We start from the raw sequence: 72089 nt of genomic DNA on the forward strand, positions 1-72089 counted from the left end.
TCAGCCAAGTTGCAAACAGTGTCTGTCATCTTTTGTTGCTTGCTTAATGAAAGCATTTCCTGCTGCTCCGATTTGGACCAGATGTCAATCATCTTGCCATGGTTTGTTTGGTCCCCAGGAATTCTATTGGGTGGGCCATAATTAAAAGAAAAATCCAGCCTGAAACATGTTAAATACTGTATGTTAACACCAAGATTTAGCGAGTCTCGTGTATAGTTGTTTGTCGTTCCTGGAGATTGGTTGATCTTGTAAAAAAGTTGTAGCACAGACATTGAATTTACGCTTAGTTTACAAGTTATGAGGAGCAAAATGGTGCCAATGGTGGCATTGACATTTTGGGAGCTTCCAAGAGAGTGCGCTGTGGGATGTCAAACAAAACTGTTATGATTAATGTTAATAATATTACCCTTGTCATGAGTTTAAGTTATCGGAGTTTGACGGTTTAAAGCCACCGAATAAAATAGCACGGTTCTAGAACGAAATAAATCGAAAGCGGGCAAAAAGGAAGTAACAAAAGAGACGGATAGAGGAGAGGAAGACGGGACAGGCCATTCAGGCCGATAACTCAACCTTGACAAGCCATGATGGAATTCATGATTGATAGCGGCTCAATAGGTGCCAGTTCAATCTTCAGGCGTAATGAAAACAAGATTCAACTGCATCTCTGCGTTCTGGAAAAGCGGCGACAAAAGCGCACCGCATGCCGCCACGTTCTGTTTGTCTTTCATCCGCCTCGCTCTCTCGTTCTTCCTTTCGCTTTCTGTTGAACAGACGACGACGCACAGATATATGTTTGAGGAAGGAAAGGAAGGTGGCTAGGAGGTGTTTGTGTCTTTGTGTCGCCTGTCAGAGGAAGGAATGCTCAGCAAACAGAGGAGCGTGATTTCAATTTAACTGACTCACCTCCTAGCCGAAACACCACACACACACACACACACACACACACACACACACACACACACACACACACACAGTCACTATACGGAGGGGTGTATTTTGCTAGCTCAGCTTCTTCTAAGCGAATCTGAGCCTGCTATCATGCGCTGCAGACCTACTTAAGTCATCATTTATCAAAGAAATGAATGCAAATGGCATTCACGTTGACCCGATTAGCTTAGATCGCGTACATCTCACAGGCGATTCCACAACAGTCAATTTAGCTCAATTTAGGGCTTATAACCGTATAAACTTTTTAAGTTTTAATTTCAAATTTGAATCCTGCAGAAACAAACTTTTTTTGCCGATGAATGCTAAATAGGGTTGTGTGTACTTTAGAGTGTAAGATTAGCAAAAACACAAAACGCGAATTAACTAGCATCCATGCAAATGACATGACATAGTAATAATAAATTTTTTTTTTTTTTTTTTTTAATTATTGTGATCTTTAGGAATCTGGAATAATGCAACATGGTGGAATGTTTCCAAATAGCTCATAGTAGTGAATGTGTTCTTGTTCTTGAACATTTTATTCCACATTCAGTCCCCTATTTGCTGTTATAATAACCTCTACTCTTCAGAGTAAATGTTCCAGTAGATTTGTGCTCATTCAGCCACTAGGGCTTTAGTAAAGTCAGGTACTGATGTAGGTGAGGTGAGGGGGTCTGGGGGTGCAGTGTTCCAATTCATCCCAAAGGTTTAATAGGGTTGAGGTAGAAGCTCTATAGCAGACGACTCAAGATCTTTCACTCCAACCTATGTAAAGCAAATATACATAAAGCTGGCTTTGGGTTTGCCTTTGGGAGAAGTGGTAGCTCAGTGGTTAAGGCTCTGGGTATTGATTGGAAAATGAGGGGTTCAAACCCCAGTATTGCCAAGCTGCCACTCTTGTGCCCTCAAGCAAGGCCCTTAACACTCTGTGCTCCAGGGGTGCTGTATTATGGCAAAAATAATGTAGTAAAGTAACCTCAGCACTCTGAGATAAAACGTGGACCCTCCTTTCCACATCAAAATTTAAGTCTGGAAAGAACGTCATAGCATGAACGGCTTTAAAGGCCTTTACCAGCAATCAAAATCCAAGCAGAGCTACATAGATACAACTATACCAGAGAATAGCATCGTAAGCAAAACATAGGCCCATATATAAAAATAAATATATCTATATTTAATTTGCATGCCTGGGCATCTGGTAAACCAATGACCTGGAAAAGTTTCATTGCAGGCATGTTCATTACTAGCAGCAACGCGTTGGAGTGCATAAGTTTGTCTATGGATTTCTCTGGCGCTTTCCGAAGCTCTCTGAGGTACTTACCCCAAAGGAGGCCTGCAAAAATGCGGTCAGCAAATTCCTCCTGAATTCAATAAAATTGTATGATGGATGACTTTGAGCAAAAGACATATCTTATGCATCGTATTCAAGAAAATACATTGGGGCAAGCACAGGAGGATAAATTTGCGGTCTTGTTCCCCCTAAGGATTTTCAAGCATGAACTAGAGGGCATTCTTTTTTGGAAGGACTGTAAAGTAATCCTAAATTCTGTTTGCTGAGGAACAGGACAGTCGATCTACTGCAAACTGCAAACGAGTGTCGACTAAGGTTTGTGGACATCTGATTAAGATTTGTATGTGCTTTTTCAACATCCTATTCCACATTTACTCCCCATTTTCTGTTATAATACCCTCCACTCTTCTGGGAAGATGTTCCACCAGATTCCACCAGTGTGCTTGTGGAGATTTGTGCTCATTCAACCTTATGTAAGGTGAGGAGAAATGGGGTGCACCCTTTCAATTTATCCCAAAGGTGTTCAGTAGGGTTGAAGTCAGTGCTCTATAGCAGGCGACTCAAGAGTTTCCACCCCAACTTTCCTATGTAAAATATATCTTTATAAATCAATCTTTCTATCAATCAACCAGCATCATGGTTCTTGGACAAGGTTTCTGGTTTGGCTGTAACATAATACAAAATGTAAACATAATACAAAATTATATACAACAAATACACAACAGTGACCATGCCCAAAGGTTCCAAAATTACCTGACAAAGCAAGGAAGGCATTCGCCAAAAAAACAACCACCAGCCCACGGGGTAACTTTTGATACAATGCCACCACCACCACCGTGGTTCACTTTGGGTCTCTGCCAAAGCTAGCACTTTGTTTTAAAGCCCAAAAAATTTTCATTTTGTACTCAAACATGTCTCCATATGATTCATGAGTGTCCAGCAGGCCATTTAGCAAACTCCAAACAGCATTTCATGTGGTTCGGTGTTCTTCGATTAAGCCCGGCTTTGTGGAATAAACTCACGATTGTGCTGCAAGTCTGCTAGCTATTAGACACACGAGCGTTCAGTACCACTTGCTATTTCTTTTCCATTTCCATTGAGTTGCTAATTACTTAATCAGACATATCAGAAAGCTAAAACGAGGCTATGACAAGCCTGGGGAGAAGAGGAAAAAAATGCAATCCTGCTAGTTTAATAAGCAACGCCTGTAGAAAAGCTGTCACCTATACAATCCCTATACAATTACTCATGTCTCATGTAGCTGTATAATAATAATAATAATAATAATAATAAGCCTGCAGACCTATGAATCTCATTTGTGTATGTTGACCGACGGCGGTATCTTGCTGGGCTGTCAGATCAAACTTCCAAAGGCTTAGCTTAAAAAAAAAACGTCCCTAGCCCAGGGCTTCCGTGATTACGGCTTGTGCTGCATTCAGCAACTGTTTGGACATTTTGCTGAAAAAGTGTTGTGAGGCCCGAGCACTTTCCAGACATAACAAGGCAAGCTGAAAGAGAAACATTTGTGATATAAATAGCGTAAAAAAAACCCCAAACAAAACGTAGCAGTAATTGCTGGCAATTTATACAATTAAGGTTAAATCTATGTTATACATCAGTTGAGAAATGTCTATCTATCTATCTATCTATCTATCTATCTATCTATCTATCTATCTATCTATCTATCTATCTATCTATCTATCTATCTATCTATCTATCTATCTTTTTTTCATTCGATAATGTTCAACACATCTATCTATCTGTCTGTCTGTCTGTCTATCTATCTATCTATCTATCTATCTATCTATCTATCTATCTATCTATCTATCTTTTTCTCATTCTAAAATGTTCAACACATGTATCTATCTATCTATCTATCTATCTATCTATCTATCTATCTATCTATCTATCTATCTATCTATCTATCTATCTATCTATCTATTTTTTTTCTATCTGTCTTATGTATGTACACTACAGGGAGTGCAGAATTATTAGGCAAGTTGTATTTTTGAGGATTAATTTTATTTGAGGATTTAATTTGAACAACAACCATGTTCTCAATGAACACAAAAACTCATTAATATCAAAGCTGAATATTTTTGGAAGTAGTTTTAGTTTTAGCTATTTTAGGGGGATATCTGTGTGTGCAGGTGACTATTACTGTGCATAATTATTAGGCAACTTAACAAAAAACAAATTTATACCCATTTCAATTATTTATTTTTACCAGTGAAACCAATATAACATCTCAACATTCACAAATATACATTTCTGACATTCAAAACCAAACAAAACAAATCAGTGACCAATATAGCCACCTTTCTTTGCAAGGACACTCAAAAGCCTGCCATCCATGGATTCTGTCAGTGTTTTGATCTGTTCACCATCAACATTGCGTGCAGCAGCAACCACAGCCTCCCAGACACTGTTCAGAGAGGTGTACTGTTTTCCTCCTTGTAAATCGCACATTTGATGATGGACCACAGGTTCTCAATGGGGTTCAGATCAGGTGAACAAGGAGGCCATATCATTAGATTTTCTTCTTTTATACCCTTTCTTGCCAGCCACGCTGTGGAGTACTTGGACGTGTGTGATGGAGCATTGTCCTGCATGAAAATCATGTTTTTCTTGAAGGATGCAGACTTCTTCCTGTACCACTGCTTGAAGAAGGTGTCTTCCAGAAACTGGCAGTAGGACTGGGAGTTCAGCTTGACTCCATCCTCAACCCGAAAAGGCCCCACAAGCTCATCTTTGATGATACCAGCCCAAACCAGTACTCCACCTCCACCTTGCTGGCGCCTGAGTCGGACTGGAGCTCTCTGCCCTTTACCAATCCAGCCACGGGCCCATCCATCTGGCCCATCAAGACTCACTCATTTCATCAGTCCATAAAACCTTAGAAAAATCAGTCTTGAGATATTTCTTGGCCCAGTCTTGACGCTTTCAGCTTGTGTGTCTTGTTCAGTGGTGGTCGACTTTCTGCCTTTCTTACCTTGGCCATGTCTCTGAGTATTGCACACCTTGTGCTTTTGGGCACCCAGTGATGTTGCAGCTCTGAAATATGGCCAAACTGGTGGCAAGTGGCATCTTGGCAGCTGCACGCTTGACTTTTCTCAGTTCACGGGCAGTTATTTTGCGCCTTGGTTTTTCCACACGCTTCTTGCGACCCTGTTGACTATTTTGAATGAAACGCTTGATTGTTCGATGATCACGCTTCAGAAGCTTGGCTATTTTAAGACTGCTGCATCCCTCTGCAATATATCTCACTATTTTTGACTTTTCTGAGCCTGTCAAGTCCTTCTTTTGACCCATTTTGCCAAAGGAAAGGAAGTTGCCTAATAATTATGCACACCTGATATAGGGTGTTGATGTCATTAGACCACACCCCTTCTCATTACAGAGATGCACATCACCTAATATGCTTAATTGGTAGTAGGCTTTCCAGCCTATACAGCTTGGAGTAAGACAACATGCATAACGAGGATGATGTGGTCAAAATACTCATTTGCCTAATAATTCTGCACTCCCTGTATGTATGTATTTACGTACTTAAGAGAATCAATTATATTTTGGTTTATTTGGCCCCCTTAATGGATGCTAACACATTTGAGTCACATCCATCCATCCATCCATCCATCCATCCATCCATCCATCCATCCATCCATCCATCCATCCATCCATCCATCCATCCAAGCAAAGCAACGGCAGTTTATTTTTTAAATTCAAATGTAATTGTTCATGTAAATGTAATTTTGTTTTAGATTTTCTCTTGTTTAATAATGTTCAACACCCATCTATCTATCTATCTATCTATCTATCTATCTATCTATCTATCTATCTATCTGTCTGTCTGTCTGTCTGTCTGTCTGTCTGTCTGTCTGTCTGTCTGTCTGTCTGTTTTACTTTTCTGACCCGTCTGTCAGACTGTCAAGTTTTATTCATCTACCTCTCTACCTGTTTTTCTACTCTGTTGATCTCTCTCTCTCTCTCTCTCTCTCTCTCTCTCTCTCTCTCTCTCTCTCGTTAACTCCATATTAAACCATAATTGGTAATCCATGCCATACTATCTATCATTGGTTGGAGAAAAGCAAAAAGACAACCCACGAATGGATCAGCTGCTAATTAATTATAGCGATTAAAGCGCTATTGGCCGAACGATCTCTTTTACCACGACATCTTCACCCTCCCCTTTCTCTTACATTTCTCTTCGTCTCCATCTCTCTTTCTGTTTTTCCCAGACAAAGCAGCCACTTGTTCATTAGCTCTATCAGCAGGATCAAATGGGCCAGCAGTGCATTTCAACACTGGGAGCTGCAGGCATCCTGAGGTTCGGATTACGCCACCATTGTTCTTCACTACCGTCCCAAAGCTGGATCACGAAGCGTTCGGTACGGCCAATTAATCCGCTGTGAAGCACAGATCTCTAGATCGTTCCATCATTAGAAAACAAAGCGCTCATCATCTGGACTAATAGCGTATTAAAGTGAATATTGTTTTCTTTTTTTGTGTTTTTTTAAAATAGAACATCAGGCAAAACAGTTTTATTTTACTGTATATCAAAATATACTTTTGTTGAACATGAAAAGTCGACCATTATTCTTCAAAAAGCTTTATTCCAAAATGTATCCCCCCCTACACTGGATACAAATGATCTTGGTTTGGGTCATTATTTTAATCATATTTTTTTAAATTATTAAATTATTTTTATTATTATATTTGGTCATATTTTAGCTAAAGTTCTACCAATTCCTAACCTTCTGGCAGAGTCAATCAGAACCACATGAACCACCAGCTCAGCTCAATCCATCCATCCATCCATCATCCATCCATCCATCCATCCATCCATCCATAAAGTACATGTAACCATTTAATGGTTTTACAGTTTTTCCTGCAGTGCAACAGCTACATTAGAGTCCATTAAAGTATATATACTTCTCAGGAACACTTGAGCCATTTGTTTTTTAGTTTCTTTTTAGTTCTATCTATCTATCTATCTATCTATCTATCTATCTATCTATCTATCTATCTATCTATCTATCTATCTATCTATCTATCTATCTATCTATCTATCTATCTATCTATCTATCTATCTATCTATCTATCTATCTATCGTCCTTCAAGCCAAGCCAGTTTTTTTTTCTCCCCATTCAACTGTAATCTTGTTTTAGAATTTCTCTCTTTCCCTTTTTTTCCAGTCTTTGCTCTCTCATTCTATCCCTCGGTCCAATTCCCAGAGGAGCAGGGCTCAGTCCCTCCACTGGTATTTATTTCCCTTTTTGCTGAATAGAGAAGGGTAAGGCCCGATTCACGTGTGCTGGATTTATTTAAGACTACTCAGGGCTGTGTGTGTGTGTGTGTGTGTGTGTGTGTGTGTGTGTGTGTGAATGAATGAGCTACTTGTGTGTGCGGAAGACACCGAAAATGCTTGGGAGCAGTGGGATGTGTGTGCAGCTAACGTCTGCAAACTACCACTTTATATATACTGTCTAACCAAAAGAAAAAAGTCTCACACTCTAATATTTAGTTGGACCTCCTTAAGCTTTGGTTATGGCATTGTTTCGATAAGCTTCTGCAATATAAAAATCTTTGGAGTAATTTTTCACCCAGATCTTCTATTGAGTGTCAGGCCGATGCAAATCTTCTCCAGCACATCCCAAAGATTCTCATTGGGGTAAAGGTCTGGACTCTGTGGTGTTCAATCCATGTGTAAAAATGACTCATGCTCCCTGAACCACTCTTTCACAATTTGAGCCTGATGAATCCTGGCATTGTCATTTTGGAATATGCCTGTGCCATCAGGGAAGAAAAACTCCATTGATGTAATAACCTGGTCATTCACTATATTCAGGTGACCTCATTATTTGGGCACATAATGTTGCTGAACTGAGACCTGATCAACTGTAGCAACCCCAGATCATAGCACCGCCCCCACCGGCTTGTACGGTAGGCACTAGGCATGATGCGTGTATCAGTGAATCTGTCCGTCCATCCATCCATCCAAGCTATGAAAAGCCATTTTTTCAAATTCCAATGAAATCTTGATTTTCATTTTCCCCCTAATGGTTTTAAGGGTCATCAGCTGGTTTGTAATGGGAATTGTAGTGGAAGCCATTACTAATTTTTGAAAGGTTTTCTACTGTTTTTTTTTTTCTCAGCAAGATGTTTTGCTTTGATGGCATATTCATCACTTGGCCCAAAAAAACCCAACATTTTTATTCCTTGCTGTTTCCAATGCTTGATTATTTATTTCACCACCTACATGAGGGTTTACAAGGTCTTTTCATCATAGATGTAAAAAAAATAAAAAATTAGACTGCCTTTTCACTCTTAGATCAATGTGCCACTCTGATCTCCGTATCTGTTGATGCAGAAAAGATTTAAGCCCAGTGGTTCTCTGGGCAAGTCGAGGTCACTGACCTTATAACATATATCTCATTTTGGAGAATTAGGGCTTTGGGAAGAAATGTGAGAAATGTGTCTTCTTGAAAACTTTCTTAGAATTCTGCAAATGGGATGACTGTAGGGATTCAGGGGAGGTGCGAGCTTCAAAGCGTCTGGAGAAGACAAGCGCTAGAGAGAGAAAGATGAGATAGGGAAGGACCTGGTGATAAATAAAACACTAATAAAGATTTTTCTTTCTTGTCTCTAAGTTGTCTCTAAGCATATGCCCCAGATACAGTTGTGACACATTCACACTTTCAGGATTTTTCCTTTTTGGGGGGGGATCCATAAAGTTTCTATGTGGAACTCTGCAGGTGCTCGTTGTAGTAGTAATACATAATGTCAAGTAGGTGCCATTTTTCCACCATATTAGGAAAATTGTTTTAAGTACTTGGAAATAGGTCTAACAGTATTATTAGCGGTGAAGTAATTAAAAAAGAAACGGTCCCAGTAGTGGTATTTATGTGGAAATGTGTCCCAGTAGGACTGGTGCAGTTCGGAAAACTGTCCTAGAAACAGTAATACACAAGGAAAACTGCCGCCTTAGCATTTATACAATAAAAAAATGCCCCAATAGGAGTGAGTCACTAGGAACGCTGTCTCATTGTATCATTGTTAGCGGTGATACACTCGAAGAACAGTCCAAGTTGTGGTTGTGCACGTTGGAAAACTGTCCCAGAATAATAATATGGTGATGATTTGGAAAACTTTCCCAGTAAAACCATTCTAATAGCAGCGATGCACTTATAATAGTAAAAAAAAAAAAAAAAAAAAGTCTGATTAGCAGAGATGGCAAATGTACACACATCCTTCACTCAAGAAGAAGTACAGGAACTTATGTTTTGAAGGACTCTGGTAAAAGTTCTGACTACACTTTTTTGGCTCAAGTTAAAGTGAAGACGTTTGGGCTCTGACATGTACTTAAGGAAAAATTACTTTACTACTTCCTGTTTTAGTGTCATGCTGGTAACTGAGCCTCACATCATATTAATATATTAATACAAAATGATTTCAAATGTTGTTATCTAATGAATGTATCCAGGCTGAACATCCACCATATAGAACACAACCAGAGAAAAGATGATGATGATCAGGAATGTCTCTGTTCTCAGTCATGTTTACATCACTGACTCCCTCTGTCTCATCCATGTTAACCCCATATTCCTTACTGCCTTCTGCCTGCACACTGTTAGCTTAGTAAACTAGCAGTCTGTGGTGTGTGAGAGCGAGAAGCTCTCAGACCAGTGGTAGATTGAAAAAGCTGCACAATGACAATAGGTTAATGGGCTGAAAAAACCTAGAGTATACTACTAAAAACTGAAGTAACGAGTCTGTTTTGAAAATGTAAGAAGTAGAAAGTACAGATATTTGTGGTAAAATGTGGAGTGAAAAAAAATAGTAAAGTACTGATACTTTAAAAATCTACTTCAGTACAGTAACAAAGTATTTTGTACTGATTAGCAGTGAAATACTTGGAAGTCTGTCCTATTAACAGTGATTTAAGTCTCATTTGGTGAAAATGTCCCAGCAGAAACAATATGCTTGGAAAGCTGTCCAGAAAATGTCCAATTAACAGTGATAGTCCTGGAAAACCTGTTAAACCGTCCCATTAGCAGTTCCACAGAAGGAAATTAGTTCCAGGAGAACTGTTGCACTTGAAAAAATTTCCCATTAGCAAAAATAAAGAACTATATAATGTAATGTCTTTTACATTATATTGACAAACGTTTGTGGACACCTGACCATAAGATATGTGCTTTTCGAACATCCCATTTCTTAAGAGTGCAATCAGCATTCAAATTCATCCCAAAGGTGTTCAATACGGTTTGCGGTCAGAGCTCTATGGAAGGCCACTCAAGATTTTTCACTCCAACCCATGTAAACCTCATGGATTGTCATTCTGGACCAGGTTTGGGCCTCCACTTTGTGGGAGCCAGAATCACATATGGCTGGAAATGTTAGGTGTCCCAATACCTTTGTCCATATATCGTATGAGAGACAATAATTCTTCATTTCAAAGAGAGTCCCACAGGTGGCGCTCATTTCCCTGCTTAATAAAAAAAACATGAAAAGAATAGGATTGCACCCCTTCAGTGGAACTCTCCATTACGTCCAAGACAATCGAGCAATTGTGTCCCAGGATTGTACTGCTGTTTCGAACATTACACCGAACTACAGATGGCAAACGATAAAAAAAAAATAGATAAATAAAAATTCGAAATTTTTTAATTCGAAATAATATAATAGCAGTAGAAAAAATAACATTAATGATGACAATAACAATAGTAAAATGAAGATACTGTAGAAAGATGTTTTGCCATTCGAACTTGGCTGTAACAGTTTCTCTCTGACCAACCAATCAGAGGATGGGCCAAGTAGCTGCCCTGTGAGATGAATATGAAATCTGATTGGTTGAGGTGAATATGAAATCTGATTGGTTAAAGAAACAGACCCATTGCTAATATTCTCTATGGTAAAAAGGCCAGCAGTACTGACTGTGAAGGCCCTGGGCAGAATAGATTGACATGGCAGCACATAGAGACTTAAATCTGATTGGACAAAAAATCTGACGTCCACATACACGTACTGGAAGCAGTGCAGCCAAGAGAAATGCTACAAAATGAAGAGAATAAACTGTTGGGAATAAATTAATACAATTTCATGGAGCAAATATTAGAATTTAGGTTGTAAATGTAGGTCACTGATTCTGATAGTGTTTAGGCCAGCAGAGAAGGCTTTGCTGGCCCTGATGGCCCACCACTGATATGTATAAATGATAATACTACTACTACTACTACTACTACTACTAATAATAATAATGCAGTCAAGATGAACACAACAGGAACAGTATGATGGAATAGTCACACAAAAAAAAAGATTACAAATGCTTCTCATTATTTACCACCACCTTCATCAACAGGGAAAACATATTAATAAGCATTTGGTGTTGATGGTGGTGTTGTTGATCAATAATAGTAATAAAAATATTAATACTAATAAAATTATAATAATAATAATTAAACGTCTCACCATTCAAAACAGCAATACCAATGATGACCACAAGAGCACTTAAATGATGTTCCTAAATATAGAAGTAATTCACTCTTATAAAACTCAAAGTTTTTGAACACCTGCAGGATAAAAAAAATTCCTAATAATAAACAGTGTGTGAACCAGAGGCAAAATGCGGTCAGGCCGAGCGACCGTGGCTTCCGAGTTAAGACGGCGTTGTCATTCCTGACTGTCATCAACTGAGTAAAAAGTGTTTATTTTTCCTTACAGATTTTTTCGTCAATGCTTTAACTGTAAGTGGTTTAATGATGCACTCAATAGTATTCTGTCAGAGGGGAAAATGTTAATGGAGCAAACAACTGAACACGTTCTTCCTTTTTATTTTTTCTAGCAGTAATAAAACCTGCACTATATGGACAAAACTATTGGGATAAGAGTGGAAGTTATTCTGAGAGTCTTTAATTGGGACTAAATGTAAAAAAAAAAAATGTACAGACTAATCGTATGGTCGGGTGTCCACAAACTTTTGCCTACAATGATTTCTGCTCTATAATAAAAACAGTATCAATGCAGTATATTAATTATATTTTCAAAATGCTGCATCAATATTTATTTTTTATTTATGTATTTTTTTTATTGTGATATATTTATTAGAGGTAACCTTTTCCACTATATAGTTATCTTGTAAGTAAAAAGCTACTGTATAAACATCCCACACCAGCCTCTTTTTTTTTCTTCCCTTGAAGGATAATAATGTCACCACAAAAAAATGTTACAAAGGAATCAGAAAGCCGCCTGAATGCCCTGAACATTTTTCCATGTTGGACAAAATGTCTTTCTTTCACTACAATTTGCACGCTGTCGAAAATTGTCACTCTAGAACCAACATAGTGGTCTGTATATGGCGCTGAGTGGAAAGAGTACCAAAGGAAATAAACATTTTTGCTACTGCTGCTACTGTTACTTTCAAAGTTAACACTAATTTTACTACTGCTAATGCTACTACAATTACTACCATTAATACTACTATTACTACAATTAATACTTCTATTACTACTACCATTACTACCATTACCACCATTAATACCACTATTACTACCATTACTACTACCATTACTACCATTAATACTACTATTACTACTACCATTAATACTACTATTACTACTACCATTACTACCATTAATACTACTATTACTACTACCATTACTACTACCATTAATACTACTATTACCATTACTACCATTAATACCACCATCATCACCACCATCATCACCACCATTAATACCACCATTACCACCACCACCATCACCACCACCATTAACACCACCATCAATACCACCATTAATACCACCATTACCACCACCATCACCACCACCATCACTACCACCATCACCACCATCACCACCACCACCATCACCATCACCACCATCACCACCACCATCACCACCACCACCACCACCACCACCATCACTACCACCATCACCACCACCACCACCACCACCACCATCACCACCATTACCACCACCACCACCACCACCATCACCACCATCAATACCACCATTACCACCATCACCACCATTACCACCATTACTACCACCATTACCACCATTAACACCACCATCACCATCACCACCATCACCATTACCACCATCATCACCACCATTACTACCATTAATACTACTATTACCACCACCATTACCACCACCACCACCATCACCACCACCATTAATACCACCATTACCACCACCATTACCACCATTACTACCACCATCACCACCACCACCACCACCATCACCATCACCACCATCACCACCATTAACACCACCATCACCATTACCACCATCATCACCACCATCAATTACCACCATCATCACCACCATCACCACCATTACCACCATCATTACCACCATCACCACCATTACCACCATCACCACCATTAACACCACCATTACCACCATCACCACCACCATCACCACCACCATCACCACCACCACCACCACCATCATCACCACCATCAATCACCACCATCACCACCATTACCACCATCATTACCACCATTACCACCATTACCACCATTAATCACCACCATTACCACCACCATTACCACCACCATTACCACCATCACCACCACCATTAATAACATTAATACTACTATTACTACTACCATTATTACTATTAATACTACTATTACTACTACCATAACAACCATTAATACTGCTATTACTACTACCATCACTACTACTTTAACTACTGCCATTACTAACATTAATACTACTATTACTGCTACCATTAATACTACTTTTACTACTACCATTAATACTGCTATTACTAAAATCATCACTACTTCTATTAATACTACTATTACTAAAATCATTACTACCATTGATACTACTATTACTACCATTAATACTACTATTACTACTGCTATCATTACTACCATTAATACAACTATTACTAAAATCATTACTACCATTAATACTACTATTACTACTATCATTACTACTTCTATGAATACTACTATTACTATCATGAATGCTATTACTACTACCATTAATACTACTATTACTACTACTACCATTGATAAAATCACTACTACTATTACTACTATCATTACTACCATTAATAGTATCACTACTATCATTACTACCATTAATACTACTATTTCAACCATTGATAGTACTATTTCTACCATTAATACTACTATTACTACTACTATCATTACTATTATTAATACTACTATTACTACTTCTATCATTTCTACCATTAATAGTACTATTACTTCTACCATTACTATTACTATCACTACTACAATTACTACTATTACTAACTCTTTTTTTTTTATAGCCACCTCACATAATCCTTGCAGAAACCAGTAAATGGATTTTCTCTGCCCTTTTTCTCCATAGCATTTGAGGTGATTGTAGTGGATTGAAGGCAATATGTGCAGATTTGGAGCTACAGTAGAGTCCATTAGCCTCGGCATCTGTGTCCACACAGCCTGTTCCCGATCAGCTGTGCAGCCAGCGCATTAAACGGGCCCAAGGGCGACCCTTAATGCGTTCGCAAACACTCCCACATGTCGCTTTATCCCTTTAACACTCAGGGAACCGGGCATCGGCCAATGGGACATAGCGTCCTCACGTCTACAAGCAAAAACGCTCCGTTTTTTTGTTTGTCAGTGTCTGTCTGTCCCTACATGAAAGCTTCTAATGTATTTCACACATCGTTGGCTCCAATAGTGTGTGTGTGTGTGTGTGTGTGTGTGTGTGTGTGTGTGTGTGTGTATACAGAGTAAAACCCATGCAGGCGTTACTCGTTGTGTGAAATGGAAAACCCGGCAGGCTTTTAGGACCAGAGGACAAAGATGGGGGACATCTCTGTAGACAAAGATGTTCAAAGTGTACACAAGGATCCTTTCAAGCAGTGTGACTTTTTCAGGCAATCTAAGTGCCATTTCTTTTTCACAGAGTATATGTTAGTATGCGTTAGATCTGTTGCTGTTGTTCACATATTCAACCTTATGGATTCAGATTAAATCAGTTTAAGCAATTCAGTTTAGTTCTATTCAAATCAAAATAAATCAGGTCAGTTCTATTCTACTCTATTTGGTTAAATCCAATTCACATTAAAGCAGTTCAGTTCTATTCTATTCAATTCTATTTTATTTAATTCAGATGAAATCAGTTTAAGCAATTCAGTTTAGTTCTATTCAAATCAAAATAAACCAGGTCAGTTCTATTCTACTCTATTCGGTTCAATTCAATTCACATTAAAGTAGTTCAGTTCTATTCTATTATATTATATTCAGTTTAATTTAATTCAGATTAAATCAGTTTAAGCAATTCAGTTTAGTTCTATTCAAATCAAAATAAACCAAGTCAGTTCTATTCTACTCTATTCGGTTCAATTCAATTCACATTAAAGCAGTTCAGTTCTATTATATTCAGTTCAGTTTAATTTAATTCAGATTAAATCAGTTTAAGCAATTCAGTTGAAATCAGTTCAGTTCAATTTAGTTCAAATTATTATTTTTTTTTATTTCTATTCTATTCTTGATTCTATTTGGTTTGGTTCAGTTCAGTTCAATCACAAAGTCAGTTCAGTTTAATTCACTTACATCAAAATCAGTTTAGTTAAATTCAATCAATCAAATTAAATCAGTTCAAATCAATTCAATTCTAATTAGTTCAGTTCAGTTTGATTAAATTCAGTTACATTTAAATCACATCACTTCAGTTCTATACGATTCTATTCCCACAACTGCACTAAAAATATACACAGAATTTAGGGCTATGGATAAATGACAGAATAATAACAAAAATAAACCATTAAACTGATGCACCAGACATAACAAACACCTTGGGATTTTTATTTGATTAGCTTTAACTTATAAACAACTTTCAATCAATCAAAGGTAAAACTGCATTGGGTCAATTAAATTCAAACCACTTCAATTCAGTTTACATTTGTTCAGTTCAATTTGAATAAATTCAGTTCAAACGCAATCAATTCAGACACATTTTATTCAAATGAGTTGATTGAATTGGTCAATTCAGTTCGATTCAAATGACAGTTCAAATAAGTTTAATTCATTCGGTTCAATTTAAATCATATCAGTTCAGTTGAATTATATTCTAATCAGTTAGTTCAGTTTGATCGAATTTAATTCAATTCAACTGAGTTCAAATTGATTTAGTTGAATTCAGCTTGATCCAGTTTTTCTATCGAAACAATGGAAATCTGCTAAATTCATTTCAATCGAATTGTAGTTCGAATTCAATCGAATTGTAGTTCGAATGAATTTCATCTTTTAAATAAGAAAACTTCAGAACCTTGTTCACACTAACCAGAGAGGATTGTTCGCTTTGGCTATATCGGTGATTTTCTTTGTTGTCACTTGTACCACAAGTAGCGATGCCTTTTTGGGAAACTTCTCACCCCATTTTTTACATTGGAATAAATAACAATAACAACAAAACACTTTTCTGTTCTTGCTGTTAGACCTGTTTTATTTATGTTTATTGGATTTATTGTCCTTTTCGTTCGGCAGAAGAAGACATCTTGGAGTGAATCAGATTGTCAGATTTCAAATGAGAGTAGAAACTGTTATATTTGGTCGACTAGACAGCCACTGAGGCTTTGATAATGATCAAAGGCGGAGGAAAGAAGTGTCTGTGTGTGTGTGTGTGTGTGTGTGTGTGTGTGTGTGTGTGAGTGAGTTCACCTGTTTTTCCATCCTCCTCTAAATCCTTTTATGTTGTCCTATCTATGTGTTTCCTTTCCTTTTCCCTTTTTCACCCTTTGCTAAGGCAACGGCATGCACAAACACACACACACACACACACACACACACACACACACACACACACACACACACACACACACACACTCAGACACACAGACACACACCCACACACATCTACACTCAATCTCTCGCTCTCACCCTGTCTGCCTTTTTGTCTTTCTGTCTCACGTTTCTACCCATACGTGCTCTGTCATCGTTCAACGATACCTTTGACTGGACCCACTGCCTATTTCTTTACATTTTCTCAAACCTTTGACACTTTTCTTGGCATTGATGCACCCAGGAATCTCTTTATATTCATCTTTGTCATATCAGGCGTTTGAGTTTGAGGACCCTGCCATTCCACATTTAGTCAACATTTGCTCTTTATAGTAACCTCCACTCTTCTGGGAAGATGTTTCACTAGACTTAGGAGTGCCATTCAGCCACAAGGGTGTTAGTGAAGTAAGGGACTGATGTGGGTGAGGTGAGGATGCCTGGGCCACTCAAGATCTTCCATTCCAACCCATGGAGCTGATTTTGTGCACAATGTAATGCTGGAACAGGTTTTGGTTTTCAAGCTGAAGTGAGGGAAAAATGTCATGCTACCTCATCCAAAGACGTCCTATACAATTGTGAACCTCCAACAGTTTAGGGAAAAAAATTTAGTACAGCTGGAACAGTCCGGGGTCCCAGAACTTTTGTACTTACAGTGTACTTTACAGTAGTAATCCTGTATATCTCATGGAATATCCTGAATGTTGCATTGTGTAAACTGAAGTTCAGTTCAATTCTGTTCAATTCATTTCACTTCTATTCTTTTCTGTCCTGTTCAATTAATTCATTTCAAATCAATCAATCTAAGTCAGTTCAGATTAATTTAGTTACATACAAATTAGTACATTTTAACTTATTCAGTTTAATTTAAATGCAATCAGAACAAGCAATTTAGTTCAGTTTAAATCAGTTCAGATCAGTTTAATCAATTCTAAATCTGAATTAGTTTAATTCAGTTTAAATCTATTCTATTCTATTCTATTCTATTCTATTCTATTCTATTCTATTCTATTCTATTCTATTCTATTCAGTTCAACCACCTAAAGTCAGTTCAGTAAAATTCAAATTAAATCAGTTCAAGCAATTCAGTTCCGTTCAAATCAATTAAATTCAGTTCAATTCAATTCCAATTAGTTGAGTTTGATTCAGTTCAGTTCAATTTAAATCAGTTCTATTCTATTTAGTAAAGTTCAATTAATTTCAATCACTTCAACCAGTTCAATTCAAATTAAATCAGCTTAAACAATTCAGCTCAGTTCAAATCTGTTCAGTTCCATCCAATTCTGAGTAGTTCAGTTCAGTTTGGTTTAATTCAGTTAAATTCAAATCAGTTCAGTTCAATAAAAGATGTGATAAGTTGAGTTTGAAAAATGTAGTTAAAATCAAATCAGTTCAAATAAATTCCATTTAAATCATTTCATATTTATTTCAGTTCAATTCCATTTGATTCAACTGAGTTTAATTGAAACAATTTCAATTATTTCAATTGAATTAATTCAGTTGAATACAAATCAAATTTAATACCACACTGCCAGGTTTTTCAGATGGTCACAGTATAAAATGTTTTTTTCCACTTATGTCCATATGGTGTACATTCAGTTGTGGGTCTCCAATTTTATGGTAACAGTTTGGGAAAAAAACACATATGTCTGGAAAATTAGTGTCCCAATACTTTTTCTGTATAGTGTATTTCAAATGGCAATCGAATGTATCTTTGGGATGGATTGATGGTATCTTTTATAGTTTTGTTTATTGTATTTTGTTGCCGAAAATCCCATTTTTTTGTTTCTGTAGTATCTGAGACAGATTGTTCAAGATTTATAAACGTAATGCATTAAAATGATTGAAAACACAAATCCTATATACAAAGATGTTATATTTAAGCGTCCAATGACTAAAGCAGTCTCAATTTTGCTTATGTGGTTGTTTTGTTGCAAATTCAATATTATGACATAATGTTTGTTTGTTTGTTAGAATGGTGGAAACACAACACATATTTAAATTTGTTACATTTAGGGGTCCAAGCACCAAAGCAGTCTCAGATCTCGTTATGAGGTTGTTCTGTAGAAAATTCTATATAATAAAATAATGTATGTTTATTTATTTGTTTGATTGGTGGAATGGAAAAACATCACAACCACAAATCACAAGGTTTTATATTAAGGGGTCCAAGCAAAAAAATCTAACTCAAATACATAATATGTTGATTGCTAACATTTCAGACAAAAGCAAACAAACAAAAAAAAGGACTGATTAGAGTGTAGGGCCATGACATTTAGGGGTCCAAGCACCAAAGCAGTCTCAGTTTTGGTTGTTTTGGCGACATTCCCATATTATTCCATAATGTTTGTTTATTTGTTTGTTTGTTTAATTGTTAGGATGTTAGAATGGAAATCACAACTCATATATTTAAGGTTGTTATAGTAAGGGTGGTCAAGCACAAAAAAAAAACCTGACGTGTGTAGGACTGTGACATTTTTTTATTTGTTTGTTTGTTAGTTTGTCGGAATGGTGAAAATTACAACCCGTATTTTCATGGTTGTGATTTTTTTTAGGGGTCCAAGCACCAAAGCAAATCCTAATATATCACACAAGTGTATTAGATATGACATTTGTTTGTTTGTTTGTTTGCTTGTTTTTTAGAGTGGTGCAAATCACAAGTCTAATCACCCAACCAAACATATAATATAAAATAATATAATATAATATAAAAATATCTAAAAATATCTGTTTATTTGTCCCAATTCCTGTATCTCGAATTGGAAGTCATTGAAAAAGCCACAAATGGAACAACAACATTTTGCCAGATGAAATAGCTATTCAGCAAATAAAAAATGACAGTGCCATGATTTGATAGCTCCTCCCCTTCCTTTACAAAAAGCAGGCTATGACTTATTCCATATGAAATAGGTGTGCCTAGGGGTTACACTGGCAAGGAAGAAACTATTGAAACTTTGAACCAGACTGCAATGGAATCTTCCTGAATTGTGTTTAGCGCAGTTAAATAGGAATCCTGGGAAGTGCAGAGGATTGCGATTTTGATTGCAGCAGCAGCTCTAAGGTAGAAATCTACAGTATCCAGGTAACATTACTCACTGGCGCAAGGGTGAATCCTGGACATAGCCACTTTCGAATATACTTTCAACATTGTTGTACTATGCCTTGCCGTAAATTTCAGTCGTGGACATGCCATGTCGAATAAATCTGACGCTAGAGTAAGTCGTGCTTGTCGACGTTTTCCAGTCACGAAGGTGATGGCATTTTTATGTGGACTCTTTCTCCACTGCTGTTGACTCCTGACCTTCGGATACAGCTGATGACAGCTGTTGAGGGGGGTGAAGCAGATGCCATTTGCTCTTTGAAACACATCACATTAAAGCTGAAGGCACAGAAAATTCTCCAAAGCAGCAGACTTTGACAGTGATTACTTCTATTGTTCTGACATGATAAGACATGGGGAGTTTGCCAAGTCTGGAGCCTTTTTCCCCCCCAGACAAAAAGGGTTTCTGTCAAAATGTTCCAATCTAATTTTTGACAGTAAGTTGGCTCTGCTTTTAGTGAAATACCCTTCATTGATTTTTCCAGCATATGACCCCAAAATGCCCAACTATAACATGACTGGTAGTGTCTTCTCAGTGCAGTACATACACTGATATTGTAGTGTCTGTTGTGCTCTGTGTATCAAGCATTGCAGTTTTTAAATTTTTTACACTCCTTGTTTGAAAACAAAAATAGTGGTAACCTTAGACCAACCCTAACCCTAGCTCAGACTTAACCCTATGCCAATTCTAATTTAAATCTAAAGCTACCTTATTCTTAACAAACAACTATAGACCAACCCTAACCCTAGACTACGTTAAGTCTAGACCAAGGCAAAAACCTGAACAACCCTAACCCTAGACCACATGCAATCCTGAACATAGTCCAAAGATAATCCTAACCGTAGACCATTCCTTAGTCTTAAACCAAGACAAGATCTAGAGCAAATTTAATCATTGACCAAACATAACCCATGGCCACAATTAAACCTACTAAATTTACTATAACCCAGGGAAAACTGTCTACCTAAAACAAAACCCGACCCTTGGCCAATCCTGTTGGGTTTGTTATTCCAGGACAAAGACTGGATCAAGCCTGATTGTAGACCAACTCTGTCACTAGACACAGGCTAGCACTACCTCTAACCATACTTGTACTTTGAAGAACCCTAACCATAACCCCAGAGCAATGTTTGCACTTTTGGTTGACCATTTTTGTAGACACTTTTTGTAGATCTTGTCTAATCGTAGACCATCCCTGTACTAGAGTAACACCCATTACCCAGTGCTTTATTCCAGCACTTATCCTTAATACATAACCCTAGCCTAACTATTACCCTAGACAAATGCTCGAAGCAAACCTGTTTCTTATCCAGACCTACTGTTATCCCAGAACAAACCCTAGACCAAGCCTAACTGTAGACTATCCCTGTACTACAGTAACACCCATTACTTTATTCCAGCCCTCATACTTAATACATAACCCTAGTCCACCCCTGTCTCTTGAAGATCCCCAACCCTAACCCTAGACAAGGCTTGCACTACCTCAAACCACGCTTGTCCCATAAATCGCCCGATCCCTAACCCTAGACGAAGGCTCAAAGCAAAACAGTCCCTTGACCAAACCTACTGTAAAAAACCCTAGACCAAACCTAACTGTAGACCATCCATGGACCACAGTAACACCCATAACTTGATCCCAGCCCTTATTCTTAATACATAACCCTAGTCCAACCATGTGTCTTAAAGAGCCCCAGCCCTAACTCTAGGCAATGGCTCACACTACCTCAAGATGAACATGTCCTCTGAAGAGCCCATCCCTAACCCTAGACAAAGGCTTGCACTACCTCAAACCAAACTTACTGTTATCCCAGAACAAACCCTACACTAAGCTAGACCCTAGACTATTTGTAAACTATACTTGGACCACAGTAGCAACTATTACTTTATCCCAGCACTTATACTTCATAAATACCCCTAGTCCATCCCTCATCCCTTAAAGAACCCCAACCCTAACCCTAGACAAAGACTCATACCAAACCTGTTCCTTGACTAAATCTACTATTTTCCCAGAACAAACCCTAGACCAAACCTAATTGTAGACCTGTTAATATATCCCAGCCCTTATAATTCATACCTAACCCTAGTCAAACACTGTCCCTCAAAGAACCCAACCCTAAACTTAGAAAAGGTTCTCACTACCTCAAACCAAACCTGTTATCCCAGAACAAATCCTAGACCAAGCCTAATTGTAGACCATCCCTGGACTACAGTATTACCCTAATTATTTATACATAACCCTAGTACGGTCCCAAACCTGGACTAATTCTAGCCCAAAGAAAACCAAATGCCAGCCCAACCCTAACTAGCATTCCTTTTTGGATTGAACCAAACTAATTTAACCACTAGTGGTCAAAAAAAGGGATAAATATCATGTAATAGAAGCTATTAGAATACTCATCTTTCCCTAGATTTCTACGATTTAATATTTTCTGCGTAACTATCCTTGTGAAATAGATGGTTGAAAAACATTATTGTAAGTAAAAAAAAACTATACTATATGTGTATTATAAACATGGTTGAGCCCAATTGCAAGAGGTCATGCATTAGCCATAAAGCTATACCACATATACACACACATTTCGAAAGACACATTGGCAGATAAATGCCTAAAGGTTTACGCTTATCAACTTAGAAATATGCCCGGCTCTAAAAATCCTACTTAAAGTGCTTGTGCTGACAAGCTACGATTCATAAATTCCGTTTTATAGCACGACGTGCGCTCATACGTTCGCAGCTTCTCAGCCGAGCATCCCTATCAAAATTCATGTCACACTTTCCCCAGATTAAACACCTCTTCAACTGTATCTCTAATCATATCCTCCATCAGTTTCTTACAAGGCCCTGACATGCACAGCCGGCGCTGATGGGAATTGCAGCCCTGCGAAAGCTACGAGCATCAAATTCTTCAGCCGAGTGAAGGTCAAGAGTGAGCCGTAGCCAGTGATGTCGACTAATTAGGCACCGGGAGGGCGATGAAGAGCTGAGAGAAAAAGAGAGAGATAGAGAGAGAAAAAGAACGAGAGACTTATCAGTGATACAGATCCAGGGCTTGTTCTGTCAGAGGCAGATGGACAACAGTGGCTGCAGTTTGTGTTAGTAAGTGTGTGTGTGTGTGTGCGTGTGAGAGTGAGACTTGGACTGCATTCCCATAATTCACCACTGCCTCATCGACTTCCTCCCACCATTTGCCCTTGGTTTCCTTTCTGTAGGGGGCGGTTTTAAATCTAAAAAGTGTAAATCCGAACAAAAATAATATGTTGTCAGTCCAGAAATACAGTGTGACCCCTTAATGGTTTAGACATACAGTATAGCCTGTGTGTGTATGTGTGTGTGTGTGTGTGTCCCCTCACCCAAATGACTTCCTCTTCCAATTACTCCCACAAGGGCTTGCTATTAAGGAGCATTAGTCTGTCTGGGGGAGATGACTATATGTGTGAGTGTGTGTTTGTGTGTATGTGTGTGTGTGTATATGTGTGTGTAATAAAACACCCAGCAGTCCACTGGGTGGCCATGTGAAAGGGGCAGAAATGGGGAAAAAAATGGACATGACCTCCAGGGCACTCTATCTTCATTCACAAAAATTTTTCCTCCACAATTTGAAAAGATTCACCCCCAGGATCAGTAACTGCCCTTAATGCCCCGTCCCCCAAAAAGTTGAAAGTGGTAGCACCTTAATGCTAGTGTGTGTGAGTGTCTCTTTCACACACACAGACATTTGGAGAGCTAATGAGTTGTCATAAAAAAAGAGCTGAAGCTGCTGTAGCTCTCTTTCTCTCTCTTTCTCGCTCTCTATTCGAGCACTTCCTTATGTCTTCTTCCCCCCCCCCCCGTCTCTCTCTCTCTCTCTCTCTCTCTCTCTCTCTCTCTCGCTCTCTTTCTTTCTTTCACAGCATGATCCTGGCAGACCTTAAAGAGCACTAACCCTTAATGCACTGGGCAAATGTGGCAGCGATTAATAAAGCAGCCATGCCAGAAGCTTTAATCATCTCTCTATGCCTTTCTTTCTCTCTCTCTCTCTCTCTCTCTCTCTCTCTCTCTCTCTCTCTATTCTTTTCTGTCACTCATTTGGTAATTCTTTGTGGGAAAGACAGGCGCTAACTGAAGATGCCACTAAAAGCAGCAGCAGGGAAAACTCTCTCTCTCTGTGTGTGTGTGTGTGTGTGTGTGTGTGTGTGTGTGTGTGTGTGTGTGTGTGTGTGTAGGAGGCCAGGGCTGATACTTGTTTTCTGTGTACTACCTCTGCCTAATGGCAGGAATTATCATAATATTATTAATCACATCCAATCAACAAGGTATTACTACCACTTCAAAGCTTTCCAGACTCTTGAGTACATCACTGCATCAGTTGACCAACAATTACAAGTTATTTCCTGTTTTCTCTTGCATATAATGTTATAAACATCTGTCCCTTTATCAGCTTGTCATGTTACAGAGAAACACACAATCTTCTCTGACTTTCCTGCAGGGGAAAACAGCTTTTTCAAGCATTGTTTCTAAGCACTGACAATAGAGACTCCATTTATCAATGTAAGTAGTATAGTATAGTATAGTATAGTATAGTATAGTATAGTATAGTATAGTATAGTATAGTATTGTTTAGTATAGTATAGTGTAGTGTAGTATAGTATAGTATAGAATTGTATAGTATAGTATAGTATAGTATAGTATAGTATAGTATAGTATAGTATAGTATAGTATTGTTTAGTATAGAATTGTTTAGTATAGAATTGTATAGTATTGTTTGGTATAGTATTGTATAGTGTTGTATAGTATAATATTGAATAATATTGTATAGTATAGTGTAGTATAGTATAGTACGTTATACTATAAAGTGGTATTGTATAGTATATTAAAATAGTATATTATAATGTAGTATTGTACAGTATAGTGTAGTAATGAATAGATTAGTATAGAAGAGTATAATATGGTATTGACTAGTATAGTACAATAGAGTATAGAATACAGTAGTATAGTGTAGTATAGTATTAGGTGGTATATTTTAGTATAGTATAGAATAATATAGTATACAGTAGTAAAGTATACAGTAATATAGTATAGTGTAGTATACATTAGTAAAGTGTTGTATAGTACAGTATAGAAGAGTATAGTATAGTGCAGTATAGTATGGTACAGTGCCGTATAGTGTAGAATAGTATAGTATACAGTAGTATAGTACAGTACAGTATACAATAGTATAATACAGTACAGAATAGTATACAGTATAGTATACCGTAGTATAGTGTAGTACAATGTAGAATAGTATACAATAGTGTAGAATAGTATACAATAGTATAGTACAGTATAGAATAGTATACAGTACAGTATACAGTAGTATAGTATAGTATAGTATAGTACAGTGTAGAATAGTATAGTACAGTGTAGAATAGTATACAAAAGTATAGTACAGTATAGAATAGTATACAGTACAGTATACAGTAGTATAGTTTAGTACAGTGTAGAATAGTATACAATAGTATAGTACAGTATACAATAGTATAGTACAGTATAGTATATTACAGTATATTATAGAATAGCACCGATCAGGCATAACATTGACATTATTATATTATGACCGGTAAAGTAAATAACACTGATTATCTCTTCATCACTGCACCTGTTAGTGGGTGGGACATATTAGGGTTTGGCATCTTCAAAACTGCAGCTCTTGTGAGATGTTCCTGGTCTGCAGTGTTCAGTATCTATCAAAAGTGGTCCAAGGAAATGGGCGGCCGAAGCTCGTGCAGGTAGAGAATAAAGGCTGACCTGCGTAGTCTGATCCAACGGATGAGCTCCTGTAGCTCAAATTGCTGAAGAACTTAATGCTGTTAATGCTTGATGGAACGCTGCACCCCAGGCCTCCTCACCCTACATCAGTACTTGACTTTCCTAACCCCCTAGCTGAATGAAATCTCACAAATCTCCCTAAAATATAGTGGAACACCTCCTCAGAAGATTAAAGGTTATTATAAAAGCACTCAATGTGAAATGAAATGTTAAAAAAAAACATGCAAATCCTATAGCTAGGGGTCCACAAACTTTTGGGCTTTTGTATAACATTTCACATGCAAAAAAAAAAGAAAAAAAAAAAATTTCCCGCTGGCGCATTTGTTTCGCTTAATCTGCTCGTTTTGCCAGACAGACCTACTTTATTGTCGAGTGTTTAAGTGTTCGTCTGGCCGGACGGTGGGAAATTAGCTCATATGGAGCGCCTTTGTCATCCTGAAGGACACGGTCATTATACACCTCAAGATGCGGCACCTCTCAGACAGAGAGAGAGAGCGAGAGAGTGCGTGAGAGAGTGAAAAGGGCATGCTGGGGTGCTCATCTCTTGTTTTTTCTACAGAGAAAAAGAGGGAGAATGGATTAAAGCACTTTTTTCCAAATCTCTTATAGTATATCTAGGGAGTGAAGTGGGAGTACGGCTTCCTAACATCAATCAGTTTCGGGGTTTCTTCTGTTTGCAATCACTTTTTTTTTCTTCTAACAACACACTGTATACTATACTACATAGTATAATAGTATAGTAGTATTAATATCAGTACAGTAATCCTCCGTTTATCGCTGTGGTTACGCTCCAAAACCGCCTGCATACGGTATGTATGTATACGGTACTGTACCGTATTAACATTTTAATTCAATTTATAATGATTAATTATATTTATATTAATAAATTTCATCATTTCAACATAAAACTTATTCCTGTAGTATTAGGGTTTAGTATTTTCTGTTAAACTTTTTATTAATTAATAAATTAAATTTAATTTGTATTCTTCTAACAATACAGTGTGTATCTAACCGCAACTGACGATCATTATGCACGAGTTGCTGAATGGTTCGATATTTTCGGGGGTTGAGCTCGTTGAAGGTCTTCCTGATCTCTCGTCGTCGTCCGGTGATGTTCTTCTGCTCTTGAACCTCGGACGACTCGTTGCAGCGTTGCTGTATTTCAAACGTATCTCGTGTCAAACGTCTCTGTGGCAGATTTGCTCAGTTTCATGTAGAATTTCATGGTTGCTCTTTGTTCTAACTTGCTGTCCAGAATAAAATCTACTAATAGTATTAGTAGAAATGGGTAGTAGTGTTAGTATTAGTGGTAGTGGTTATTTCTTATTATTCTGTCAATAATATGTAGTATTAGTAGTATTTGTGGACAGTATCTAAGATTTTTACGTTGTTAAACCAAACACCCGGGTTATGTCTAAAATACACTTTCAAAAAGTTGAACTGTGAAATAACTGGCAACGAATAAAATATCTCAATATAAAGCAAAGAATCCAACATGACCCTCTCAACCTCCAGAGCTGGCTTACATTCATAAGGACCTATTTATGGTTTCGGGAGCTCTAGAGAGCAAATGTTGCGAACGCTGCTCCTGAAAAAGATGCTTAGACAATACAGTGGGGGAAAAAATAGTAATAATAATAATGGAAGAAGTTAGAAAGGTAGAGATTACATTAGTAAAAAATGTACCTTAAATTAAACCTTTTCGAGTTTTTTTAAACTCGAACCAATGAACAAATACGGATGCTTTACGCAAATGTTTACGCAATTATTAGTGAAACCAAACGGCAGCATGAAGAGAAAATGTTCTTGTAAATGTTTGAAAGAAATGATGGTGCTTTCAAATAATTAAATCATCAGGACACCAAACGGAACTTTTGCTTCGTTTCCACACGGACGGTTATATTTGCCGGATGTGTCCATTGTGGCGGATTTTGGTGCTTGATTTGAGACTTGGCGCATCAGTGAAACAAATGTTTAGAGATTTAATTATTTTTTTTATATTTGACTAAAGAAAGGACGTGGTTATTGTATGCGTATTATATTATATGCACAAATGTATTGTAGGGACAAATACATGGGATTTATATTATATATATATATATATATATATATATATATATATATATATATATATATATATATATATACACACACACACACACACACACACACACACATGGGCGCTTGTCTGACAAAAACAATACGTGTGAGTGATTGTACCATTGAGACCCGCAGACATTAAAGCTTCATCTGTCACGGCGCAAGCGTTTGCGAAAATGGCAAAAATCTGGAAGTCATTTTATCCTTAAAAAAAAACAAAAGTGGGTCAGGAGCAGGGCGACCGAATAAATCAGCTGTTCGAAGGACACTTAAATAATCCTGCTAAAATAATTAATCACAAAAAAAAAAAAACCACACCTGGGTGAAGCCGGGTGGGTCGAACGTCAATCGGCGCATTTCGAAGGGCATTTCGGCTTAACCGAATTCAATGTAAATAAAAGTCCACCCGTATCCAGGTGCTTGTGTCCTGTATCGCTTTCAAACGTCCTCCTGGGGAAAACAAATTAACGATTCAGCTCTTTAAAGGATTGATTCTTTTGCAAATAAAGTGTACCAGGTGTAACTCGATCTGGGTGAGCGGAGTCATGGGTTATAAAGTGCAAAACCGTTTTAGATTGTGACCCCTCGGTTTCCTAAAAAATAGAAAAAAATAAATTAAAAGTTAAGAGTTGGTGGAATTTCACCCTGAAGTGATGGTGGTCAGTGTATCATTTTCCTCATGAAAAACGAACCCCGCTTGTGAATGTTCTAACCGTATTCTGTATTTTGACCAAAGAAAGTTTGTTTTAAATGCGGTCTGCTTTCTTTTCTTTTTTTTGTGAGTCTGGAAGGGAACGGATACGATCAGAACTCAAGACAACGCTTTGTGACGGAGCTTCAGTGTGAGATGTTGTTGATGTTGAATACAAATCCCCTCATTCACTCACTTTTAAATGTCCACTATATGGAAAAAAACATTTGACCATCTGAGTAGTAGTAGTGCGGAATCCATTGTGAAGTGTTGGGACGCTTGAATTTTCCAGCCGTATGATGATTTTTTCTCAGACTGTTACCACAAAGTCAGACGTACACAATCGTATGGGGCGCCGTAGGACGTGGTAGCATTTGACCAGCACCATAAAGATTTGGTTTATATGGATTGGAGCGAAATATCACCTGAGCTCAATGCTATTGAACGCCTTCGGAATGAATCGGGACCCTCGTTGCACCCCATGCCTTCTCAACCTACCTCAGTGCCTGATTTACAAATGTCCTTGTACCTGAATGAGCAGAAATCGTCACAAAATCTAGTGGAATATCTTCCCAGAAGAGTTGAGGTTCCGTGAACAGCAAACGGAGACTCGGTGTGGATTTGGAGGTTCGAAAAGCACATACTGATCTTATAGTCAGGTGTTCACCAACATTTGGCCATATAATGTAGCTTGTAAAGGGTGGGGGAAGGCGAGTCGATACTCTGGGACGAATCGAAAGCGGTAGAGGCCTGGCAGCGATGCTATCTCCGGCTTCAATAAAGCCCAATGAGCTCATGTAATTTAGATTAATAAGGGGGGCTTTTCCCTGCTTGGAGCTCTGCCCGACATCTCCCTCAAGCATTCGTCCGCTGAATCGACTTCATCCTCCTCTCAGGCTTCTTTGCATCTCAATAGCCACATTCCAGGCTCCTTCTATTTCTCTCGTACCTTTTTTTTTTTTCTCCAGACTTAAAGCAATCTCTCTCTCTCGTCTCCTCTGCTTTCTTGGAAAAAAAAAAATGTGGTCACTTTACCTTGAAAGAATGTCCACCTTCTGCCCATCCAAACGCAACAGAAGAGCACAAAACACCCAGAGGATAATAACCCCTGGATTTTTTTTTCCCAAAAGAAAAAGTCCTGAAGAGCTTACAGGCTCAAATGTGGGGCATTTTCAGATTATTTTCTAGTAGAGTCTTACAGAGTCAGGGTCTTCCAAGATAAATTCAAGGAGTGGTAGAAGTGTGCGGGTGGGGAGTGGGGGTGAAAATACTTATGCACAGCACTGATCAGTAATCAATTTCAAGAGGTCAGGATATATTTTTCTGGAATGATTTTGAGGTCTGATGGTTGGTTCCATCCCGTACGCTCTCGTCCTGCGCTTTATCGTAATCAACTTAAATGCGCTAAGACGGCCAGATTCGGTTTCACCGCATCACAGCATGGGGAACTCCAGAGCGAGTCGAGTTTGAGTGAGAAGCACTGTAGAACATCCGTTCCGTGCTGATTGGAGGATTTGTAAAGGAAATCCTGATACCTCTATAGTCCTAAGAAAATGTGTGCTTGTAGTAGGCTTGTGGAGATCCCAGCTTCCTAACATTGCTAGGATATGCAAAGAAAGAATTTATACCTATTCACCATTCCACATTTACCCCCCATTCGCTGACATCTTCTGGAAAGATGTTCCACAAGATTTTGGAGTGTCCTTGAGTAGATTTGTGCTCGTTCAACCACAAGGATGTTAGTCAAGTCAGGTGTTGGAGTAGTGAGGAGGTCTAGGGCGCAGTCATCCTAAAGGTTTCAATAGGGTAGGAGAACTATAGCAGGAGATCTTGCACATTTTTCAACCTATGTAAAGTATATCTTCATGGTGCTGGCTTTGTGCAAAACGGGCATTGTCATGCTGGAACAGGTTTGCTAGTTCAAGTGAAGGTCTACCTTCATGCTACTTTGACTATTCAAGGCACCCCAGGCCTCATCACTTCATCCCAAATCAGTAGGTGACTTTATTAACGCCCTTGTGGTTGAATGAAATCTCACAAATCCTAAACACTCCAAAATTTGGTGGAACATCTTTCCAGAAAAATGGGGAGATAATTTGAAGAGCAAATGGGGAGTACATGTGGAATAGGATGTTCAAAATTGCAAAATGTTTACGGTCAGGCGTCCACAAACTTTTAATAATATAGTGTAAAAAAAAAAAAATACAATAAAATAAAAAATATATAAAAAATTTATTAAATAATAATCGCTCATGCTTTAATTGCTTTTAAAATCTTGCCATGCTTTTGGTGTGGAATTTAGGAATTTTTCTAAATAATTAAAGTTGGCATATAGATCACAAATTTCAACAAATAAATAATATATATATTTTTTTTAAATTATTATTTTTTTTTTTTACACCAATTCTTTGTAGTTCTGAAGCTAAAAACGAAGGCAAGCAATGACTTTAGCATGTTTTCCTCCACCATGTCACAATAATATAAGGGTGGTGTCACAAATAGATAGGTACCACACACACACACACACACACACACACACACACACACACATGCACACTTGTACTTGCTAATTGCTCAATTTGATCTCATTTCTCTTTCCTTTTTTTCCCCACATGGATTTTTTCCAGCTCAGACAATGGAATGTTCCGGAACTTTTCGTTTTTTTTTTCACACCATGACACAAGTCAGCGATCCCCACAGCAGGCTCTAAAAATAAAACGAAGCACTTTGTCGACGAGTGTCTTATAGTACCTGTGTGTATACACCATTATCGTTATCATTAACGCTTATTACGTGTGACGTATTTTGAGGCTTTCTATTTCAGATCCGCTTCCTCCAGCCACACACACACACACACACAGACACACACCTCATCAAGTGGATTGGGGTCGTTAATGATGCGTAGGGCTCGCAATTACTTACTTCCTCTCTCACAAAGTACTCACGAATTTATTTCTTTTTTCTTTGTTTTTAAGTCTCTGGGGTTCTTCCTCTGTTGCTGGATGCTGAGCTGCAGTGGAGACTGTTGATTAGAGCTTCTGCTATAAACTACTACATGTTTCCTTCACTAATGATGGTAGAGCTGTAGTCAAGGTGGCCATTGTCATATCTAAGACGGTTTTTCCTTACCACTATCGCCACTGGCTTGATTATTAGGGAACTTATAGGGACTAATTTATGGATTTAAAGTTTATATGTAGGACGTTGGTGAGACCTGCGATGTTGTATGGTTTAGAGACATTGGCATTGAGTAATAGACAGAAGGTGGAGCTGGAGGTAGCAGAGCTGAAGATGTTGAGGTTTTTGTTGGGAGTGACGACAATGAACAGAATTAGAAATGAGTTTATTAGAGGGACAGCGCATGTAGGACGTTTTGGAGACAATGTAAGGGAGGCGAGATTGAGATGGTTTGGACATGTGCAGAGGAGGGACATGGGGTATATCAGTAGGAGAATGCTGAGGATGGAGCCACCAGAAGGAGGAAAAGAGGAAGACCAAGGAGGAGGTTTATGGATGTGGTGAGGGAAGACATGCAGGTAGTTGGTGTGAAAGAGGCAGATGTAGAGGACAGGGGGTATGGAGACGGATGATCCGCTGTGGCGACCCGTAACGGGAGCTTTATATTCTCTCAGCATCTGGACAGTTAGTTTCTTTCTTAGGATCCAGTTCATCCCAGAGCAGGTTAATAGGATTTAGGTGCAGTGACTGGGCAGGTCATTGTCTGATTGTACGGTGAAGTCGGTTCCAATGAGCCGCAGTCAAGACGGAATTGAATGGTGTTGAAGTATGGAATGGTTGCCATGTTGGTAACTTCCACCCATAATAAGACTCCAACCACAAACTATTAAGCTTCCACCTTTATATTTGGCTGTATTATCACTCTTGGTCTCGCAGAAGTTCTTCTGTTACAGTCGAACTTCTCATCTGTCCAAACCAAACATTTTTCCACTCATTCACTGCCCAATTCTTGTGTGTTTTTTCCTTTTACCTAGTTTGTTGCATAGAAACAATAAATGCATGTGTCTCAAAAACCATAAAAAATGTTTTCAAACATTCCAAATTGTATTTGTAATTTGTATTTGTACGTATTTCTTTCTGTGCTTCTTTGGGACAATGTTGATTGTTTAAAGTGAAATACAATTGAAATAGAAATGAATTTTAGTGAGTTTTTAAATCGTTTCTTGAAATGTCCTGAAACGGAGACACATTGTCTCACACAAAATAGGACCCGGTTAGTCTTATTGTTTTCCTTGCATCTGAATCAAGACCAAAAGCCACACAAATTCAGGTCCTTTTGGAACATTGTTGATAATCCGGATCGTATGTCTCGTTTGCATGGGAAGTTGACCTGGAAATTCATAGTGAATCTCCTTATAGAAAGATCCTTGATGCAAAAAAGCTCTTGGCTGAAACTACAGTCGTAGAACCCGAAGAGGTCTTCCCCGTGTTTTCACTTCAATGCAAGTTTGCCGTATTGTAATGCTTTTCTGCTCACCATGGTTATACAGAGCAGCTTTCTGAGTTCCATTAGCCTTTCAAATCATCTCAAACTGGCACTCTGGCTATTCTTCTCTTATCAACAAAGCATATTTCTGAAGTAATGCATTTCTCTGCTGCCACATTACCTGATTGTACTTCAGATTATATCAGATCAGCTCGCTCACCATCATCTTGGCATCAGGTCGCAAACCAAGAGTCAAGCCAGATACATCACTTTGATTCCCCTTTCTTTCATTTGCCTCAGCCATGGTTTCACATACAGTTTCGATTTTTTCTGGCAAACAAGTGGCACGTAGTACATCTTCCCAATTTGCGATGTGTGAGAAAACTTTGATCAGACAGTGTTACAGAGGGTCATGGTCAATATATAGATATAAAAATTCCATCGAGGACCATACAGGATTTCCGCTTCCGTTCCGCCGAGAGCTTAACAGGAAAAAAAAATAACATCACATGGTTTGCTTTATTAGCTTATGGCCAGTGTACCATGGAGGTTCATTTGCTCTTTTCGGATAAACTTCGGATACCAATTTATAGATGTGTGACATGATTTTTAACACTTGGTGATGTAGCCAGCACTACCTTTAGAGCTTCTCTTACACTTTCTGACCAATCAGAATCGAGAATTCAGTTGATGAATCTGATGTCATCTGTTTTATGATAATAGTGTCTAATATCTTATTGGGTCTAATGACTCTATATCTATCTATCTATCTATCTATCTATCTATCTATCTATCTATCTATCTATCTATCTATCTATCTATCTATCTATCTATCTATCTTTCTAAAAGATATGGAAATCGAATGCAAATTGATGCCTAGACACCGATACAATACATTGAAGATACATATGAAGCAGCTACAGTACCAATGCAATGCGATACGATTTACCCCCTGCTCTGCAATTCAGTATGGTACCGATAGTTCACTTTTATTTTTGTGGTTTAGTCAGACAGCAAATCATCAATTTACCTCCAGCGCCTTCCGAATTCTAACACACAGCTGCAAAAAAAAAACAGGTGAAATAAAACCAGACGTTTTTTTCCTCGGTCTCCGGGAAGTTACAGCTCTACCTCTGCCATGTTAATCTGCATTCTATGCGACTCTCAGGACACGCCTCGGTCTCTGTAGTGTTGCGATACGTCATATTCGCGTAGTTTAATTACATATAAATAAATATTTTTGCTACAAATATGTTAAAAATGATGCTAACTTGCATCCAATGCACACCTTTTTTTTTATTGATGATTACTGTTAACTTTTACGCTGATTTTTTTAACTGAAGTTACAGTGCACACAAAATTGTAACAAATTCTAAGCAAATTAAAAGAAGGTGGACCGATAATCAACCCAAAAAAAATAGCCAATTCAAAGCCAATGATGCCCTATAAAATTGGCCGATGTTGGCAAGTTGGTTGAAAGTCTGTTGGCCCTGATGGCCCAACATGGGCCAATGGACACAACAAAATGGCTGACATTGGGCCAATGTTGCGCTTATGCTTGGCAAGGTGGATCTAAAAGTGGCTGAAAGTCAACTGACAAAATTACATTGGCACCCAACTGGTTAGCTTGGGTACTTTCCCAACATTATGAAGGCATAAGTCCGCCCTAAGGGTTCTGACTGTGGTGAGGTTGTGGACATTGACACACACAGTAAAATGTTTAATACATTTGAAGCAAAAATTCATAAAATCAGTAAAGTAAAAGTGGAAAAAAGGATACATGGTAGAAAAAAATATTTGATTTTCGCACTGGTTTTGGTTACTGATGTTAAATTAGTTGGTTCTGTAACTGATTGAACTGAATAGAAAAAGAAGAACTTACATATTTTTATAGGTTAAATTTTTGACCAATGTGAATTTAAAGGTGGAAAACATTGACCAAAGAAAATGGACGCTTTCAAGCCAACGCTGATCCAGAAAAATTGACATTGTTGGCAAGGTGGCTGAAAGTCTGTTGGCCCCACAGGCTAAATATGACTCTAAAATGGCTGGTGTTGGACAACGGTTTTATTCCTAATCTCTTAAAACTCTTCACTGATGTCAACATGAAAGAAACGAAGAGCTAGCTGTCACCATACAAACGGCTTTGATAAATCCAAATGCATTCTGTCTTGAGATGTTGAGAATTCAAAAACATTATCCTTTGAATCCTACTGAACACTGTTGGGATGAATTGATACCCTCATTGTATCAATCCCTGATTATAGACATTAATGCACTTGTGGTTGAATGAGCACAAATCTCCACAAGGACACTCCAAAATCTAGTGAAACCTCTTCCTGGGAAAGCAGAGGATATTATAATAGTAAATGAAGACTAAATGTTGAACGGATTGCATGTTCAAAAAGCACAATCTGATCTCGGTCAGGTGTCCACAAACCTTTGCTCAGTGGTCCCCAACCCCTGGTCAATTGGTACCCGGGCCGCACATAAAGAATACATAACTTATGGTATTTCCGTTTTATTTATTATCTGAACAATGTTTTATTTTGGAAAATTACTGAATTCTCTCCACCACATCTGTCTATGACTCACTCGTGATGCATGTCAAGACGCCTCGGTTACATGTCTTACCTCCATCCGCTACCTTCTTAAAGGGGCTCCTCTGGCCGCCAACACATAATACATTACCGCTAACCACCAAGCAAGCAAAATGCACAAACAACAACACAGTGGATTCACATTTATTATTATATTTAGAAAATACCAGTTTTTATGGTCGTATCATTTTAGTTTGTTGTATTTTTCCGCCACACCTTAAAGGCCGGTCTGTGAAAATTATTCTCTGACATTAAACCGGTTTGTGGCGCAAAAAAGGTTAGGGACCACTGCTTTTGCTCATGTAGCCCATTCTATGCCACATGTACCTGCTGTGGGCAAGAAACACCTGTCTTACGAAATTGTGAGCGCAAAATAACACCACACACACACATATGCTGCATGGAGGTCAGCACTAACGCCAGCGTAAGGTGACGTGAAGTCATGCTGCTTTTCTTCTGTATAAATCAACATACAGTGTCCTCGATCAGAAAAAGTGTCGAATAAAGATGGAGATAAGCGAGAGAAAGAAAACGTGAGAGGGAAAGAAATGAAGGGACAGTGTGTAGCTTGATGCTTCTTAATTTGTCCTGTCAGGCTTCTCTGTGGGCCAAAGGATAAACAGAATGAAAAAGAAAGAGATCTAGACTGAAAGCTCGCTCAATCGCTCACGATGACTGTTCACTCTAATCACATTATGTCTTACTCGGCTCCTGGTTAGCTTTCACTAGGACATAGCGTTTGAAGAAAAAAAAGAATCGATTCTCTACGTGACTCTCTATATATAGCCGTATCTCTTACGGGTTTAAATAGAAATGAATGTCCTGGCTTTTAGAGTCCACGAATGGAAACTATTTCTATTTCTATATTGTGATTTTGTCTAACGAATATTCAAGGACACGTTCTGCTGAAATACGTTTTTCAATGATAGGTCTTTGGATGAACTCCTGGACTGTTTTTTTTTTTTTTTTTTTGGTAGTATTGTAGTACCGTCTCTATAGTAACAGCTCAAACGTCCAAAGTCCAAAGAATGTCCAGCGTAAATCTATAGACAAGAAAGTGGGATCCACATTGTCTGGTGTCCACAAACGTTTGCTCATTTTGAGTACGTGTTTTTGGAACGTCTCAAGATCCCATAACCGATGGACTCGCACATGCGAACAAATGGCAAAAATAACATAGAAAGTGTTTGTTAAAATCATATAATTTTTCTTTCAAAGACGAATTTGAAAACGAAATTGTATATCTCCATTCATGTTCTTTTAAAGGAAGAAAAGAAGAAGAAGAAGAAAAAAAAGACAACTCCTGCTTGTTTGACCCCGGCTCTCACCTGGTTGCCTGGCAACAGTGTGTGCCCGAATGTTTCTACGTCCCCGTGGCGCGCCAGCCCGAGCCGCAATCACAGTCTCGCCAGGGTCACACCGTCATCATCATCATCAGAGACAGAGGGATCCAGAGACACTGATGAGGGGAATAGAGATGGGCAACGAAAGAGAAATTGAGATCGAGAGTGCGGGAAAGAGAGAGAAAAGAGACAAAGAGGGAGAGTTGTGCAAGATCAGGTGTGAGATATCAGAAGTGACTGGCAGGGAGCAAAACCTCTTTTCCTGCTTGATAGAGAAGAAGATAAAGAGTGAAAAGGAGGGTGGCGGGGGACTAAAATTCAATCCGGCTCAGAATAAAAAATCCGAGCGACGGGTGCTCTTCGCTCGGTGCCGTCTGGAAATGTCACTTTCTAACGGAAAATCTTGCATATCATCACAATTTATGCATAAACCTGGTTTGGGGTAAAATACGCTCCGGAAGCACGTGGAAGGCGAATGCATTTTGCAATTAACAGGCATTTTAGTGAGGAAAATAAAAGACGCGTCATATGACATGAATATTCAGCGCGACCTTTGCTTTACCTTTACACGCAATTAGCATTTAGATTTATTCCGAAAATCCAAAATGAGGCAGTTAGAAGGAATTCGCTAACGGATTTGTGTCACGTCCGAGTCCTTGTCTGCTATGTGCCTCAGCCGGTTCCCGGGTCTCCCATCGTCCTTCAGACACAACATGAGAAACGTTAGGAACATGTAACTACAAATAGTCTCTGTCTTAGTGTACCTGATGAACAAAATTAAACAAAAAACATGCAACAATCTACCCCGTTTCCAGCGTCAACAATATACAGCAATAAATCACCCGTTTAAAGCATCCAAACAGGAAGTGGAAGCTCAGTGTTTATGGCACAGCTTGAACAAGGCCCTTAACCCTCTGTCCTCCAGGGGTGCTGCATCACGGCTGAACCTGCGCGCCGATCCCAGCTTCCTAACATTGCTAGGATATGCAAAGAAAGAATTTATACTTGCTCACCATTCCACATTTAGCCCCCATTTGCTGGGATGTCTTCTGGGAAGACGTTCCACAAGATTATGGAGAGTCCTTAAGGAGATTTGTGCTTATTCAACCACAAGGAGGTTAGCAAACTCAGGTTCTGATGTAGGGTAAGTTAGCCTGGGATACTTCCAGCATTTCAATTCTTCTTAAAAGTGTTCCCCTATAGCAAGCCACTCAAGATCTTCCACTCCAACCCATGTAAACTATATCTTCATGGAGCTCACTTTTTGTACAGGGACATTGTTGACAGGATTTGGTCTGTACTTGAACTTTTTTGGTTGTCTTAAGGCAACTCAGTGGTTTCTTAAGTATCTAAGGTTTTGGTCTTGCTTTGGTCTTGTATTTTTTTAGCACTTAACAAAGTCCGAGTTTGCAATCAGGGTCATCAAGATGCTGACTCGAGTTGTCAAGCCCTGACAAGTGTAGACTTATGCTCCCCATCGACACAATTGCAAAACAAACTTGAAATGAACCACCGACCACCACCACGCTCGACATCACAGGATCAAATCACAAGATCAAAGCAAAATCAAGTGTCCAGACCTCCAGATCTAATGAAAAGGCGCTTCGGATATTTGACCCCCATCTCTTTAAATATCTCAGACATCTCACAGACATTTTCAAGATTATTTCAAGCCCCTTTCCAGCATGCTACCTGTAATGTTTATGAAGCAAAAGGAAAGTCTATTCTATACTTTTACAACTGACACTTGAGACTCCTTTCAGCAACAATTTGAGTTCCACAAATCATCCACCGTACATGTCCGCTGTGTAAGTCGTCATTGTTGATAGCTGATTTGAGCAAATTACTTTGACAATCAGAATTCAGGAATCAAGATTAATATAAAATGTACTTGTAAAAAGTAAAAATAGGTACTGGTTTATTTTAAGGAGCAGGTAGACCTGACAAGAACCAAATCGAAATGAATTAACCCGTTTTGGGATATTGTGTGTGCAGATAAGGGGGAGATGAATATTGATAAGCCTGTTACCCGGTATTTGGTTAGTGTGTGAGGGACTTGTTTGTGCTGGTGGGACTGACAGATCAAAGCGGTCACTGATGTGATCGAGGTAGTCGAGCCCCCTAGCCGAGGTAGACTATACACAATTAAAGCAAATGGGGAATCAAGTGGTGACTGAGTAGAAATTGTAGCAGATGATATGATAAGAAGTAAAATGGGGACTAAAGGTTAAAGATCAGAGGTTTATGTGGAGACGGGTGGGTAGATCTACGTTGTGGTGTATGGAACATTAGCATTTACGGAAGAAAATGTTTTTAGGAAAGCAATCTGGAGATTGATGTCAGTAGGGGGCCACTAAATGGAAGAAAGTGAAACACCCTGAAGGCAGACACCCCACTGGAATTCTATGTCTTCTTCTTCTTCTACATATTACTAGTAGGGGGCTAAGCATTGTAAGTAAGTAAATGGCTTGGAAGATGGTAGCATAGTGGTTAAGGCATTGCACTTTGCTAAGAAGGTTACAAGTTCAAATCCCAGCCACTAACAGCTACCATTCCTGGGCCCCTGATTAAGGCTCTTATCTCCATAGCTGCTCAGTTGTATGAATGAGATAAATGAGACCAACCAGAACGAAACATCTTCATTCATTCAAACCATCAAATCACTTTGATGAATTTGCCAAACAGGTAGTTTGGGACCACAAACTAATGGACTTTTCTTTGTGACACTATTATTTGTGAACTAATACAACTACTCATGAGTAATACCCAAAACATTTAATACCAAGACTTGAGTCTTCTTTCTTTTGTTACCCAAGAAGTTGTTGCATTTTGAATATAACCCACAAACAATTTGTCAGAAATGAACTGAAGGCATATCTCAGAAACATTTATATATTTTGTCACCAAACTTGTCAAGCTACGAGATCATTTGCAACTTAGGAGGACTAAGGAAAACAGGAAGTGAGGCAATATCTCAGCAATCACTTGACATTTTACTTTCAAGTATAGTATATCTCCATGGGAACTGATGGTACCAATGGCTTTTAATCTTCGTTGTTAAGGGGTGGAGCCAAAAAGTGCTTGGCTCCCTTAATTACTGCTTGCAGTTATTATTATTATTATTATTTATTTAGCATTATATAAAAGATTTTGTGCATTAGTGTGTTGAAATAAGAGCTCACGCTGTTGGTTTTTGGCTAAAGGTGCGCGTCAGAACCCTGAATCCTGTCTGTTTGCCCTCGACAGGAACAAACATTACGTTTGAGCACTAATAAACAGGTGTTTTGAACATGTGCACGTTTTTTGAGATGGAGAACAAAAATAAAGTGAGGTGTGTGTGTGTGTGTGTGTGTGTGTGTGTGTGTGTGTGTGTGTTGGGGGGGGGGGTGGGCAGAACAGCAAACAAAAGACGAAGATGAAAGGCAGGAGGACACTTTTCAACTGTAGTAGGAGGTAGGTGTGGGCCAAAAAGCCTTCCCAGAATGCAATATACCACAGTTCTTATGTTAAGGTGATGGCCCAAACACAAGATCACATAAAATTCATTCAAACAAGTTTTTTTTGTGATCTTTATTTTTTGAATATTGATTTGGTGTAGCCTCATTGGACCAGTATTTCAGTATTTTCATTAGTGCTGGACAATACGAGTGTAAATAAAATAATAAGTATCATCAGAAGTGGGATCCTTATGCAAAAAATTTGAATGTTTGTGTATTTAAAAATAAAAGAAGAAGAATTTGTGATTTTCTTCAATGAAAATTTGCAAACTTAACCAATAAGCATACTCTGATTGGATGACTCATTGACTGACTGATTGACAAATTAATTGACTGTTCAATTGTTTGTTTGATTGATTGATTGATTCATTGGCTTACTGATGAACTTACCTACTCCAAATCAGTGACTGCTTGACACACTCACCACCTCATTGATTGATTGATTGATTGATTGATTGGAATAAACTGTGACTCATTCATTTAAGGCTTGTTTAGAATGAAAGGAGTTGACTGAATGAAGGTCAAATTGATTGACTAACTCAGTGATTAATTGATTGATTGATTGATTGATTGATTGATTGATTGATTGCATAATTGATTGAAATGAACATGGATGGACTGACTTACTAAATAATTGATTAATTGTATAAAAGTAAACTCCGACTGACCCACTAGCTAATTCACCAATTGATTTATTGATTGATTAGTTGATTAGAAAAAAATGTGACTCATTCATTTAAGGCTTGTTTAGAATGAAAGTAGTTGACTAAATCAAAGTCAAACTAATTGACTAACTCAGTGAGTAATTGATAAATGGATGGATGGATGGATTGATTGGTTGATGATTAATTTGATAATTGATTGGAATGAACAGAGCCTGACTCAATAACTAATTCAGTAATTGATTTATTGACTGAAAGATAGATTGATTGATTAACCAAAATAAACTGGGACTCATGTATTTAATTATTAAATATTAATTGAATAGAATTACAGTAGTTTACTGAATAGAGTTAAAACTGATTGACGGACCCAGTGCTTGACTATGCTTCATATCCATTGATGGATGGATTGATTGAGTAATTTATTGGAATGAACAGGGCCTGACTGACTCACTAACTACTTCAGTGATTGATTGATTGGTTTGGTTGGTTGATTAGAATAAACAGTGGCTAAATGACTCACCAAATGATTCATTTATTGATAGCAATGATATCTGATTGACTCAATCAACATCTGATTGACTAACCAATAATTATAAACCACGACTGAATTACTGACTGCCTCAGTTAATTATTTTATTGATTGATCGATAACAATGAGCTTATTTTGAACACATTTATACCCCAGCAGTTGCACTGTATTGCAACCGTCACGGATGACAAACATCTACATTTTTCATGTCAAATTTATTTTTCTCTTCCCACAGCCTGGAAAACAGTTAGAATCCCGACTGCAACAATTCTGACATGGAGTGACAGTCATGCTGCCAAATACATATGTATATTTCAAGCTTCCTGAAGCGACACTGAACTGCAACTCCAATATCCACTAGATTATTATAAGGGGCTTTGTTTATTATCAAAAAGAGTCATAAGCATTTCAAAAAACTTTATTGAAGCTGGAGCGTTTTGATTGGTTTTAGGTCAATATGATTTGCTCAGTTCAATTTACCTAATGCTTAAAAGTCACCCATTGTTGGGGCCAACCAGAAATACCAAAGTGTCATTCCGAACAAATTTTCAACCAAATTTAAACCGCAACTTTACCACTGTATTCGATCTTAAAACTGGTGCTTTCTCACAGTGCAATTCTTGGTTAGACCAAAATGTGAGCAAGTACATACAGTATATATAATTTATTTGTGCCATTTGGCAGACACCCTTATCCAGTGCGACTTACAACTGAACGGTTGAAGGTTAAAGACCTTGTTCAAGGGCCCAGCAGTGTCAGCTTGTTGAAGCTGGAATTTGAACTTATGACCTTTCTGATAAGCATTGAGCTACCACCTCCCATCTCGGTACTTCGGAAATAGTTCCCATTTGGTTTAGAAATTTGTGTGGAGAGGTCTGAAAGAAGCTCTCAACACGGCGTTCATCCTGTGTGGCCGGGTCCATGCTGCTACACAAGTCATCTTTTGTAATCCCGGAGACGCAAATTAGCAGGGCCGGGACGTCAAAGTTGTAGTGCTTTGGAAAGGAAATGGTGCTGCAAATAGCGCAAAGAGAAAATGTTGTGACAGGCTGGCTGCATTTATCTGCCATTAAACGCCTCGGCTCGGTGGTGTTTTCCATCCAGTTGACCTCTGACCGTCTAATTGGAGCTCTGTAAGAGGAGGTTGTGTATGGAAGCCACTGTAGACAGTTGCTGACAGGGTGGAAGAAGGGGAGGGGGGTTTGATGGGGGTGCATGTATCATGCAACTGTATCTTGCTACAGTACAAGGCTGTGTACTTGCTGGACACAAAGTGCTGAACCTCCTGTCGTTCCCACACACTGACCTGCTTATACACATGGCCCTGGATCATCATAATTGACACATTCTGTCTGTCTCTCCTCAGGCACGAATTCCTAATGCCGTTCGCACCGTGTGCCGAATCCCAACAAGCGACTGCGCCTCATAAATTAAACACAACCTGCTGAGATACCGACTTTTCCTTCTCTTGATATTTCATTTACACACTCATTCTACAGCTCATTCTACCCAGTGTCACACATTCTGAAGGCCATGTCTTTTTTTTCTTTTCATCTTTGTCAATAAACAGACAAATGTTTATCCGACAGAGATTTCTCATTCTGAAGACTCTGAGCATAAGGCTTGCAAGAGCATAGGGTTTGCAAGAAGATAGGGCTTGCAAGAAGGGTCTCCACGAGTACCCGTTAGTCACCTTTCATTCCTTCTTTCCAGTCACCGTTAAACAGCTTGATATCTCAATATGCACTCTGGCTCACATGACTCTATTGAACGGTCTACGTTTTCCTGCAGGCTGTCGATTACTGCGCTAGCGTATTGGGTTGCAATGAAAACAGCCGTAATCGCGCTGTCTGGGCCTCTCGCCGTAGATTTTCCAGCCGTCGAGAAGGGTATTCATTGACAATTACTGCTCTTTTCCTCTCTTGCACCGTAACTCCACCACTCAGTCTTCTGCAAATATTTTCTAAGCTTTTGACCAGTCGCGATGATGGCGTAATTGATTCCAAACGCCATTATTTCTGAGCTTTTGCCATGCTAACTACTTTTTGTGTCGCAATTACACCAAAAAAAAAAAAAAACCCAGCAGGTATTTTTAGTCGGCGCAGGCTTTTAATGCCTCCCTACTCTGTCTGTCTGTCACACACACACACACACACAAATTCAGACACACACTCAGACACTCACACACAATCCCTTTTCTCCTTCACCTGTCAGTTCTACGTGTAATTTATACAGGCTGGTATAAGCAGGTATTGTGTGGGCGTCAGGCCGGCTGCCTATAATGACATACATCAAGGCCTGTGTTTAAGGGTTCCTTAGACTCTTTTATTTCTCTTTGTATCTCCTTTTTTTTTCTTCCTCTCAGCTATACAAGAGATCTGATTCTCGAGTTTAACCCAAAGCCATGGTTAGGTTAATACAATGGGGAAAAAAACAATACATTTCAAGTTTGTAAGTTTGCGCGTGTTTGAAGGGCGGCAAAAGTACGTACAGGCAGCCGTTAAAGAGCGCTTTATCCATGGACGGGGTTCCGCACGCTGCTCGACACAATCGCACTCATTTTGCATAATCATTATAGGTTCGTGAGCTCAGCGGGCTCACTCCCAAACACACACTTACCCACGCCAAGCTGCGGCTCGAGCCTGCTTAGACGAGGATTGCGGACGGGTATTATTAGCACCTAGGAATAAATGGAAGCTTTTTACAGCAGACCTTTGATATTGGCTGGACTAAACGATCCAGATATGTCACTTTTTTGTTGTTATTGTAATTGTACACCACAGAGTGATCAGAAAAAAAGGCATAGAGGGGGCAAGAGGGTATCAGATGTCCCATAATTCCAGGCGCCTGGTGTGGACGTCTACATGAAAAATGGCAGACATTAGAAAACAACAAAGCTCCAATAACGACCTGCTGCTTCCCAAAACAATTTAGCTTATGGTTTTTGTAGAGCGTTTGGAGCGCTGTGGGTTGCCACAAATAAAAGCAGTCGGGTGTTTTGTGCATGTAATTCATGTTCACAGCCACCAGAGGTGCTATAGCAATACATGAAATAACTAATGAGTAAAATACTGAAGTAAACACTTTGAATCATATAATAATGTATAATTGTATATAATAATATATGTACTAATGTATAATCATATAATCATGTATAATTACTTTCATACTAATACCTTTATTATTATCCTTTTATTGTTTTATTGAACAGACTTCAGTATAACTTGGGTATAAACAGGTTTTCTGCATTATAAATGTTTAATATTTGGCATTTTTACTTGTGCAGTGTGCACTAAAACTTTCAAAACGCCTAGTTTGTATCATTTTTGAGACACATGCATATCCCTTTTGTTTCTATGCAAGGTAAAAGGCAAAAAAGAACACTACTTGAACAGTAAATGAGTGGGAGAAAAGTTCTGTGCAGTCCAAAAATGTGACATTTTTGTCTCTAACAGAAGAAAATGTGTAAGACAGAGAACAGGAGAGAAGATGTTAGCAGACTCCCTCACCCCCGCAGTCAAACATGGAGGTGGAAGCTTAAATGTTTGGAGGTTGTTTTGGAGCAGGGAAGGTTGAAGATTTATTCAGGGTGAAAGGAACCAACATGGCTACCTTTCCATACTTCCATACACAACATGCAATTCCGTCTGGACTGCGGCTCATTGGAACCGACCTCACCATACAACAAGGAAATGACCCGAAGCGTATGTCTGAGCTCTGGCAGCATTATTTAGAGAATAAACAGTCGTCTGGAGTGATATCTATCATGGAATGACCTGCCCAGTCATCACACCTAAATCCTATTGAACTGCTCTGGGACAAACTAGATGACAAGAAATCCCCAACTAGTAAAGAACACCTTTGGCAAGTTTTACAAGAGGCACGGCAAAGTATTTCAGATAAATGTTTGGAGAAAAAACTGTACGGATTCCAAGAGTGTGTAATGCTGTTCTTAATATCCATTTTTCAATGAAAATAAAGTAAAACATCTGTACATTTGTTTAGACAAAGTAAATCTTCATACTCTTATAGTTTGTTGCATAGAAACAAAAGGAACATGCAGGGGTCCCACAAAAACATAAAATACCCTGTGTTTCCAGACTTTTGACAGGCACTGTAGGTGGATGTTAAGCAGTAAATAAAGAGGTTTATTTCACATTTTTTGCATTTATAAGTTAGCACATTAAATGTATGTATGTATTTCAGATGAATTTGAGAAGTGCTTGTCTGGGAAGAGCACCACAGATGCATTATTTATTTTTAAAAAGTTGATAGGAAGTATAGAGAAGGTTAGAATGAGTTGCATTGTGTGTTTGTGGATTTAGAGAAAGCGAATAACAGGGTGCCGAGAGAGGAGTTGTGGTATTGTATGAGGAAGTCAGGTGTGTCAAAGAAGTATGTGAGGGTGGTGCAGGACATGAATGAGGACAGTGTGACAGAGAAGTGTACAGTAGGAAAGACAGACTGGTTTAAGGTGGAGGTCGGATCGCGTCAAGGATCGGCTCTGAGCCCTTTCCTGTTTGCAGTGGTGATGGACAGGTTGACAGACAAGGTCAGACAGGAGTCTCCGTGGACTATGATGTTTGTGGATAATATTCTGATTTGTGGTGAGAGTAGGGAGCAGGTGAAGAAGAGCATGGAAAGGTGGAGGTATGCGCTAAAGAGAAGGGGGATAAAAGTCAGTAGGAGTAAGACAGAGTACATGTGTGTTGATGAGAGGGAGGACAGTGGAGGGGTGCAGTTGCAGGGAGAAGAGGTGGTGAAGGTGGAGGAGTTTAGGTACCTGGGGTCAACAGTGCAAAATAATGGAGAGTGTGTTAGAGAAGTTTAGAAAAGAGTGCAGGCAGGGTGGAGTGGGTGGAGAAGAGTGACAGCATGAGTGATTTGTGATAGAAGAGTATTTGCAAGAGTGAAAGGAAAAGTTTATAGGATTGTGGTGAGACCTGTGATGTTTAATGGATTAGAGACAGTGGCATTGAGTAAAAGACAGGAGGCGGAGCTGGAGAAAGCAGAGTTGAAGATGTTGAAATTTTCATTGGGAGTGACGACGACGGACAGTATTAGAAATTAGTTTATTAGAGATGGTGTGGGCATGGGGTATATCGGTAGGAGAATGCTGAAGATGGAGCTGCCAGGCAGGAGGAAAAGAGGAAGGCCAAGTAGGAGGTTTATGGATGTGGTGAGGGAAGACATGCAGGTAGTTGGTTTGAAAGAGGCAGATGTAGAGGACAGAGGTGGTATGGAGATGGATGATCCGCTGTGGAGAACCCTAATGGGAGCAGCCAAAAGAAGAAGAATAAGAATAGCCTTTGTCATATATACATTACAGCACAGTGAATTAATTTTCCTCGCATATCCCAGTTTGTTTGGAAGCTGGGGTCAGCCATGAGAGTGGGGGACAGCACAGATAGTTGTGATAACTGCCGATACCGGGGCTTGACCCCCCACCTTCCGATCAGTAACCCAGCTACCACCTTCCCCGCTACATATCCAATACAGGAGAGGTTTTTTTATAAATAGAACTGCACGTTCGAGGATGAAGAGTCTTGATGTGAGGAAACTCACAATGAAACTACTCCTGCCCCAGTTATACTGTTTTGACAAGCAAGTCTGGGTTGACTGAAAGGGGCTATAAGGAAACGTATTATGTGTATGTCATATGTCTCAGAGGAGAGAGTGTATGTCTCTGGCATATGCTGGCTGTCATCGTCTATTTTTAAATGAAAACAATCCAAAGGGAGGATCTTCATCCCTAGCAAAACCATCTCTGACATAACTTGCTTTTTTTTTCTTTTCCTCCTCCTCCTCCTCTATATCTTTCTTTCTTGTTCTTAAAAATGTATTACTAGTCCACTCACTCTGATTTACTGCTGTAAGAGAATTGAATCATCTGGATGTCTATACAGATATCAGATAAAGCCATGAGGGTTCGATCGCAGCCTAACCTCAGATGATGCAATAACACGAGAACGATGAAGCTCCTTGAACGACCGTCTTTTATATTTTCGATCTTGTTTTGCTTTTTATGGAGGCACTATAGAAATTAACCTCGTAGCTGTGCAGATATTAAGCACGAGAATCATGCCGTTAGGAATTTGGATGTACCAATTCTTTATGTACCAATCTCAACTCTTGACCGATGAGTATCTTTTACAATACATAGCTTCTATATCAAGTCAAATCAGGGAGGTGGTAGCTTAGTGGTTAAGGCATTAAACTTTGGATCCACGATTGCAAATTCAAATCCCTGTCACAACAATCTGCCCCATCTGGGCCCCTGAGCAAGGCCCTTAACACCAAAATCTGCTCAGTTGTGTGAATGAGATAAATGTAAGTCGCTTTGGATAAGGGCATCTGCCAAATTCCATAAATGGAAATGGAAATTTTGTTAATGAAACTAAGTTTTTGGAGGTGATAGCTTAGTGGTTATGGCATTGGACTCTGGATCAGCAGTTCAAATACCAGCACCAACAAGAGCCCACTGCTGGTAACCATCAACTGCTCAGCTGTAAGTCGCTCTTGATAAGGGTGTCTGCCTAATGCTATAAATATCAATATAAGTCACATCATTTTTGACACACATTCACAATACCATCACATGCAGGTGAAAGCAATGGAATACAAACTTTTGCATCTTGAAAGTCGGCCCAGAAAATTATACCACAGTGGTGTTCATTTCTAAAATCTGATTGGTCAGAAGGTATCAGTTTAAAAATGGGTTTAGATTTAAATTTATCAAACGAACATAAAAACTATCCTTGTTTATGTGGTAATGTTTTTATTACCCTTCACAGTGCTTTGCAAAATTTCCCACAGGAAGGTTTCAGGACAGAGGAGTTCACACTTTCAGGGTTTCTCAGGAACGTGACAAGTTACATCTGTCGCATGCACAAGCACGGAAAATTAGATCGGAAACGGAAAAGATAAGAGTTATAGAGTAGTACACCAAATGACATTTTATTGAATAAGAGGAATAGAATGTGATTAACAAGACATTTAATTATAATTGTAATAAAACACAGACAAAAATAAACATTTTTGCAATACATTTTTTTTAATAGAATATACTAAATAAATGCATTTTTGAGTGAACTGTTTCTAGCATTGTAATATAAACTATTGTAACAAATTGTAAGACTTTACGAATGACTGTTGTATAAGAGGAATACAACTTAATAGAACATGCTGTTAAGGTTACGGGACCTGCCTATAAACTCGATTATATATAAACTAGAAAAAAAGTATTGGGTCACCTGGTCGTAATTACGCCATGTGATTTTTGAGCATCGCAATCCACAATTAGTCCCAATTCGCTCTTCTAATTCCCTCCACTATTCTGGGAAGATGTTCCACTAGATATTGGAGTGTGCTTATGGATATTTGTGTTCATCAGCCACAAGGGTGTTATGAAATGCAGGTACTAAAGTAGGTGAGGAGACCTGGGGTGCAGTCAGCGTTCATCAAAGGTGTTCAGTAGGGATGGAGCTCTATAGCAGACCACTCAAGATCTTCCTCTCCAAAGCATGTAAACCAGATCTTCAAGGAACTCACTTTGTGTACAGGGGTATCACCATGCTGGAACAGGTTTGGGTTTCCAAGTTCAATTAAATGCAAAATTTTATTAGAGCGCCATCTAAAGACGTCCTGTACAATTGAGTGCCTCCAGTTTTGTGGTAACAGTTTGGAAAAGAACCAATGAAAAGTGTGTGTAGAATTCAATTTCGATATCTATTAATGAATTAACTCCAATAATGAGGTCAACCAGACAAACGTGTGTATGTGTGTTAGTATGCATCAGTATGCCTAGTGTATGCGTGTCTAGAAGTTGCAATACTGCAATGAAGTGTTTCCTCACGTCAGCTTTTTGTGTAGCATTACCTGTTTGCTCAGTGTGGACACAGAGAAGCAGCTTGTCTTCTTGCTGAGTCCATCTGATGTAACACACACACACACACACACACACACTCACACGCCGCGACTTCGCCCGAAGCGTCTTTCGCATTATGTGTGGTCCCAGCACACACAGTGCTGTTTGTGCAGCGACTGCAATTTACTTCTAACTGCTGTTAAACTTTTTTTTTCTTCTGCGTCTGACCTTCTGTCGTTTTTATTAACTGTAATCATGTCACCAAGCAAAAAAGAGTGTCTGGTCACATAAACCTACAGGTACTGTTATACACCTGCCTCGATTTTCCTCGCGCTCGATCATTGGTTTGAAAGTACCAAGAGATTGGCGATTGTAATGCTCGGGTAGTCGTTTATTTTGGTAATTTTTAACAGATTTTTTTATATAACTCGGTAGTAACAAGAGTAATTCGTTCGTTACCTGTTCTGACATTGTTTGTAATGTGAAAAGAACATATTTCTATAGAAACTAAAACTGTCTGGTCACACCTGGAAAATTCCACAAGTCACTTCAATTCAACTTTGAAGAACCAATTGAAGGGCAGAGCAATAATGCAGTCCACACAACATAGCGTGAGGTAACAGAACAAAACACATGCATTAAGTCTCTCGAAAAACTTGAGAGAAGGCAGGAGGCTCGGGAAACAAACCTAGCATCAAAGCATAGATTCCGGAAGTTGACGGTCCATGTAAAAACTGTACGATTGTGTTAGTTACGTCCGCACCATTCGGTCATATATCTTCTTCTTTTTTTGGCTTCTCCCATTAGGGGGCGCCACAGCAGATCATCCGTCTCCATACCCCCCTGTCCTCTACATCTGCCTCTTTTAACCCAACTACCTGCATGTCTTCCCTCATCACATCCATAAACCTCCTCCTTAGTCTTCCTCTTTTTCTCCTTCCTGGTGGCTCCATCCTCAGCATTCTCCTACTGATATACCCCATGTCCCTCCTCCGCACATGTCCAAACCATCTCAATCTCGCCTCCCTCACCTTGTCTCCAAAACGTCCTACATGCGCTGTCCCTTTAATAAACTCATTTCTAATCCTGTCCATCGTCGTCACTCCCAAGAAAACCTCAACATCTTCAGCTCTGCTACCTCCAGCTCCTGTCTTTTAGTCAATGCCACTGTCTATAAACCATACAATATCAGAGGTCTCACCACAGTCCTATAAACTTTCCCTTTCACTCTTGCAGATACTCTTCTATCACAACCATTCGGTCATATATAGGTGATTAAATGAAAAAAAAAATTTCACTTTCAGCACTTTTAACAATAGGCAATAGGAGGACGGGAACCCATCCTTCTCAGGGTGGCACTGAACGTCCATTCGTTACAGTTCCATCATTGTTGAGGTGTGCAGTGATAGGCGCTTAAATACAAAACTGCTCAAAGTCATGGTTATCAGATGTTCATCATAAATGGATACACTCGTCTCTCGCCACGTCCCACCTTATGAAGATTGTGGACCTTTAAAGAAGGAGATGCTGACCCCACAAACATTCTGAACCATCTAGAGACACACCAGTGCCAATTGGATCCCACTTCATGTGGAGTTTGGACCTTCTTGAGTGTTCTGGTATGGAAAAGCTGGTGTTGGATCTGTGATGATTGCAAATGTTCAGCTATTTTATGAGTTGCTCAGGAGCTCCTAGTTTTATAACCACGAATGACATTCCATTCTTACATTCCAGTGCTCATGTTAGTTCTCAGTGTTCTGTATTGTTTAAAGTCTATAATCACTCTCTTGATACCACCCAAATGAGGATGGGTTCCCTTTTTGAGTCTGGTTCCTCTCAAGGTTTCTTCCTCATAACATCCAAGGGAGTTTTACCACCATGGCTGCTCATCAGGGATACATACACACCATTCACCTTAACTGTTAAATAAATAAATAAACTTGACTTGACTTGATTTAGTGTCACTCAAATGGCAAATGTCTGGTTTCTCTTAATATTTCTTCTAAAAGTCTCAGGGAGTTTTTCCTTGCCACTGGTGCCACAGGCTCGCTCATTAGAGATACCTTTATGAGGACAACTTTATGATAATGAAATTTATATCTGTTTTTTTTGTATATAATGTAATGTAAAGCTGCATTGGGGCCACTTCAGGGTCAGAATATACATGAGATTCCATTTTGCTTAAGAATTGATTTTATTCAATTCATTTATGTCTAATTGCGGACCTGCAGAAGAAAAACATCACAGCAGTTTCGGACCAGAAGTGGGCAGGGCTTATATGGTTTGTAAAGGTAGTTGCCCTACCTAATACACATCTTATTCTTTTATTATTTATTTTATTAATATCAACAATATTTAATAAAAATCTTTTTTTATTGAATTTAAAATAAAAATAACAGTCCAATTTAATTTGAAATAAAACTTCAATTTCTAAAACAAAAATTGAACATTCACAGCTCATCAACACAACACAAAATCCCCCCCAAAAAAATGTATCTTTCAGAAAACTAATGAGAATTCAGAAAACATATAAACAAATCCAAATCCAAAATAATAAATCTGTTCAATTCAGACTGGAAAATTGAAAAACTGGAAAAGTTAAGAATGGCAGATGTCTCGTCCAATGAGTGGTGATTATTCCATTCACTAACTATTCATACCTCCTCTGATTTGTTTGTGTTTTCGGATATGTTCTTTTTTTTTTTTTTTTTTTGGACTTGTTAATTTGCTTTCGGATTTCTTAATTCTTATCATTTTTTTTACATTGTTTTCGGATTTGTCCATTTGTCTTCTGTTTGTTAATTTGTTTTCCACTTTTTAGCCACTGTACACATCTAAGGACATGGAAAATGACAGGATGAAGCGATTTGGTGTCACCCAGATGAGGATGTTTTCTTTTTTCACAGTCTGGTTTCTTCCTCATATCATCTCATGGAGTTCTTCCTTGACCGTCACCCACTTGCTCAATCGATAGGGATAAGATTACAGGGACTCATTTATGAATTTAAAATGTAATCTGTTTATTTTTGTACAGCTGCTTCGGGAAAATTGAATTGAATCGAATAATTGACCCTGAGGAACAAAACAATGCGCTCGGTTGACTGGCAAATGAATCATTTCGTTTTCTTATCTATTGTCCTTGGCTAGTAGCACAAGTAGACCTGTGAGGGGAAATTTGAATTTTTAAGAATGGAATAATTTCATTCATTTGCTCATTTTTGTTGATCCAGATTCAAAGGACCAAGTCATAAAAATGATCCTGTATTTATTTAAGTGAGAAAGAAAAACAGTTTAACTCTAGATGACTTTACTGCTTTTTTTTTTTTCAAACCAAAGTCGCTTCTTCATGCCTTTTCCCTCCGATACCCCTGTTTTCATCTCGGCTGTACAGTTCGTGAGACCGTTTGTCTTGTGAAAGGGCCTGATGACTGCCAAATGCTGACAGGGTTTTATAGCAACTTCAAACTCAAGCCATGGGTCAGAAAACGAAAAACATACTATTTAAAAAAGCAGCAATGAGATGGCCCTAAAGGGACAATCCTTGTCTACGCATAAAGTTATAAAGCAAAGACAAACCACAAGGAAAAAAAAAAAAAGCTGACAGCTTCAAGAAAAAAAAAATGGTACGCTCTTGACCGGGTCTGTTCGACTATGGGACAAAAGAAAGTAATTATCAAATTTCCAGTCTTTTACAGAGTAGACTATAAACAGCTGGGGGATGCTTGAGCCTCTACGAACCCTAACTATTATGTAATTCATCTCTGAGGCTCGATTCCTAACAATATGTATCTGACTCCCACTATATACATTATATAATGTCTACTTTAAAAGGATAATGCAATGAGCCAATCATTGGCAGAAGTACAATGCGTACTGTAAATGCAGATGAAGGTCAAAAGCTGCACATCGAGCATCAGCAAAGAGGAGAAAAAAAAACAGGATCTTATTGACTTTCACCATGACATGGTTGTTGTTGCCAGATTGGCTGGTATGCATCTTTTAGAAAGGGTTGATCTCCTGGGATTTTTAAGCATTACAGTCGCTAGAGTTTGCACAGAGTGGCATCAAATGAATGGCAGTTTTGCAGGTGGAAATGCTTTAATGATGGGAGAGGTTAGAGGAGAATGGCCAGATTAGTTTGAGGTCAGAGCGCCAATAGACAATCTTTCCAAGCAATGTGAGCAGAAAGGCATCTCAGAATAAACAATATGGCAAAGCTATAACAACAACTATAACAACAGAAGACCATATTTGGCTCTACTCCTCTTAGCCAAAACCTGGGATCCGAAGCTACAGAGGGCATAAAGAAACCGGAGGAATTCTGCATCATATCCAAATCCACTTTTTTGTGTCCCACAAGCTGTATATATGCCTGTCAGATTCTGCTTACATGAATCTAGAGGTGTGTGTTGAGACTGGAACCCTATTAAACCCCAGAAAACCTCACAGGCATGTTTAAGTTTCGAGAACAAGTCCAATGCGATTTGTTCAAAAATATTAATAACTGCAGAAACAGATGGATTGGTAAGATTTTATGCAGAAGAAAGTAAGATGGGTCGAGTAAGATTTAGCAATTTCCTGAAGGAACTGCTGTCATTGGTCGAACTTTGTGCAGATTGGTCAAATTTGTTGCAGCATTGGGTGGGATTGGTCACATGTTTTGTTGGAATGGTTGGGATTTGTGAAAATCTTTGTAGGAGCAGATGGGATGGCTTAAAATTTCTGTGGGAACAAGTGAAATTGGTTGAACTGTTTGTGGACATGGGCAGGATTGGGCAAAAGAGGTGCAGATTGTTCAGATTTGCTGCAGTATTAGGTGGGATTGGTCAAACGTTCTGTAGGAGTGGTTGAGATTAGTGATTATTTATGTAGGAGTAGATGGAATTGGTTTAACTTCCTGTGGGAACGATTGGAATTGGTTGAAAATTACATGGATGTGCCCAGGATTGGTCAAACACTTGTGGTTGTGGTTGGGCCAAACTTTGTGCAGATTGGTCAAATTTGCTGCAGTATTGGGTGGGATTGCTTAAAGGTTCTGTGAGAGTGGTTAGGATTTGTAAAAACCTCTTTAGGAGCTGATGGGATTGGTTAAACTTCCTGTGGGAGCAGGAAGAAGTTAAACTGTTTGTGGCTGTGGCCAGGTCACATTGGTCAAACATCTTGTGGTGGTGGTTGGAACTGGTCAAACAATATGTAGATTTGTCAGATTTTCTGAAGTATTGAGTCAATGTTCTGTGCAAGTGGTTTGGATTTGTGTACATTTGTGTCCTGTGGGAACACTTGGAACTGGTTGAACATTCTGTGGAAGTGGAGGGGACTGGTCAAACTTTATGTAGTAGAAGTTGGGATTGGTTGAAGATCCTGGGGAATCGGTTGTGATTTGTGAGATTTTCTGTGGGAGTGGTTGGATTCTTATTTTTTTTTGCAGCAACAGATGCAATGGTTAGTTTTCCTGTGGGAGCAGGTGGGATTGGTTGTTGCTAGTGGTCAGGATTGGTCAGATTTTATGCAGGAGTAGATGGGATAGTGTAAACTCCATGTGGAAGAAAATAGGATTGGTTTACTTTCCATTGGTTAAGATAAGTGGTGCCATAAAATGGAGTTGAAATCAGGAAATCATGGTTCTTTTAAATTAGAATTATAATTTTTCCATTATTGAATGTAAAAAAGATAATACAATTTTAATTTAAAAGAACCATGACTTCCTGATTTCAACTCCATTAGATGAAAAATCCAGCATGTTACAAATAAACGTACCTCTCTAGAACTTTAGCAAAAAAAGAGTTTCCATGTGAAAAAAACGACTAAATGATGAATGACTAAATGATCCTTCTGACAGTCCCTTCATCACTGCTTCCTTCAAGTTTTCAAGGAAAGGGAAAACACAGTGGTGTAAATTCTTCCGCTTGAGTCTTTGGTTTTGTGTCCTCAGGGCAAGCTAAAAGTGTTGAAAAATACAGATGTTCATTTAAAGTCGACAGGATTAGCTTTAAATGATCGTTGTCTGGTTGTCATCAAGAAGGACAAGTGAGGCGAGCGAGTAAAAATAGAACCTTTCGGGAGCCATTTCACCTGAAGCGTTCTTACTCTTGTTGCTATGAGGGAGCAAAGAAAGCTAGCTTTCAAGATGGAAGTTTTATGCTAGCTGTTACTGTAACAGAAAACCAGTGGTGTACTATGTGTTGCTGCATGGCACATGTGTATTAACTGTTCAATTTTTTTTTTACCAAAAAAAAACCCCAAAAACATCTGGTTGATATCAGTAGATCAAAAAAGAGACCATTTTACAGAACATTGTTATATGCTGGAACAAATCGTATTTGCTTTTAAACAGTATTAATTTAGCAGCTGCCATTTTATGTATATATGCTAGCAATTATTTGTAACTTGTAACTAGCTTTTATTGTAACGCAAACCTAGCAATGAGGCTAGTTTTTCCTCAGCAATCCAGCCACCAAATGTGTACTACAAGGCAAACTAGTTGCTTGATTGAAAAAAAAGAGATGTTTTGCTACAGGTATAATCGAATGTATCGTAAATAAAAAACTTCATCTTTCCGACAGCTTAAATCTTAGCATTCAATGCTTGAAATAAAGCAAAATGACAAAAAAAAAATCCTTCATTCAAGATAGGGTGTAATGATGTGGGGGAAAAAGTAGAAATGGCAATTCACAGATGCCACAACATAATGCTGTGTGTCTGTGTGTGTGTGTGTGTGTGTGTGTGTGTGTGTGTGTGTGTACGCCATACACTTAACGCTTCATTAAGAAAAGGACTGCTTTATGTTTCCTATACATGGGCTTGATTACTTGAACTGGTTTTCTTGTTTATTTTTTCATTCTCTGTGGTAATATCTACATTCTGGGAGGAGAAAAGGGTCATAAAGCAAGCAGATGGCATAAGGTAGCAAAGCAACAAGGCAACATTGATTTTCTATGTGTTGTAGTCTTTAAGTGGATTCATGCAGGTGGAAAAAACATGTCCTGGTTGGGAGCTCAAAGGAGAGCTTGAAAGTGTGCGAGCACAACACACACACATACACACATATACACACACATATACACAGGCAGCACTTCAAACAGATACATAGAGGGGTCAGGAGCCTTGTTTCATGCAATTTGGCTTCGGAGAGAGAGAGAGAGAGAGAGACGGTAAGTGCAGAGATGCACAAAGGCTTGCACGCACACATCTGCATAGCCAATCAAACACGTCAATCAAACGCACCCCGTGGCCGATCTAATTAGGACCGGAAAAAAAAACACACACAAAAAAAACAAGGTTGGCACGCATAAAGACGCATGCATACATCGACGCTCTGGCCCACTGAGCTGTCATATGTTAGCTTGTGTTCCGCAGCGCTCTCCTGCCGCCTTCTTCGAAGCACAAATCCGACGCCCCACCAGGTGCATGAACACAAATGGAAAAGAGCCAGCACAGAATGTCCACAAGGATAGAAAGATTTGCTATTTTCAACCTTTGTGGGGTCCCCGACTTGGCAGGTCCTCAGAGAGAAATGCGTTTGTTAACTGATAAGCATAATATTAATTAACTACCTTAATAATGACGTCAAAAGAACATTCTGACAAGGGACGTAAAACGAAATGAATGAACCTTCTATGAAAACCAATGCTTTACTCTAAGATTGACTATTAATCCATGTATGGACCGGATTTTTTTCAGGTGGGACACTGTAGTTTATTTAACCTGTTGATATCCTTCTGAATCAGAAACAAAATTTATAATGCATAAAGTCTGTTTGCTGACCTGCAAAGTTCATGCTTATCCAAAGAGGAAGGATTTTTGGCATTATGCAGAGTGACTAACAATTAGATGATTTATACAATTGAGCAATTGAGGGGTTAAGCACCTTGCTCAAGGGTCTAGAAGCTGATGTAGGTGAGGAGCCTTCGCTGCAGTCAGCATTCACATCATTCCAAAGGTGTTCAGTAGGGATGAGTTTAGAGCTCTATAGCAGGCCACTCAAGATCTTCCTCTTCAAAGCATATAAACCAGATCTTCAAGGAGCTCACTTTGTGCACAGCGGCATCGCCATGCTGGAACAGGTTTGGCTTTCCAAATTTAAGAGAATGCAACATTTTATTATTTAAAGACGTCCTGTACAATTGAGTGCCAATATTTAAAGCCACAGTAGATCCTCTATGACTTAAAACTTTACTCGCTACACTATTAATCAAATTTTATAATTGATAGTAATAATAACATTTTCATCCACTCATAAATAAAAAGGAACGACTGAGTTCCCAAAATGTAGTTGAGTAAAAAGTAAGATATTTGAATTTGAAAAGTAGTGAAGTTACAGTAAAGGTCTCCCCAAACTTCAATACTTAAATAAAGAACAAATACGTGAAAAAGCTACTTAAGTACAGTAACAAATTACATGTTGAGCAACCACCACCATGCTTCACAGTGGGCATGGTGTTACTGTATATTTAAAATCTCAAACGATATTGTGATTTGCATTTAGTATCAAGTGCCAGTTATTTGTTAGTTTTCTTGGCAAATACAATCAAAGTCAAAGTAATAACCTTTTGATGAATCATTCATCTTTAGGAAATGTGGTGATATTCCTTTAAAACACTGGTTAAACAATTTTCATTTTTTGGGAGAATTCCACTGAAGAACAGTTTCCACCACAGCTTCTTACTGTAATGTATAAAATGTAAGTTCAGTTTGTTTAAGTCTCTCCATATGGGCTTCCCTCTTCATTTCCAAGCATTGATTTTTAATACAGTTTAAATCCAAGGGCTTAAGAGGCTCATTGAAAAATGTCCCCACCTCCCTTGCCGTGTTGATTTGCCTGCATATTTTGACTCATTATCTTGCTATTACATAATTCTAATGGAAATGATTAACCTCCTGATTAATATCTGGATACTTAGTGTGATTAATGATGCTATAAATCTTCACAAGAGCCCACAAACCAAATGTATTAAGTGCTTCTCCTTGTACAGCGTGCATTTTGCCAAACATGCTAGTGGGATGCTTAGCCACAAGGTTTTGACCCCAACATGAAATTCTAATGGTCCTGTGAGGAGTGATAAAGTTAAGCAGTGATGCACTCAATGAACAAAAATAAACCTGTTATGAAGCTGAAGTATCTGTTTCTTTAGACTTTATTCAATTTTGCCTTGTTATCCAGTCCAATGATTTACAAGAGTTAGGTTTTTACCAGTTATCCTTATCATAAGAATACATTTTAATAAGGATGAATGGGAAAAGTGGTAGGCCTTGTGGAACCCTGCAATCCTCAACACCGTACACACACACACCGAACTTTACTTTAAAAAAACACCCATTTTAGACCCATTTAGACCGTATCTTTTCTCGAACAAAATGAAGAAACTCAGATAACACTTATCAGCAGCCGTAACAGCAATGTAGTCCCATTTGATTTGCACATTCTGAGTGAAATTCTCGATGGCTATGGGCAACCACTTGCCACAGTATAGCTAATGTACCATGTCTGGGGTGCTCTGTGTCACGTGCAGAAATGGCTTGTATTCGATGTCACTTTAAATGCCTATTCACATGGAACATTTCATTGTAAATGAAACCAGACTGGGTCTGTGGGAAGGAAAGTGAAGTTCAAAAGATAAAACTAGGGACAAAAAAAAGAAGTCATGCTCAAATCCAAGACTAGTCACCTTGGATATAAGTGGATGCAGATTTTCAGTAGACATTCCTCCACAGTTTTGTGGGCATGCATGAGTGACCAAGCCTGTGAAACAGTTACCAAAACCCCAAGTGGAATAGAAAAGGCTGTCATGGGTGCCAAACCTCAATGTACTGTTTTCCACAAGGCTTCCAATAACTTATTGGGTGGCAGTCCTTCATATTGTCATTGAGTTAGATGCCAGAAGGCAGGCCATTGGGACAGGTTTGCACAGCTGCTGTCAATGATACACTTTTCGCACAAGTGCCGTTATCGAGACGCGATCAGGCTAAGAACAAGGATATTCTGACTTTACTGATTAAAAAAAAAAAAAAAAATTTCTAATGGATATTTTCTTTAATTACCAAAACCTGGACATTAATTCTGACTTTATTACTGCAGCATGTGGTTAAATTAATTAGAACCAGCTTTACTGATGTATATTAACAATATACTTGGCACAGTGGTGCTACAGTTAGAGCTGCTGCCTCACATGGGTCCCTTTTTTGAGCTCTGGTTTCTGGTTCAGGGTTTTGCATGTTCTTCCATCATCTGTATGGGTTTCCAACACGTTCTCCGGTTTCCCCCCACCATTTGATTTGCTGGCTCGGCTATACTTGGTGTAAACGGCTGTCAGCAAAAGGATTGGCAACCCATCCAAAAAAATAAATTTCTGCTTTGCCCACAGTGGTCCTGGGAAAGGTTCTAGATACATGATGACCCTGACCAGAATAAAACGACTTGAATGAACGATCTTGTTCTGAAGGTCTTAATGGGGTCTTACAGTTTTGAGTCCTGCTGTATGTGCAATCCAGATTATTACCCTATTATAGTGTAGTAAAATGCAATTGACCATTTAGTGCAAATTGCTTGCCGGTTTGTTTTGGGAAAGACAATCGCTAATCAGTTAAGTAGGGAACCAAGGCTACACATGGATTTAATCCCAGTCTCGTAATCACAATAATCGGTCTGAAACAACATTCCCACATCCCTTCTTTTGACTACTTCAGGCTATGCTATGCAGCCCCTCATTACAGCATGTCATCTTTGTCATTGACTCCAATCCAAAACTAAATGGTCCAAAGAAGCTTGTAAATAGACAGGGGATGAGAAATTGGCAGGGTTCTGACACACGAACATACTGTTGATATAAGCAAGACGTCTAAGACAACTTTTCCTCTGTGTCCCTATATACGCTCGGCAGCAGTGGGTTCACCTCGCCTTGTTAAGAGGGCAGTTGTCATTAAAAAGTGCTTAACCTTGCATTTTTCTCTCCTACTTTCTGACTATCCCCTAGTAAACATTGCAGTCATTTCCCAAACGTGCCTATAATCTGAGGTCAGAGAGAGAGAGGGGGTGTTCTCATTTTTCTCTTTCTGTTACCCTGTCACTCCTCCAGTGTTGAGCCTGAGAATCCCAGATCATTGCCAAACATCATTTTATAGTCTATAAAAAAGACAAGGCTTAAGACTTGTAGTGGGTTAAGCCACAAAACACTGGATCACTGCAAATAGAAGTGTGAAGTGTGAAGCGCTATGAAATATTCTCTTCCTGGCAGCTTGTAGCTGTTAATCAAATCAGCAGGGACCATCAGACAGACTTGTGTAACTTAGACCTCTGGGTCAAATCCACCCAGACCTCCCTATTTTACTGGACTAATAGCCTTCCAATGTGTCCTCGGTCACCGCCTTTCACTGCAAAGGTAAGAGGTAGATGTGTGGGAAAGTGCAACCCCACATAAGGCACAAAAAAAAAAACAAGTGGCCCTTGAATCCAGGTTATTAACTTGACCATCTTACTGAAGAAGTGCATACCTGTAAACCTGTAGTTCCTGGCCCACGAAGATACTGAACACCACCTCTTATCTTTATATTAGATGGAGCTCCCATGTTGAAAGTTTTAAATGCCTCCACAATGCTTTTAAACTTCTCAACCTGATGACCATGAACCTTTAAAAGAAGCTTTGTTTCATTGATCCTGATCGATAGTAGCAGGTGTCCATTGGCCTATCAATTAGGGACTCTTTGAAAAAAACCTTACCAGAGTCTAGCTGTAAAACCTTGGACTTCGTTATGTGCCTACCTTCTGGATTATTGAATAATAGCATTCTGATATTGTCTGGCTCTATATAACCTCTTTACTCTTGCTGGGTTGGATCCATGATTGGGATACCATTTATCCATTAAAAAACTAATTTTTTAATGAATAAATCAAAGTTTTATAATGATTTTTTTTGTCCATCTGTAATTGGGCTGACAGGCTTCTGATTTCAAAGTGACCTCATCAGTCAAAATGAAAGATCTTTCCATGATCTTCAAGATATTCAGAAGATGCAAATTTTTCCTTCCTTCCTTTGAAGGTAACCCTATAGTTACCTTTTTTGTAATCCTTTCATGTCTACATAATTTGTGTTATGGTTTACTCCTTTGTTTTTATTTTCACTCACGTGTTTAGATGTTTAGTCTAGTCTAGTCTAGTGCATTGTTATTGTGGTCCACCATTTTCTAAACCTAAAATACCTTAAAATCAAGCTTTATACATCTTGGGCTTTGTTTATTGTCCTGGCCTAGCTGCATACCAAATAGCATATCAATTTAGGAGGCATCATCTTCCAAGTCCATTGTCCCCCTCATTCTTTGTGTGAATGTTTTATAGATATTTCTTTAAAAGGAAAACATTAGTGGTACCTATGGGTTTTTATTATTATTTTGCTTCTTGTTACTCAAGATTGATGAATTACAACAATTTTATCAAATGAACTTTATGGGTTATGCTCAACAGTATCTCCGGTAGTCCTGCCACTTAAAACCATCTGGTAACTAGCCCAATTTAAATTTCTGTAATCCCTTCCTCTGAGCTGAATGACACTCCCAATCACTTTTTGAGAAATAGTCTAATTATACATCAGCAAGTATTATATTTAATGCTATTGTGTAAACCAGCTCACTAATCTTTATCGATAATAAAGACTTTGTAAAATCCTACTTTATTTGTGGCATTCCAGAGTATGGTTTTGCTGAACATCGGGTCAGCGCCTCTGCCCCTGAGTGGTGACCCCTGTCTCAATTTTATTGCATGTCAGTTTATCACATTCTGCTGTAAACTTTTTATTCTCCCTTTGAGAATTGAAACATGGAAGTCACCCATAACACACAGGTATTTAGTTACAACATTGTTTGGAGGATAGACATGGTGGTGGGAGGAGTGCGGTTCATGGTAAAGCCATTCCGAAGATCACAGTCGGCTTTTTATGTTAATATGTTCTAAGTTTTTGTGGTCACCTTTGTCAAAACTGCTGCTTGAGATCGCTATCAACTAAATGTTGGTTACATTTCTTGCCTTTGAAAATTCATTTATATAGAAAACGATTCTTATAGAGTACACGAAGTACAGACGGCCTTGTCAATGCAGGTTTGTAAGAAAAATTGTTTAAAAGTGCACTTTGTCATTGTAATTTTTCCTTCTTATTAGTCGAAAACATGGGGGAAATAATGTAGCTGAAGGACAAAAACTATTTTATATATGGAAAAAAAGTATTGTGACACTTGACTTTTTCTGCCATATTCTCCTAAATAAAATATCTTTAGATGTGTAGCATAAATTTTTTCCCTTCACTTGAACGAGAAAAACCAAACCTGTGACAATGCCCCTATACACAAAGCCAGCTCAATGAAGATGTAGTTTACATGGGTTTTGAGATGTGGAAAATCTTGAGTGGCCTGCTGTAGAGCTCTGATCCAAAACCTTTGGAATGAATAGGACCCCCATCCCAGACCTGCACCCCAGGTCTCCTCGCCTCACCTACATCAGTACCTGAATCTCTTAACACCCTTGTGGCTGATTGAACACAAATCTCCACAAGTAAACTCCAAATTCTACTGAACATCTGAACAAGAGTGGAGGTTACTATAATGGCAAATGGGGACTAAGTGTCATCACCACCACCACCACCACCACCACATGTCCTCTTAAATCATTATGAAGACGTTTTCATGGTTCTGACTACCAAGGTTTGATTTGCATCTCAGCTTTCAAGCAGTTAAAAGTGATGTGATGACACTCTTATCTACTGATAACACTTATGCTGACTCTAGTAAAAACTCCATAAATGTAGAGAGTACAGATTTGTTTACATGAGTGAAATCAGAGATGAGTTTGATGAGTAAAAAATGATTAAAATCGTATTCATGTCTACAACCGTTTGAGACATACCATACTTGCTTCAAGTGGCATACAGAGTGGAGCATTTTTTATCAGTACAAATCTCAGTCATTACTTGGAAAATCCCACAATTTCACAATGAGGTGAGTCATAAACAACCTGTAACAGGGTCGAACAGATACATTAACCCACTACCAGCTGCATTTCATAGCCGAATAGGTTACTCATTCTTCACCATGAAGGCTAAGAAGTCTAAACATTTAGCCTCTTTCTTCTTAGCAACAAAAATATTGTATATACAAAAATAGTGTATATTGGGTGTACCCTTGACTTTTCCAGTCATATCTTGTTTTTTACCAATGTGTTACCACAAACTTGGAAGGACACGATTGTATAGGACGTGTTTGGATGCACTAGCATGAATTTGCCCCCTACCTAACTTGAAATAAGGTCTTAACATCCTTCGCTGTGCATTTTGTTGTTGTACAAATGAGTAAGCATTCTTTTACTCAGTCATAACTTGTGTTTATCATCTGTAACTTCAAAATCTGAAGAGTTGATTAATCAAAAAAACAGACTCAAGGAGAAAAACTGACCTTTACAGGGTTAAGCAGACACCATTTTTACCAGAACAGCTTACATTTGACTTATTTATACAACAAAACTAGGGGTTAAGGGCCTTGCTCAAGGGCCCAACTGTGTCAGGTTGGCAGATCTGGGGTCTGAACTGAAACAAAGTTCCAGTCATAAGTTCACTGAGCTGCCACTTTCCCAATTTCTCTTGTTTCTTTAAAAGAACATACAAAGGTGAAAGGATGGAGTTTGTTCTGTTTTATAAATGAATGATGTATAACTATATTAAAATTAGGATAAATATTACTATCAATTCATTTTTAAATATATATGCAACAAATTCCATTGTCAATTTTCGAAAATACTACTGTTATCGATGCCAATGGGATCGGTTTTGAAAATACTTAGTATTAGTTTGAAAAGAAATGAAGTGGTATCCCCCCATCCGTAATATCCGCTAAAACAAGAGTGTCCTATTAAACAGAAAAATGTTGTGTCAGTGCGGCGATATGCATCACGTAAATGATTTACCTTGATGGCTAAAACATTCGTCCAGTGACTACGGTTAAAAATCTTCCCCGCGGCAACTGCTTTAATAGCGAAAATGTTTCACGGTGTTGTTTCCCTTTTTTTATGACCCGCAGAGTGTGTTTTAGAAGCAGCGGCTGCTTTCTTCACCTCGTTCAGTTCCTGGTACAATTAAGGCCACGGCCAATAAAACCAGAGGAACGCGCGATGATCTCATCGCTCAGTCTGTAAAAGCGGGAAAAAAACTAGTACGGGTTGCTATATAAAAATGCAGGTCCACTCTATAAAAAGAAAGAGTGACAAAGGGAAAGTTGTATGATAAACAATATATGGGAAAAAATTATCATTGAGACCTGACTTTTCCAGGCATTTGTGGTTCTTCATCAAACTGTCACCACAAACTTGGAGGCACACAATTGTATTGGATGTCTTTGGGTCTATTAGCGTAAAAGTGTCCATTTTCTTGAACTAGTAGATCCTGTGCACAAAGCTAGCTCGATGAAGATATGCTTTATATGGGCTGGAGTTATAGATTGAAGAGTTTAGTGGCCTGCTATAGAGCTTTGACCTGTTGAACATCTTCGGGATGAATGTCTCAGGAAATCGACCTTCCCAGAAGAATAGAGGTTATTAGAACAGCAAATGGGGACTAAATGTGGAATGGAATATTCTCAAAGCACAATCGTTCATTGAATTGAATTGAAATCTGTTTGTGGATTTCATAAAAAACAATGAACCACAACTACTCAATAATAACTTTAAGTAACTGTATCAGCTCAGAATTTTGTCTATAAAAAAAGTTATACGATATTGCTACATGTTTATGTTCAGGATTTAGCGTATAGATTTTACAGTGTTTAAGCTCATACTTTTATCGTCCTTTATTAATGTACCTCATAACCCTAGCTATTATTATTTGTCAGGTCAATAAATCGCAGGGTAAACTGAAGCTCTCTGAGAACAACATCGAGAGAGTAAAAGGGAGGGAGAAAGAAAGAGAGATCTGGGAAGAAAAAAAAAAAGATCAAGCAGTAACAACCCTCTAGGGCAGGACTGCTCTTTTCCCCTCGTCTCTTTTTGTAGTGGTCTCATCGTTTGCTCCTGGGGTTTGACAGGTCAGGCCTTGCAGGATCACAGGCTTGAGGAGATCAACGAAAAACTGGTCCACAAAGAGAGACAGAGATAGAAAAAGAGAGAGAGAGTGAGTACCACAGACCACATGCCAAAGGCAAAATTATCCCTCCCCAAAAAGAAGAAAAAACACTATATAAAAACTTTACACAGTAAGTTGGTGTAGCAACATCTTTTGGTCGGGTTACATAAGTACAGGATTTATATCCATGCTTGGAATGTTTCGAAACGTTTTCTGTGTTGCTTGGATTTGTCTCAGATTTATAACTTTTCCAATTGGATTTGTCTTGGATTTTGAGATTATGGCCTCTGTCTCAACCAAGAGTTTGCATGTACAACATTTGCCAAGAAGTGATAACTTCTTCCAGAAAGACTAGCCTTAGCATTAGTGCATAGGACAAATGTAGCCAGCTAGCTGACATAATGGCCTTGAATGTGATTTGATGGTTTTCAGTCTTGCCCTGAATTGGCCTTGACCCCTGTAAGACTTAGTCTTGACCTGATTTCAAGGTCTGAGACTTGCCTGGCTGGGACTTGTCCTCCTGTGAGACTTATCTTTGCCTGAGACTTGTCCTTATATGATTTGTCTTGGCCTGAGACTTGTCCTTACGTGAAACTTGACTTGGCCTGAGACTTGTCTAAACGTGAGACTTGACTTGTCTTGAGACTTGTCCTGACGTGAGACTTAACCACATGAATAAAAATCTATTCCAGTGGTGGAAACAACAATGTTTCTTCACAGGAATTATTTCTCATGGTACCATGAAGTGCTTTACACTCCTTAGTATATTACCGCTAGTCCCCTATATACAACACTGCCAAGGATTTATCAGCTCCGTCTAAAGCTCTACCAGGATCTTCCATTGGGTGAAAACTGCAGGACGTAGAACTCTAGACACAGAGCGTACTTGGAAAGGTCTGCACCTGAAAGATAATCTATGCTGTTAGAGGAGTCTGACTTTCTCAGTTTTTTGCTCATGCCAGGGAAAACACATACATGATTTTCTAAGGAACTGTTTTGGGAGATTCTGGATTGTGGCTAATTAACCTTAAAATGTTTGTAGTTGATGTTGTGCATGAAAAGGGCCAGTATGGTTGTAAATAATTGATAAACAACAGTGCTATTGGTGCCTGGCCCCATGACACCACATTGCTTTAATTATTTTCCTATAACCAATTCCTATTTACCAATAAAGAAATAGTACCTCAAAGGCTCAAACACTGTATGTTCTAACTGGTGATCTTTGTAGCTGGAGAAATGTATGTATTTAGTGCTAATCTGTCAATTGGTCAAGCTGAAGCTTGTCGTGATATTGGATAGCCATTCAAAAGTCACTGTTTGGTGAAGGTCGGTTGTAGAATTTAACAGGAATCGCGTTGCCTTTGGGCGCTCATTACTTATTTCATTGACTTTGACATCGTTCAAGACAAGAAAGCCCTTATCTTCTTGTATCATTGTGTGATCTTTTGCATTCTGGGATATTTTCCCCATGGCATCACTGACAAACTAAAAGGCTGCATCATTCATTCGATTGCTCCGTAGTCGAAACATTGACAAATAGGCCGGAAGAGTGACTTGCAATTGCTACAGAGTCCTTTCAAAGTCGTCTAGACGTGTGTGTGCGCAGCTTTGTAGGGTGGAACTTACCTTCAAAGACACACATACACAAGCTTTGTCAGCTGATTACAGTCTCCCCGGACACGTTCATAGCAAACAAACCTTGTTTACATTTATACAATGCATTTTGCAAACACTCATGCACTATAGCATAGGCGAATCATTTGACTCATTGCTTATCTTTAGGTCCTCGCAAATACCAAATACACATTTCCTGCCTTTAAGTCGAACACTAGCCATTCTTCATAAAAATCAACTTTGTTAAAACCACTTTTCCACCATGAACACTAATCAATGTTGCCCCGAAAGGACGTTATGGTGTTTAGAAAGCCATGACCCTTTAATATCGCGAATAGAGATAACCCACTGATGAAAGACAAGCTCTTATCTATATACAGGACCTACAGTGCCATGTTTGTCTTATGCCGCCCTCTACTTCCTGTTGTGTCTGTGACACACGAATTGCTCAGCGGCGTCGCAGACAACACACCAATCATGGGATTTAGCCTACAAGTCCAAACGTGAGCGTAGACTAAACACTGTTTGTTTCTGTTACAGGCACTTTAGGTTTCTCAGAAGAGAAAGGTCACAAGGAAACAAAAGAAAAGATGGAAATGGTGAAAGGGGATTCAAAGAAAAAAAAAATTGTATATCTATAGGAAGAAAGTTCAAAGTCTCTTTCACTCAGTTGATTAGGACGGTATTAGTCAACCGCAGACACTCATTTGTACGAAAATGAAAGGGGAAAGACATGTTGAACGCTAAATTACTAGCATTTATGTGTTCAAAATTCTACAACGTTCACTCATCCCGGTTATTTAAAACATACACACCTGTACAGGATCCAACAGGATGTTGCATCATCCACACTTCTTGAAGACCAAGAGCATTATTTTCAATTACATTCTCAAATTGACTAATGAGATCACTGTCAGTGCTTTTATATCATTTCCAATGGTGCTAGTTAGCAATATTTTTTGGTAACTCCATGCTAAAAAGAAGACCTGTTAGATGTTTTTAGCTTGGAATCCATGTATATTGGGGTAGATTGAGATAAAGTGTTTCAGTCGCTATGCTATCTAATTAAAGTACATAATTTTGGATAAAATACACTCAGATTTTTTAAACAAAATATCAGATTTTGTTTAATTTCTATACAATTGTGTGCCTCTAACCCACATATCCATATGCACACATACACTCACACATACCACACACATCTAGAAGTGATGAGGCCAGTCTGCACTCAGCGTTGCTCTCAGACACAGCAGCGTTTCATCAGCAAAAGAGAGAGAGAGAGCACAGGAGAATTCTGATCGGATCCTAGAATACTGATGAGATGCTGATCAGACTTCTGCCTATAGCCGCTAATCAAGCTTTAGACCCCTGGGCTTGGGCTCCTTCTCCTTGTCTCCTTTTCCTCCAGCCATACCTCTGGCTGATTAATGGCACAAACATGTTGGGGTAAGGCATGGCTTGATGTGACGTCTTGATATTTTTTTTTTCTTTCATTATTAAAAGAAAAACTTACATGTAGGAAAGTTTTCTCACAGAACTTTCTGGCCTTCAACTGTGATGACTATACATTTAAAGGCCGTCTTGATTCTGATTGGTTAATAGATTTTCTGTCTACATTTATACCATTTAGAAGATACCCTTATCCAGAGCAACAAGGGTTAAGGGCAGTGTCAGCTTGGTGGTGCTGAGATTGGAACTTACAACCTTCTGGTCAGAAGTCAAACATCATGCTAAACATCCTAGAGACAGTATGTACATTTACAGCATTTGGAAGACGCCCTTATACAGACAGACTAATATTAATCTCATTTAAACAACTGAGCTGAGCAGCTATGGAGTTGAGGGCCTTACCCTGGGGCCCAGGAATAACAGATGGGTGTGGGTGAGATCAATCTAATATTTATGTAAGGAGTCTTCAATGTTAGTGTTTTGAAACATTTATTATAGAAGGTGTGAACTCCTATTTAGGCGACAATCATAATTGTTTACATTTTTCAATTTAATGTCATGGTTAAAAAAGGACCCACACTGTTTTCTTCCTTTAGTCCACATTTTCTATCCTGGATTTTCAAAGTAAAGCCAAGTGCTAGTTTAAAAGATTGTGGCTTAGAGGATCCAATCCTGTCTTAGGTTCTTGAAGTCAGGAACAATCTGGCAACCTTGAAAATGTGATCTACATGAACGCGATTTGCATACTTTGAATAATAGACAATGCACAAATTAGACAATGATGGGGGAAAGTCTGTGCAAATTTGACTGCATTTGCTCTTATACAAAATCCATTCTTCTGGGAAGATGTTCCAATAGATTTTGTGGAGATTTGTGCTCCTTCAGCCCCAAGGGTGTTAGTAAAGTCAGGTACTGATGTAGGCTAAGGTGAGGAAGCCTGGGGTGAAGTCAGGATTTTTAATTAATCCCAAAAGTGTTCAATAGGGATATGGTCATAGCTCTATAGCAGGCCACTCAAGATCTTCCACAGGAACCCATGTCTTTATTGAGCTGGCTTTGTTCACATTGCCATGCTCGAAAAAGTTTGGGTCTTATAGTTCAAGTAAAGGGAAAATGTCATGCTACCACATCCAAAGACATCCTATATACAGTAACTTATAACTTTGTGGTAACAGTTGGAGAAGAGTCACCTATGGCTGGAAAATTCAGGTGTCCCCATACTTTTTCCATATAGTGTAAGCTTTTGTAGCTTTAAATCTTATTATCATTATTATTATTAAACTCTAAAAAAAACTTTGAGAGCTTGATATTTTTCAACTCCTGAATTCTTTTTTAGGATTTGCAAACAGCGAATCATATTTCTGCCGAAATCACTCCAACATGTTTGGAGTCCCTTCGGATTTAGTCCAGTTGCGTAGAAGTGCGTTTTCAAAGCACAAGGGCTAATTCCTTATCTTGATGTGTGCACACGGCTGCGCGTTCCAGAACGTTCCCCAGACGAGTCATTTAAGCAGCTCTGTCACTCAACGGCTAGCGGAAACAGACAGGCCGGGGGTCGAGAGCTCCAAACCGCAGTTTCGGGGTCCATCAGGCAACACTTAGGAGCAAAACTCATTAAGGCCATATGTGAGACAGCTTCCTGGACTAGCGGCTAGCAGCATCCGAGCTTTGTCTGAGAGCAGTGATGATAACTCGGCACTTATTGTGTGTTGTTGGACTTGATTTTAAACTAATGGAATGGAGAATCCTTTCTGCCTAAGAAGAATCGAGTCAACTTACAGAAGTCCGGAATACTTCTGTAGAGTGTGAAATTACTGTGTCTTGATGGAAAAAAATAGCTCCTGATAACTCGTGGGATCGAAATATACTTGATGTGCTACATTTTCGATCCTTGATGTGCGTCCAATGCCTTAAACTCTATCCGCCGAGGAATTCCGAGATACTTTTGGTGCCAAAGAATGCGACGATCCATATGTCTGAATAAAAAAATTATTCAAAAATTCAAAAAAAGACCAGGCCATTCCCTCGACCACTACCCCCCACGACCCAGCCCTTTCCCCAGTTTCTCCTTCTCTCTCTTTCATTTTGTAGAACCACAGGACGAACTTGCTGACAAGCAAACAGCACTGCCAACAGATGGCTCTGCAAATGTCTGCCTAATCCCCTTCTCTCCGTCCCTTCACCTGCCAGTGACCCACAGCTGAAGACAATTTCGAGGCAAAAAAACTGGCTTCGGGTAAACACACGCTGACATCACACCGAAACCTTTAAAAGAGCAAACTTCAGAGAGTAAACCAGGCGTTTCCAGGCATGCGACAACTTTCGAGTCAACCATGACAAACAAAGCTCTTTATTAATGCTGAGGTCAAAACAAACCCTCCATCATATCTTGCTAGCTTTGGGTCACCAAAGCAGGTTTCGGATTGTACCACAGACGTAAATCTGATTTTATTTTTCAGCTATGCTGAAGTGCAAGTTTAGATCGCTAAGCTTGGCTAGGGCTTAGCCAGTTGCTAACAAGGTACTTGTGTGTGTTTTTGATGAATTTCATTCTTAATGGTCTTAAAAATATCTTAAATTTGTTAAACCTGCACAAACTGTGAATCAAATATACCACACACACATCACTGCCATCACCTGTGACATCTCTGTTTGCTAAGCAGCTTATCTGTCCTTAACTCATTGTTTGGGAACAGTCTAGGTCCAAGTGGTTTGACTTGTGAGTTTATTTGCTGTTTCTTGGCCATCTGGTTCTGGGTCACTTCATGCACAAGGACTAAATTTACACTACAGGTCGAAGAAATGGAGCTTTCGAAAACAAACCAAATATGTGGACGTGTATTGGGGCACCTTACTTTTCCAGCCATATGTGGTTTTTGGAGGCAAAACTTACACAATTATATAGGAGACCTCTTGATGTGGGAGCACTACATTTTCTCTTGACTTGACCAAACTTAATAATATTATAATAACACTATGCACAAAGCAAACAGCTCCATGAAGATATGGTATATATGGGTTGGAGTGAAAGATCTTTACAAATTTTTACCTGACTTTACACACACCCTCGTGGCTGATTGAACACAAATATTCACACACTCCAAAATCTGGTGAAACATCTTCCTAGAAAAGTTTAGGCAAAATTAAAACCTTCAACGCAACACACATTTATTCATGACGTCATTACGTATTTCTTTCCTCAGATATGAAAAAATACATAAACTCCATTGAAAGATCATTGTTTATCACAAAACCTTTTTTTTAATAAAACGGCAAGTCTCAAATCAAGCACCAAAAACCACCAT

The sequence above is a fragment of the Silurus meridionalis genome, chromosome 6 (genome assembly GCF_014805685.1).
Source record: "Silurus meridionalis isolate SWU-2019-XX chromosome 6, ASM1480568v1, whole genome shotgun sequence".
Classification (NCBI taxonomy): domain Eukaryota; kingdom Metazoa; phylum Chordata; class Actinopteri; order Siluriformes; family Siluridae; genus Silurus; species Silurus meridionalis.